Here is a 72,089-nt window from a genome sequence, read left to right on the forward strand (position 1 = left end):
ATGGGATAACTTAAGTAAAGCTGGCTAACTATAAACCAAGCTAAGGCTAGGCATTTATAATTAATAATAAGCCTCAGCTTGTGATTTATTTGTGATCTGGATGGTGGGCTCCCCCCAAAAGCAAAAACAAATAACAACAGAAGAACCTACTAATTAGTAAACAATTAGTTGCAGTTCACCAAGTCAAAGTCATTTAGAAAAGAAAAAATGAAAATTAATATAAAATGGGCTAAGAATGATTAAGATGGACATGAAGAACTCTGATGCCAACCTTTGTGCTACAAGAAAATGATCTGAGATTAAATTTAAGTTTTTAAAACAACTATTTTTCTAAAGAAACAAATTTTAATAATACTAAATAAAACATCAAAAACAGGCATACACAAAGAATACCAGAAAATTACAAGCAGTAATAGAACGTATATGGCTATATAAAAGAAGAATTAGACCGCCATAGGTAAGAAAGGAATTGAAGAATTTAAAAAAGGCAAAATTTAAAATTATATTAAGAGAGCATAGGAGTGTTCGTGTCTCTTCCCTACTCAAAAGAGCAAGAGATGCTCGGTCGTTAAGAGTCTCTTTCCTTGGACCTGAGTTCAGTTTCCAGTGTCCACATCAGGTGGCTCACAAGCACCTGTAACTCCAGCTCCAAGGAGTTTTGAAGAGAATCCTCACATGTGGCATGTTCTCCCCCCCCCCCCCCTCTCTCTCTCTCTCTCTCTCTCTCTCTCTCTCACACACACACACACACACACACACACACACAGGGTGGGGGTAAAATAAATCTTTTTTTTTCCAGTTATCCAATAAACACATTCAGACATTTTCTTACATAAAATGTGATTAAAAATAAATCACTAATTTATTAAACTAGCAAACCCCTAGCAGAAGTCTATAAAGTTTTGTCCTTACACCCACAGATAAGTGAACTCATAACCCCTCATCAAGGAAGCTTCTCTTTGCAACAGACAGAGACCATTACAAAAAACCACAATGAGCAAAAATACAGAGTTGTGGATCCCAGTCCCAGTGGATAAATTTGCAAAACACTTCAGCACCCAAGACTCAGGGAACATTGTAGAAAGGGGGTGGAAAGATTGTAAGAACCAGAGGATCAGGCAATTTGTTGTGAGATAGTGTCTCCTGATAACATCAGAAGTTATACCCATAAAGTCTCATCAGCACATCTGCCTAATGTAAGCTGAACAAAGATGACACCAGGGAATATGCCAAACTGTATGGGAAACCCATAAGACCCCAAGTCTACACAGAGGACTACAGGCGACTAAGGAAAGCTGGGGATCCAAGAGGTGCCTTCCCCAGAGAAGAGCACAATTGATTGTCCAGTGCATAGTACAGGTAGTGTTATACATAGTGAACAAGTTATATTTAGAAATAGGTATGTATATATATATACATATATATACATACCTATTATATATATGAATATAATAATATAATATATAGAATGTAATAATAACTAGTGAAAAAAGAGGCCATGAATTGGAAGGAGATGGAGGAGGGGTATGTTGGAGAGTACAAAGGGAGTAAAGATAAGAGAGAAATGTAATTATATTATAATCTAAAAAGTCAGGATGAAATTATAGATTTAGTGTTGCTGTAAGAATCAGAATGCTTTCATAGGGATAAAGACTTACATTTATAGAATTGTTCATATGCACACACACCAAAATCAAAATCAATTCATCTCATCTATCTCTGTTACAATACTTTTATAGTCATTTGTAAAAAGAGAGAAATAGCTTTATATTTATTAAGTAAAAAATACATGTTGGTTTAGGCTGTCCATTTAAAGTCTTTAAATAATTTATCATTCACTTAGGTATTAAAAAATACACATTTAAAAGTAAAGCTGGAGCATTTTGCATTTTCTGTAAAAATACAATCAACAGGATGTCCACTGAATGTTTTCAAAAGCTTTATTGAGCTGTCAGTGGTATACTAAACTCCTACATACTTTTAATATCCATAATTTGATGAATTTGGACACATTTATGAATCTCCAAAACTATTATTATAATCTTCATAAATGTCCCTTGTAGTTGGAAGTTTTCTGTGTCACAGCTGGCCGGCAGTTGAGACAAATCTTTCCCAGTCACATCCCCCAAGTAAACACACAGAGGCTTATATTAGTTATAACTGCCCAGCCATTAGCTCAGACTTATTATTGACTAGCTCTTACACTTAAATTAATCCATAATTCTTATCTATGTTTAACCACGTGGCTTGGTACCTTTTCTCAGGTCTGCCTTATTTGTGTCTGCCTGGTGACTCCTGGACCTTTTCTTAGCATTCCCCTGGGCTGCTCGCCCCACCTGTACTTCCTGCCTGGCTACTGGCCTGTCAGCATTTTATTAAACCAGTGTTCAAGCGCATTATCCCACAGCAGTCCTTTCATTCCAAAAGCCATTGCCTCTCCCCGCTTTTTTTTCTTCTGGTGTTGCAAGAACATTTAACATGAGATAATCTACCTCCTACAAAAATCTTAATTTAACTATTTAGATAATAACAGATGATAAATGAAAATAAAAACCGGCATGGAAAGTAAAAAGAGTGAATTATATCCTTGCAAGAAAAGGAAAGCAAGATTTAGATATAAATGTAAAGATTTTGAACAACAAAAATGAATGAACAAAAAAATGAAAAATAAGTAACTTAGAGACTAATCATAAGAAATTGTATAAAATCATGACAAAAGATGAAATTGAATTTATCAAACTGGTATAGCAAGCACTATTAAAAGACCAAACTCATCAGTATTGATTTATTTTGTGAAATTAATCATGATTAAGGAGTTAGAAGATACTAAGTTGAGCGCTTTCATTTTTATCTGCAGCTGTTCTCTAAGTGTTTAACACAGAAGGACTCTGCTCAGTCACAGAAAATAAACTGAAGTACGATATTACTCCTCTGAAAATGCTGTCTGAATCCAGCCTGTGCCTGGCCAGTGGTCCCTTTATCCTCCTTTCTGCAGGCATCCCTGTGACAAGCCTAGTGAGAAGTGGCCTGCATTCTATCCCCAAGCCGCATCAGGCAACCCGGCTGTGTCCGTGGGCTGCCTACAAGGACCAGTTCCATCTTTCTGCCACAGGATCCCAGAAGAGTAAAGACATTCGCAATCCCACAAAGCAGCGCTTGTCACTCATGGTACAGAAGCCGGAAGGCAATTGCAATCCTCTCTTACTTCCTGCGATGGAATCAAACTTTGAGCAGGATCTCAGTCTCCATGTGGTTCCTCAGTGGGGTCAGCTTCTAGCTGCCCACAGTGCTGGGCAGTTCACGACTCACATTCCTTTATCCTTCCTCTTCCTCTTCTCCACTCTTGACAGAAAACACCTCGTCTTCTTGAAACAACTTCCTCATAAAACACCTGCCAGTTTTTAGCCGCTGGGGCCAAGCCAATTGTGCTAGAAATAAAAGAACACTTTCTGGGTTTTATGATCATCTAAGAAAATACTGGTGTAGTCTCTCTGTGACAAGCTCAGAGTCTGAGTGAGAGAAAGTAGCTTCAGTGACCTGATGGCAGCAATCTGAAGATGAGTCTAAGTCAATTAAGGTCAGCATGCAACTGAAATGACATGTCAATTTCCTACCAAATTCTTACAAATAGTAACAGTTCCTCCATTAAAAAATTTCACTGATGATTATCTGGGTATAACTGATTCTGCTGAAGCCAGAGTCATCTTTAAATATAATAGAGACAATTTGAATCTACATTCTCTGTCTCTTTTTCATTTATTATAAATGATAAACTCATTTTATTTATTATAAATTATAAACTCAAAGGAAATTCAACAAAACAAAACAAATAAATAATATACTGCCACAAACCCAACATTGTTTATTATTTACTTTTGATTGAGTTCTTGGCCTGTCTCACTGCCTTTCGTGCTCTTCTTTGAGCCCTTAATTGAGACGCTATAAGAGTTGCAGTTTTCTGAGTTATTAAATATTACCTTCAAAATGAATGAGGAATAATTTATGTAGGTTAATTGTTGGGAGCTAACAAGCAAATACATTAAATCCTATTGATAAATTTCTATATTTAATTGAATCATGTAAGTAATATCAAAAGAAGCTTTATAATTAAGATTTAAAATTCCATGGCATGAAATGGGTTTCTGCCATTACTGATAGTTTAAAACTACTTTTAAATTCTAATGGCATTGAAACGAAAAGTCATGTGTTCATAAACTTATTGCTATAAGCTTTCTCTTATTGAACTACAAAATTTTAACAGTAATCATAAAAGAGCAGAGGATTGTATTTATGTTACATTTATAGTACATTAAAATCATTTCTTAATTAGGATTGATTAAAAAACTCCTTCAACATTTGAATAATATATACATCATTAATGCCATTCCATTGACCAGGTTTTTTTTTTCATTTCTGTAAATATTTGGGATGTTCTAATTTATTGGGTGATAATGTGGTGCCAATGGAAGTATGGTTGCATACTTAGCTTCATATGGGAAATTTTCTTAGCAGTGAGGTCAAATGACTCAGGACAAATACATCATCATCATGAACTCAGGAATCATGTTTCACCTTTGCTGTGTGATGGGTCAGGTCTGTGGCCAAAGACTTATCCTTTGAAGAACACAACACAGTACAGTAGTTTTACAAAGTGTTTGTGTGTGTGTGTGTGTGTGTGTGTGTGTGTGTGTGTGTGTGTGTGTGTTTAAGGAAACATTACTGGGTGAGGGCAGACTTCAGACTGTGGCATAAATGGTGAGAGTTGAGATTTGAATTAATTTTGGGGGGAGATCTGGGGTACTCTAACATAGAGTTAATATTTATTCTGTGACTACTGAGCTCCAAGAACAAAGGCATAATGAAAAGACAATGCAGTGCATAGTACTTGAAAGACACTGGCATGGCTTAGACCTGTGCTCCCAGCAAAGGAGAGGCTGAGGAAGGAGGATCACGAGTTTGAGGTCAGCCTGGACTGCATCTGGAGATCAGTGTCAAAACCAAACTCAAACCAGAAACCCACGCAAATCTACAGCAGCAACAAAAGCAAGACCAAGTAATGACAGAAGTAAAACCCCCAATGAAAAGATGCTTTATCAGAGACCAAGGAGAAAACATTGACAGAATGAAGCAATTTTACTAAGCCCAAAGTTAAAAACAAGCTTTTCATTATGTTATATCAAATAACTACATATAGACTGATTCTATCATCTATCTATCTATCTATCTATCTATCTATCTATCTATCTATCTATCTATCCTATCTATATTTATATCTATAGGTAGATATCAGTAAATATCTGTCTATCAGTTAATGTTAATATTTTTTTTCCCCTATACATGCTGTTTTGCTGAAAGATAAGTTCTGTTGATGCTATGAGACTATGCAGGAATACTTTAATCTCTTAGTAAGTCTTCACTAGTGTGGTAATGGATGGTGAGACTTTTTAGTTTGAACTTCTATTTCACATGCAGTAAGAACACCTGAGAGTACAGAAGGGCTGTGTTGGGGTGGTCTTGATGGAGAGCTGACAGTAGGTGGTAGGTTGAAGAGGCTTTCCCTTTTACTGTCTGCTCTCCCCTCAGCAGTTGACAATAACAGAGGGTATGACCACAACCAAGAATTCAGAGAAGAAATTTCCACTCTACCCTTTAAGTTACTTAGTGGGGGGTGAGTGGATGGAGTGGGTGCTATATCCAGGCAGGTGGCCCTTGGTTGTATAATAAGAAAGAAGACTGTGCACGCCGTGAAGAACAAGCCAGTAAGCAGTGTTCCTCACTTCCTCAGTGTTCCTGCTTCAGTTCTTACCTCCAGTTTCTACCTTGACCTCTTGGCTTGTGTAAATGATAGACTGTAATCTACATGACATTAAAAGCTCTTTCCTCCCTCAAGTTGCTTTTGGTCATGCTAATTCTCACAGCAATGGGGAAGTAAACTAGGAAACATCCAACACTTGGTATTACAAACAAACATTACAGAAGTGAAGTCCTGGAATTCTTGGGGGAAAATTACATATACGATTAAAAATAATTTGATTTTCATTGTTCAGGAGAAGGGCAGAAATATTGTTCAACTTTATGTTTAAATATGAACACTGCAAGTTTTATAGAGAGCTGTTACAACTAGAGAGAAAATACAAATTGTAGAATATTTTAAGGTGTGCTACTTTTGTTTATGTGGCATTTGTTTAGCTCTGTGAAGCTGTGTTACTGTGCCTGTCTAAAACTCCTGATAGTCTAATAAAATGGCCAATAGCAAGGCAGGAGAAAGGATAGGCCTAGCTAGCAACAGGGAGTATAAATAGGAGGAGAAATCTGGGAGGAGAGATCTAGGAGTCAGAGAAGGAGGACTCCAGAGGGCAGCCACCCAGCTACACAGCAAGCCTTGGAATAAGAGTAAGATATATAGAAGTTAGAGAAAAAGAAAAGTCCAGAGGCAAAAGATAGTCAGGATAAATTAAGGAAAGCTGGCAAAACCAAGCTAAGGCTGGGCATTCATAAGTAAGAATAAGCCTCCGTGTGTGATTTATTTGGGAGCTGGGTAGCAGGCCCCCCAAAGAGTAAAAAACAAACAACAATAACAAAATTTATTCAGATCAGTAAAGAAAAACAATTTTGGACAATAGAAAGATAAAATCACACTATTGTAGCAAAACACAAATAAGATAATTGCAATTTCTGTTTGCATTATGAAGGCATTATCAGATTATGAGCCTATAATAAGATATGTCAACAGGAATGGAATTATATTCTATTTATACAATATCAGATTAAATTGCTGAAATTTTGGAAGATAGAACTAATGTTATTATAATTACTTGCTAAAATAAATGGTGTTGCTATATATTATTAGACAAATTAGGCAAGAGGTACTCCTAGGAAATACTGAAAATATAAGAAACCTTCAATTATCCAGAAATATGTATGGTTTCTGACTTTATCATGATATTTACAATGAAATCTTAAAGGACCTGGCAATCTCATATCTCATTTAAAAATTAAATATGTAAAGCCCCAATTATAATTTCCAGGTTCTAGAGATTCTTGGATAAAAGGATGTTTCTGTTTCTATGAAAACCAGTGCATTGGAAGTGGCTGAAGGTCTGTGTGTGTGTGTTGGTGTTGGTGTATATGTGGTATATTTACATGTTGATTTTAAGGATATGCACATGTATGTTCAGGAGCTGTGCACATATGTGTGCACTGATATGAATGCCAGAGGTTGGTGTAGAGTGTCTGCCACGATTGCTCTCTAGCTAACGTTTGGTGACAGGGTCTCTCACTGATGCTGGCTTCATCTCTACAGTTAGACTAGACTGTCTGGCCACAAGCCCCAGGAAGCTTCTTGTCTCATTCTCACTGGTGCTAGGATTATAGACACAAACCACCGTACCAAGCTTTACATGCAGGCTGGAGATCCAAACTTAGGTCTTCATACTTGTGTGGCCCACTGAGCTCTGTCCCCAGCCCAGGCCTGTAGACTCTTTAGCAGAAATTGAGAGGGTTTCCCAAGATATCTGAGATGTAAAAACCTTAGACACAAAACTTAAGATTCTTCCCTTTCCTAATCACAAAAAACAATAAGAATTGTGTGGCTCACCATATTAAATGTAATAATATTAATTTTAAAATTAAATTGTTTCTTGATTCTATTTGGAAAATGTTATGGAAACCTCTAATTCCAAATACTAGCAAATAAAATGAAAGAATTTACCTTCTTTCTTGAAAAATTTGCACCTCAAGCTAAATAAGCAGCAGATGAATATATTTCCCTGTATAGAAACAGAACACAGTCAATTACCAGCAATAATGAAATTATAACCACCACTTTCTAGCCTTGGAATTTGTGATGAATGCAAACAGCATTGGGAAAATATACAATGCAAGGGTCCAAGTGACAACAGCTATATGTACTTGTCAATTTGCAAAGAAAGAAGGAATTATTTGTTAGGTTCTCAGAGCCGCGTATACTTTGACACAAAAAGGAATTAAAAAGCCTATTTTTTTTGGTTTGTAATTTCATAAAATTATGAAAAGTAGACTAAATAGAGAAACAGGGATGCAGTCAGAAAATGTATGGGAATTCTGCAGACATTGGTACAAAGACTGACCAGTTGTGATATGGAGGTTGTTAATTTTAAAGGGTACAACCATAGTGTGGTTACAGTTTTGGAAAGAGTAATATCTTTAGGTTATATAGTGATGTATTTACAGAAGAGACCCCAAGAGAGCAAAGATTCATTTCAAAATAATCACAAGTGGGAAAAAATAAAACAGTACTGGCTGTTTGTTCAAGGTTTGGATGGAAACAGTATCAGTTGTATGATTTGCTCTACTTTGGCTTATATTTCAAAATACCCATAGTACAAAAGGTTAAAATTAAAATAATAAATATACTAATATTCTTCTAAAATTATAATTTTTATGATGATGGAAAACCCTTTGGCTATATTTCTAATTTCAAGAAATTAGAAATTTGCATATATAGTCACAAATAGAATATAAAGTTGAGAAAAAGCAATAAAGAAAAAACATTTGACTCCCTTTTATGTGAGTATTTCATTGAAGAGAGTTCTTTTATGTTTATATCTTTGATGATAACACAGTGGAAAAAAATGACAAGTGCTTGGTAAAATATTAATGCTACTTTAGTAATGGGTAACTTTAGTGAGGAAGGAAGTGCTGTGTTCCTGAGACCCTGTGATTTCCAGTCAGTAGGTCGAACACCATAGTCTTTTGTTTTTATGTGAAGGACATATGTACTTGAATATAGTTGATACATATATACACATATGTATTAAATTAATCATTACGGCTTTGTCATTTTTTTTTCCATTTTCCTTTGCATATGTCTGAGTTTCTGGTGTTTGCACATGTGTACCTGTGTTTTTCTGTCTGGGGCATACCTTATTCATTGAGACAGACTCTCACTTGAACACAGAGCTCAGTGATATGCCTAGTCTGCCTGGTCAGCTTGTTCCTGGGATCCACTATCTCCACCTGCCAAGTGCTGGAATTACAGTTTTGCTGAGGCTTTTCTCCAGATTTGCTTTGGCATTTGTTCAGTTTCATTAAGTTATGGGTCTTATTCTTTTTGAATAGCATATACTAGCAAACACATCACAAACAGTTGGTCAATAGTTGTGGGCATTGACTCTCTACTGCAAGAAAAACAATAATTTAAATGAATATATAATTACACTTCATAAAGATTCTTTGCTATTTCAACAGCTTTAAAATCTTCCAGTCATTTTTATTAATTATAAGTCAGTGATGATTGTAGTGGCACTTATTATGTAACTTAGCACATCTTAAACATCTGCATGATAATTTAATTAAAGAGAGAATTTTCAACATACTTGTTTAACATCCATTGTTTGGATGCATTGACTGAATTCTCATTTGATATTTACGGCCTTCTGAAATTTCCTTAGACAAAATCTTGGAGATTTTCCTTAGGAAATAATAATAGACAACTGAAATTTGGCACCATACAAAGACATAAGCAGCAAAAGTTAACTTGAAAAATATTTACTATTTTTCTGACTTAAAAGTTATAAAAGCCCAAAGACAGAATTAAAAAAAAAGGAAGTTAATCAAACATCTTCAAGTAAATAACTCCTCTCAGAAGAGAGTCCTGGAGGCATTTGTACAGCTAAGGGAAGAGAGTCTAGATGATAGTAAATATTAACCTGAAATGTAGTGAAAACTGAAAATTATTTGGCATATCTTTTTCTGACACAAATGGTTATCTAATTCTCTTTTTATCTGTTCTACTACAAAGGCTTTCTTTAATCTTCTTAAGTTTCCCCAAAGAACGTTTAACTGTGAGGCAGAGTGTCATGTTCAAGGTCTACCTCCTACAATTCATACCATTGTATTCACTCAAATACTTCAGCTGAAGATTTATTTTCCATTGCGATAAAATAACCATTATAATAATTATTCTCTTTTCCTTAGGACTATTGTGAGATCAAACAGTTATATGCATGAAAGTGTGCTTGAAAAGCTTAGGAGTAGGCTTTCTGGAAGGTTAGAGGAGGAGGCAGATAGAGACTGTTACTCTGCTTCAGGCTGGAATCCATGTCCTTCAGTTCTCCTTAACTCCCACAGATGTTGCTAAGGTTGCCATGCTGGAGAATATAGCTCCCTGAAACCATGTGCCTGCTGCTGGGCATGACACCCACTGTAAAGGTTCCTACCAGGACCCTAAAAAGCTGGCCCGGACCTACTTCAGCAACATTTCTGTGGCCAAAGCAGTTCCTGATACCATTAGAACAAGACTTGGACCTAAAGGAATAGACAAAGTGGTTCAAGATGGACAAGGTGATGTAAACATTAGAAATGATGGTGCTACCATTCTGAAACAAATGCAAACATTGCACCCAGCAGCCAGAAATGCTGGTGGAGCTGTCTAAAGCTCAAGACACAGAAGCAGGGAATGGAACCACATCCGCAGTCATCATTGCTGGTTCCCTTTTAGACTCTGTACCAAGATTCAGCAGAAAAGTATTTCCCAACCATAATTTCTGAGTCATTCTAAACAGCTTTAGAAAAGGGTCGTGAAATCCTTACTGACATGTCTTGACCTATATATAACTGAGCAACCAAGGCACTTTGTTAAATAACCTTCATTGAATTCAAAGGTTGTCTCTCAGTATTCAAGTCTACTCTCTCCAATGTAGCCACAGCTAGCAGTGTAGATATTAGAGATATTAAAGTAGTTAAGAAGCTTGGTGGGACAATAGACGACTCTGAGCTGGTGGCAGGCCTCATTCCAGTGGCAAATTATGGCACAACAAAAATTGAAAAGGCTATGATTAGGCTTATTCAGTTTTGCTTCTCTGGATATTCAAATAGTAGTATCTGACTATGCCCAGATGGATCAAGTGCTTCAAGAGAAGAGAGAGATTGTATCTTAAATCTGGTGAAGCCTATTTAGGAAATGGGATGTAATGTCCTTCTCATCCAGAAGTCTGTCCTAAGAGATGTGCTTAATGACCTTGCATTACATTTTCTGAATAAGGTGAAGACTTTAATGGCTAAGGATATTGAGAGAGAAGACATTGAATTCATGTGTAGGAAAATTGGAAACAAACCAGTTGCTCATATTGACCAGCTTACTGCTGACATACTGAGTTCCACTGAGCTTGCTGAAGAAGTCACTTTAAATGATTCTGGAAAACTATTCAAGATTAGAGGTTGTACAAGTCCAGGCAAAATAGTTATAATTGTTGTACTGGTTCTAACAAACTTGTGATTGAAGAAGCTGAATGCTCCATTCATGATGTTTTCTGCATAGTAAGAAGAGAATTCTTGTTGCAAGAGGTGGTACTCCAGAACTGGAACTTGCCCTGAGACTACTGAGTACTTATGAACAAATGGTAAATATTCCTGCTGTGTTCATGTTTTGCAGCTGCTATGGAAGTCATTCCATTGACACTAGCTAAAAATGCTAATCTGAAATCCATTTCTACAGTAACAGAACTAAAACACTGACATGCTCAAGGAGAAAAAAACTAGACACAGTCTGAAGTTAGAATTTCCATCATTCTGGAGGAAATGGTTTTCCAGCCTTGACTGGTATCATTCAGTGCTTTGATCCTAGCAATTGAAACTGTAAAGAGTATTCTGGAAATTGATGATGTGGTAAATACTTGATAATCTGGATAAGGCTGGCCACTGTCACTCTTATGGACAGAAGTACTGTGGCTAGAGTGGAAGATGATCACCTTGACGTTCCTTCTTGTCTGGAAGCTTGCTTCTTCAGAGTTTTTGGACACTGTCTGCCAGTAGGCATCTGATTGAATTTGTACCGAAACAATCTAATGAACATATTAAATACTTGGTTTCAAAAAGAAAAAAACTTAGTATATCAATGGAAATATCATTTGAGAAATGCACCCTATATTTCTAACAAAGGAAGGTCATGTTGGGCATACGGACAACGGTGTTGGCTGATGATAACAGTGGCCAGTTATAACTTTATGTAAAACAGCACTGCTACCATTTTCAGGTCAGCATGTTCAATGGAAAACTTCACAAATAGAGTTTTCTTAATGAACGTTCTTCATATTCAAGGCATCAGCACCAAACACAAGGAAGTTATAGCTCTGATTCTCCTGTCTTTCCTTTCTGCCTATATTCTTTCTTACTTATAAGAACTTGGAAAGCTTAATTATTTTGTGAGCTTCAGTTGTTGCTCTCAGGATCATAATGCCGGCTCTAACTATTAAGTGGGAAGAATGGAACATTTTGCTTGTATATTTGGAAAAAAGACTCATATAATTCAGGCTGGTTTTAAGCTCACTAGATAGTAAAGGCTAGCCTAGAACTTCTAATCCTCCTGCCTCCATCTCCCAATTGCTGGGAACGCATTTGTACTCCACCACACTTTCTGGCTGAAAGAGCAGAACTTAACAAACACAAATACTAAGCAGTTTAATTTTCTTCCCACTTCCATTCAAGTTATACTTGTAGACTATTCTTTCCTAGCAAGGAATCTTAGAGAAGTATCATGACTTCTCCAATCAGAGACCCTGGTGAGGAGGAAGAGGGAGAGGAAGAGGAAGAGGAGGAGCAGGATAAAGTAGCACTCTAGTTACTTCTATTTAAAATGTGTCAGTTCAACGATGAAAATAGCAATCATTAGTCCAGGTCTAACATCTTCATCTCCTGTGCTTGAGTATTATTCAAGATGGAAAGTATATGTAGTGAAAGCAGGTGCTATCCACTTCCACCTCCTGTTTTGTTTGTCCTAACCTGAATCTCTCCTATCTAATCCTCAACAACTTCTCCACTCATTAGTTGGGATGGTAAGAAATTAGGAGAGAAGCTCTGGTGAAATTACATTGACTTTTCCTAGGAAAAATGGATTATCATGATGGACATTTTGGTCTTTCAGTGATTCCTCCACTTTGAATCTGTAGCTGGACTCTCTGTGAAATACTATAGGAATCATTTCTGATGGAGCTCCTTATTTGGATTTGTCCATCAGATTTCATCTTCTTCTATTAGACCTTTCTTCTCCTACTCTATAGTATTTTTATGAAAGACCTTTTCAAAATTTTATATATTCATCATCTATCTTTTATCAATGGAATATAAGATTTTAAAAGGCAATAATTGTCTGTGCTTGATGTGAATACATTTTATGTTATTTTGTGTGTACCCATATGAATGTTCTGTGTATACATGTTTGTGCATGTTTGTGATGGTGTGGTGGTGGTGATGTGTCCTCAGGCACTGACACCTATTACTTTTGGAGGTAGGGTCTCTTACTGATCTGGAGTTCATCAAGTAGACTAGGTTGACTGGCCATTGTACCCAGGAATATACCCGCCTCTGCCTCCCCAGTTCTGTGATTATAAGTGCATGTTGTTTCATATTGGCCATAGGTGCTGCAATAGAGAGAGAAGCTCACCAAGATGTTAAGTCTTCATTTTCTGAAGGAGCAGAGGAGTTCAGCCTTCTTGGAAAAGCCTGACAACCATCTGACTCACTTCAGTTACTTTATTCAAACATATACAAGGATAATCGGGGCTGAGAAAGGTTCCACCTACCAAAGCCATCTTGCTCTTGCTGCCTATGAGACTAAGCAACCCATACAAATCTTAGTCCATAATCAAAAGTAAGAACTCCAAGTATGCCACGAGTGTCTGCAAACTCTCATGTTGTACCAAGTGCAGATGTTCTAGAGAGCCAACATTTCTTCAAGGTTTATACAGTCTCAAAACAATTTCTCAGCTTCTACTGTTCAACCCAAACATAGCAAAGGCTTTGCTGAAACATTTCTCTCAAAGACAGACAAAAAGGCTTTACTATATATTTCACTTAAGCCAGATGCAAAGTCTTTACTATACATGTCACATAAAGCCAGACATAAGGACTTTACTTGATGTATCACCACAAGTGCACTCACCATGCTTGGCTTTTTCATGGAGAGAACTCAGGTTCTCTTGCTTGTTAGGTAATCACTTTATCTACTGAGCCGTCTTCTAGCCCTCATGACTAAGTTTCCTGTCTCTAGACTAGTTCCTGGCATGCAACAGGGGTTCAACAAATATTTCTGAGTAAATGAGTGAATAATTGGGTTTTGGGAGAAAACCACTACGTTGATTGGTGCCCCATTGTCCTTGTAGAGTCTCATTAAGTATGATACAAGATAAACCTGTCCCTTGATATTTTTGTCAGCATCTACAAAAATGAGTTCTTCTAAAAACACTAATGTTTGACATCTGGACATGCAGCTATTTTCAAGTGAGTTCTATATAATGAGCAGTAAAATAACTGTAAAATCCTTTAAACAGTGATTTTCAATTTTTTTATTTCTCTGAGAATTTCATACAATGTTTTGATCATTTTACCCCCTCAACTCCTCCCAGATCCACTGTCCTTTCCCAACTCAACCAATGTGTGTGTGTGTGTGTGTGTGTGTGTGTGTGTGTGTGTGTGTGTGTGCATGTTATACACTGATTGAGTCCAGTTTGTGTTTTCTGTATGTTCTTAGATATGTGACCCTTCCACTAGAGTGTGTTTGACTTGCCAGGCTACATTGTTGAAGAAAACTGACTCTCTTTTCCAACAGGTATCAATTACCAATAACTCCTTGGCTATGGACTGTAGATCTTCTCTCTGTGCTGTGGTTTGGTTTGGTTTGAAGTTGCACAGATCTTTTATGTGTTGTCACAAATGCCACGAGTCTATGTGTGCATCTGCCCTGCCATGTCCTTGTCTATATCCATCACCTCTTTGGATCTGTGCTCTGATAGTCTTTCTTTCCACTTTGCTGCAATGATCCCTGAGTCTTGGGAGGAGAGGGAGTGGTCTACATGTCCCATTTAGGGCTGGGCATTCTGCAGTTTCTTATTCTCTGTACTTTGACCTCTGTTTTAATCACCATCTACTGAAAATAGAAGCTTCTCTAATTAGGGTTGAGAGATATTTAATCTCTGGGCATAATGGTAGCTCATTAGAAGTAGGTTTAATACTATGTTGATTTATTATAATAACAGTCTTAGGTTTTCCTCTTGGGCCTATATCCTGTGTAGACACAGGTTCTTGGCCTCATTTGTAGTGCCATGTATGGGTCCATCTTGTGAAGCTAGACTCAAATCCAAGCAGAAAGCAGTTTGCTACTCCCTTGGCATTTCTGCCACTCTTGCACCAGTGGGCATGTCTTAATGGGCGACTTCTTTTCTTTCTTTCTTTTTTAAGCTGGCCAGGTTCATAGCTGGATAAGGTTCATGATTGCTTTTCTTTTGTGGTAGTATGTATAGCACCCTCCAGCACTATGAAAGCTAGCCTGAAGGTATAAAGCATCTAGGTCAGCTCCAGCTTGATAGCTCCAAATTTATCTATTTATTTGTGTGTGTGTGTGTGTGTGTGTGTGTGTGTGTGTGTGTGTGTGTGTGTTCAAATTACTTCTCACTGGCTTACAGTGAGTATTTATCTTCTCACCCAAATGGGTTCCTCAGCTCTTTATTGGCTCTCTTTTAAGAAAGTCTCCAAACTTCTAACTACCTCTCTTATTAAACTTCAATATTACTGATGTGTATTCTGAGCCTATATTTGCAAAGCAAAGTGGCAGCTAGTTCTCTGGTCAAGTCATTTTCTTTAGATGCCTGCTTTGCTTTCTATCATTAGGGCCTCAGTTTAGCCCTGAGAAGTTCTACTTTGAAATTCTTTTACATTTACCCTGAAAACCTTCTGGTAAGTGTTAAAATGAGATCAAGTAAATCAATCATTTAACAAAATGCTTTCCATAAAACAAAATTTATTTCTTCTTCAATTCTCTTCTTTGAATTATTTATTACTGTTTCTACTAAAATAATAGCTAGAACATACCAAGACCATCATAATATTTCCTTGGAATGCTTTGAGCTTATAAGAAAACCAAAAGACTAATAATTTTTTGAAAATACAAACAAGAGAAAAATAAATAAGAAATAAAACCAAGATCATCATAAATATTTCACATGTAAGTTAGAGTTACAGTATTTATTTTTTCTGACAAGAATATATCATCCTGTGTTACTAATTTTTAAATTTTGCCTTAGATGTGCAAGCGAGACAATTTTAAATTGTCAGAGTCCCATAAATTACTGACTTACTTTAATAGCAGAGGCTATTTTCTGGTATCCAGTGATTAGGTCTGAAATACATTTTATAGCAAAGAGTGAGATTAAATAGGTTCACCTCTAACAGTCTTACGAATGTATCCTCTTAAAAATTAACTATTCATGTTCGGTAGAGAGTGAAATTCATCAGGGACAAATATTGCAGGTGAGCTCATTCTCCAGTTACCTTGATGTATGGAATTATTCCCTTGGGCCTAAATCTAATCAAATGTGACCACAATTCATCTAACACTCTCCTCTGGATCTACGCAACCTGAATGGCATACTAGCTAATGAAATTACTCTAGAGAGCCATTTATAGGAAAGTCCTAAAACCAAGCAATTCTTGAGGAAATTTTATTATATTTGGGACCTATGAGTATCTTTATTTGAGTTATCATTACTCTAGGAATTTGGTAGACAACCTGGGTATATCAGGATGTAATGAAGTAATTTAAACATTTTCCCAAATGCCGTAACCATTTACAACATATTAAACTAGGTAACAGGTATATAGTATGATTTGAGACTTTTAGGGATATCATCCCAACAATAGCAATTGTCAGCACATGTGACTGTTCTGTCTGAAGTGAATTTGTCAGACAGAAATCCTGAGAAGTCCTTGATTTCATATATTCTAAGCACTTACAGGAAACCTGAGACAAACATCTTGAGAGAAAAGTCAAGCAAAAGTTATTAAGCTTCTTAGCCTTCTGTTTGCATCTAAAATCATGTACGCAAAGCCCCATTGAGCATGGCTCCAAGAATGGACTGACCTGGTTGAGTCAGGGAATAAATGAAAAAAAAGCAGACACAGAGACGGAACGCTGGAACTGGGTGGTCTGGTGTTATGGCTGGACAAGCCTCATCATGTCTAAAGCTCAGTGTGCTTATCATGTACAATTAAACACAGAGGTGGGGTTATTGTATACAGATAAACAAGGAAGGATTATTATATACAGCAGCTGTATCAAGGAGACATGTTTAGCTAACCTCAGTAGGAGAAGCATCACAGGTTCTGAAACAACATGAAATAACAGTGTCCTAGAAGATGGAAGAGAAGAGAGTAGTTGCAGATAAATTAAAACCAAACAGTTTCAAAAATTTATCAAGACGAGGAATTAGGAAGATTTGGCAGGGAGAGGCACCTTCTGCCCTGACCCTCAAGGGTGGCCTGCAATTTCTACTCTAGAGGAGAGAGGTTTAAAATAATTGGATTCCATATGGTGAACGGAACATCCTGGAAAAATAGAATTATAACTTGTACAGGGAAGGACAATCTGACATACAGAACAAGTTGGAGTACCAATGTGGCAGACACTCTGATGTTCAGGGTTGATGTGATTGTTTTGAGGATGAGTGTAGTTCTTTCAGGAAATATCTGGCAGTGATCAGAGAAAGCCATAGGTGTGTCATTTGGGGACAGAGGGTAGAGAATGCAGCATGATATTTCAAAAAGCATGACTGTCAGATTAAATTCTAGTAGTGAATTTACTACATACCTTAGAGTTTGAGGTCTATCATTATGATACATAGATGGTGCTCAATAGTTTAAAATTAAGCATACATGTTAAATGTTCCTTCTATTGTATCGGTTGATCATGTTGACAAAATTTTAACCCAGCTTGGCATTGATTTCCCAAATAAATCGAGTTAAATTGTAAATATCTGATTTTTTATTGTCTTTTAAAAATCCACAGTATTTTAGGGTGATAATAAAAGAAAATGTTGCACAGATCACACAAATACCTAGGTTTCTTTTCATCTGGTATTTATTCCTCAATATTTTCATTTTTATATTTATTTTTGTGATATTAAAATGAACACATATAAAACTTTGTCATCAGTGGTAATTAATACCACAGTGTTGTAAAGCCATCAATACTATTTAATTCACTGACATTTTCATGACTACAAAGGGAAATCCATATATTAGGCAATCACTCTTCAAGTACCTCTCCTTAACTCCAATTTCTATGGCTTTTCCACTGCTAGAATTTCTGAAAGCAATCATACAATATGTAGCATTCATGTCTGGCGTCTTTCAGTTTATATATTGTCTTTAAGGTGCCATAAATAGTTGCTATAGCTGTGTATCCCATTATTTATATGGACTGTACTTTAATTATTCACTCATCAAATGGGTACTTAATTTTTCATATTTTGGTAATTATAGGTAGTACTTTCCTCAATGTTTGTGTTCAATATTCATTTGAACAACTGATTTAAAAATCATTTGGCTATAAACACAGGAGTTCTTTCTCTGGATCATATAGTAATTCTATATTTAACTTATCAAGGAATTATGAAATGTCAAACAGCTTTCCATAGCACCTGCATCATTTTACATCAGCCATGGACATGGGCTCCAGTTTACCCATATCCTTGCCCCCACAGTGTAATTTTTCATTGCTTGTTTGTTTATAATTAGAGCCAAACCAGTGGGTGTGAAATTTTGAAATTTAAAACATTTTAGTTTTTATTTACAAATATGAGTGAGGGTGAATTTGTTGGTCATTTGCTTATTGCATTTTGAGAAAATATTACTTAAGAGTTTGGCCCCTTCTTACATTGGATTGTCTTTTCTGTTGTTGAGTTGCAAGTGCTTTTTGTATATTCTGGATACTGCACATTTATCAGATCCGTGCTTTGCAAATACTTCCTCCCACTCTGTGAGCTGTCCTTTGTTTTCTTAGACAGGTTCCAAGAGCTTGGGTCTTCTGCTTTTCTTCCATTGTCTTCTTTCTCCACGCCTTCCCAGGAATGGCTGTGTTCCTCCCTCATGTGGTGATAACAAGTGCTTCATTCTCTTTCCCACAATGCACTAGTCCAAGCACTATCAAACACTGGGGCTCATATTTCAATGGGAACAATCCACTTTCTCAATAAAGTCAGGTTTCTACAAGGAAAAACAAGCCATAGTCTAGTAAAACACAATATTCTCCATGATTTGTTTTGTTGAGGGTAAAAGAATTCCTTCTATTTAGTAGTGATTATTTCTTTTCAATCATTGTACCAAGGAGTTCTACTTCTATAATAGTTATTTCAAGGAAAAAAGGTAGATGCAAGGGTGATTTGAAGGTTTTAAAAAGTTAGCAACCTTTTCTGGGAGCATTGGTACTTTGACACAGGTATACTAAACACAATCCTTACAAGTCTGAACTTGAGATTAATTGTCCCTACAAATGCACAAGTCTGATATTCAATGTGTGCTTAAGCCTTTAGTGTGGTAAAATTAGACCATGTGTGAAAAACTGCTATTGGAGTGAATTAAAATTCAAGAATCAATATCTCTTGTGCATTAACTCTCAAGCATAAAGAAATAACAGAAATGTTAATCTTTGATTCTTTTTTTTTGGGGGGGGGAGGTTCGAAACAGGGTTTCTCTGTGTAGTTTTGGTGCCTGTCCTGGATCTTGCTCTGTAGACCAGGCTGGCTCCGAACTCACAGAACTCTGCCTGGCTCTACCTCCCAAGTGCTAGGATTAAAGGCATGCACCACCACCTCCTGGAGATTTTTGATTCTCACTATTTTCTTTTTTAACCTACAAAGGTATTTCCTTTAGTTTTAGAATACGTGTAGTTCTGTCTTTGTCCCTGTGCAAAGAAAGTTCATTTTCATTTTGACATGTTTTTTCCATTATCTTCCTATAAAAAAGTAGGATGGTAGTACCTACAGAACAGATATTTACTACCTTCCAGAAACAGGGACAGAGAAGTGATTTAAAAAATAAATGCAGCACTCCTGGGAGGATTACACATTGCTGATTAGTTTCACTTTTGGTTTGTTTCACATGTGCCTTTAGTTTGACAACCAATTCTCCACCAAAGTTGAGGGAAGATTTCTCTATTCCTATAAAAAATTACTTTATTAAATGTAGTCTTTACATCAGCTGTGAATATATGGCTGGAAAGCATACTAAATTCATATATAGGCTGAACTTTAACATCACCAATGGGCTTATCTTGTACTCAATTCATTTCAATCTTGTAGAATTATAGTCAGGTCTATTAACCCTCATTTATTTACACACACACACACACACACACACACACACACACACATATATATATATATATATACATATATATATATTCCTTAATGCACATATTGATATACAATACTATATTAAGATGCATGGAGGCCTCCACGAATACATGTATAAGTCATACCTGTTGGTAACTCTGAATGTGACCCTATTTGGGGGGGAGATTTTTCAGATATAAATAACTTAACTGTGAGATGATATCAGCTAGAATTCCTTGGGAGGACCCCAAATCTCATAACTCACAGATGCCTTTGCAGAACTGGACCATGGGTTCATTTTATAGGTCTGTGAAAGAAGACAAAGAGGGAAATGCAGAGTCAGAGGTAGTGGTCCACAGGTTGTTCCCAGTTTCCCTTTGGTATCTACAGAGGTCTGCATCCAGTTCCTCCTGCCCCACAGCTAGGGCAAAACCTGCTAGTGTACAGGTTCCTTGTGGAAAAGGCTTAGTATTCCTTTTATGACCTATGTAAACTCTCTTGTATACTTTAATCAACCTCTTTTATTATATATGTTAGTTAAAATACCCAATACAGTTAGAATTATATGTGAAGAGTTGTTATACTCTATTGTTTCAGGAATAATAAATAAAAATACATATTAATAAATAAATAAATAATAAATAAAAAGTGTATTTTCAGTACAGCCACAGTAGGGCTATCCTACATAAACAGATGTGGAACCCAAGGAATCCAGCCACTGGTTCTGCTAGTTAAGGCATGCAGAATATTGTCAGCAGAGGCTGGAAGAAAAGAGAACAGAAAAAAGATTCCTTTATGGGGAATATGGCCCCACTACCACCTTTATTTCAGAGTCCTTGGCTCTATAGCTTCAAGAGAACAATTTTTTTTTTTTGCTTTTGTCCATGGGTTTGTGGGGGTTGTTAAGCAATCCCAAGAGTGCAATATGGACTGGCAAGTGAGATGCTGTTGTAGAAATGCTGAGAATGTGGAAATGTCTTGGAATGTAGTCCTTGCTAGAGGCTGGAGGTACTCTAAGGTGCCACAGAAGGTTGTCTGGGTTTTCTTGCGGAGGCTCGGTAGGAATATGGATATTATTGTGCTTTTTCTGAGGTCTCAGAAGGAAATGAGAAATGTGATACTGAAAACTGGAGAGAGACTGTTCTTTGCCAGGGAGTGGCAAGAAACCTGACAGAACAGGAAAGCAGAACTTGGAAGCAGTGAGCCAGTGTTTAGCTGAGTAAAGAAAGACATGTGGTTTGATTTCTATATCTTGCATGCAGCAAAAAAAGAGAGCAAAGCTGATAAACTCAGACAAAGCTGATGAACAAAGTGAAATTAGCATTTGATTATTTGTAGGGGTTTCTGACCTATTTATATTCCAAAGTGTGCTCAGGAGGGAGAACCCATAGCTCCTGGATAAGTTCTGTGTATGATTGACAGATCCACAAGATCCAACGTCCCAGTAAAGCCACTGGAGATACTCTTGTCCAAGGGGGACTGTAGAGGGCTCTCTTCTGTTCCTTCCCCTCTATACTTCACCAAATAGCCCTATGCACCTTTCATTTTCAATTTCATTTCCTTTATGATTTTTTAACAGTCTTACTATATTGTCCAGGCTGGCCTGAAACTCACTCTGCAGTTATGTTTTCCACTGACATGTATCCTGCTACATATAGGTGACAGACAATGTTTTGGGGAACTGCTATATTAGAAACAATGCTAATATAGGTTTGTTTTTGTTTTTGTTTTTTTTTTTAAAAAAAAAAAAAAAAAAACAAGGACAGAATGATGGTTTGAGGGATTTTGAGATTCTTCAGGCAGGAAGCATGTTGTGAGGATCAGTGACTGAAAACATATGCTGCCCCTCAAACAAAGGAGAATGTTTCCTAGGGCAGAACCACAGATGTAGAGAACAAGGTCAGAGAGGTGGATGCAGAGGGGAAGAGAGCAAGCTGTCAGACCTCTGAGAGCATTTCTGATGGTTTGGGTTTCTAAGTCGGTAGTAATTTGCACAGCAGCCCCGGGAAACAAACACATCCTCATTTCCTGAAATCTCCAGTTATAATTGGCATTCTATTTTCGGTAATAATTTAATCATCTTCCTCAACAGAATGTGTGACTGGCAGTTTCTCTTTCTTTCCCTTGCTTCTCCCTCTCTCCTTCCCTCTCCCTTCCTTATATACACATAAAAGCTACATAACCATAAAATAGACTAGAAGATGGGGTGACATAATGAAAATCATATTCAGGTGGCTCAAATTAGCTTTGAAGTCGACAGCACAGCTATGTGTGAACTCAAGGAAATGAAGTAGTCACCAAACCTACTTTTCTTAGGCTGAAGGTTTGCAGCAGGTAAAGTGCTTGCTAAACAAGCATGAGGACCTGGATTTGGACCCCTGGCATACACATAAATTGTGGGCATAGCAACACATCCCTGTAACACGAGTGGTAGGGAAACTGAGGCAGGCAGATTGGGGAGGCCCAGAGTAAACCCCAGGGTCAGTGAGAGCGCACTTACAAGGAACAGTGGAAGCAGTAGAGAAAGATATCCAAAGTTAACTTCTGGCCTCCAATGGTGCAAGGATAGTCCCATGGATGAGGACACACACACACACACACACACACACACACACACACACACACACACACACACACATACACTTTTTTTTTCTATTTTTCTTTTTGGTGTTTTTGAGAAAGGGTTTTGCTGCATAGCCCTGGCTGTTCTGGAACTCACTCTGTAGATCAGTCTGGTCTTCAACTCATCGAGATCTGCCTGCCTGAGCTTCCCAAGTTCGTGTGCCACCACCACCTGGCCACACAAACAGTTTTTTAAGTGTAGGTTAGAGATACTAGTTATATATTTGACACAAATTTTTGAGTTATAAAATACTTTAATAAGTTAAGCCTGGTCGTTAGTGACCTCTACTCTGCCCTTTATCCTGAGACAAATATCACAAAGAAGGGAAAAAACAGGTAAAGGTATAATCATGAGTTTAATGACTAAGAAGTTTAAACATTTAAACTGTTTTAAGTTCATATGGCAGAGTTGAGAGATTGGTCAGAGATATTATATCTGTTACAGTCTTTGTATTTCCTATTGGTTTATAAAGTTTACCTGATCATAATTATTAACACATTATGACATGCTCTAAGAGGGTTCTCCAAATGATCTTTATGCTGAGCAAATGTCTCCTCAGATGGAATTTGTTTTTGAACACACAGTAGATACACTCTGCTCCACTTCATGGGACATGGGAAGGGTGCCTGGACAGGACACGTGTCTTTGTACCAATTTCGTCTGCAACTTGAGTGTCTGTTTTTATGCATGTTCCAAATTTCGGAGGCTGATAACTGACCCTTCAAAGTTTTAATTAATTCTGAAATAATTATTCAGTAACTTTTCCAAAGAATAAAAAAAGTTCCCTTCCACTTTATACGGTGTCTTTTAAATATTTCTATTCTCGACACAGAACTTTTTCTAAAAAGATGACTATATTTTTACTTTTGCTTTGGGCATCTTAACCCTAGTTCATTAGTCTGAATATCTGGGTTTTGGTTAGAACACTAAAACAATAATGTGGGTGCTGGCTTTCAATCATATTCTTGAGTAATAAAAATGTTTCCACACATCCATCAACAGTTTTAACAATGAAAATATGCAATTTTCTTTCTGTTCCTTGCTTCATCTGGACATTTATTTTACTTTGGATTGTGCTGAAACAAATGTAAGTCATCTTATAATTTATCTTGTGGGTATTTTTATAAATGCTTCATATAGAATCTTCTTTTTTTAGTTTTATTTTTCCAATTTTGTTTTATTTTTTAATTATTATTATTTTTTTTTTACCTACCTACTACTGGTCTCCCTCCATCCCCTTCTCCTGTTCCTCGTCCCCAACCCACCCCCATCTCACCCTCTCATCCACTCTTCATAGGAGGTAAGGCCTCACTTGGGTAGTCAACACAGGCTGGCATACCAAGTTGGGGCAGGACTAAGCTCTTCCCCCCGGCATCAAGGCTGAGTAAGGCATCCCACCATAGGGCTCTAAAAAGACAGTTCATGTACCCAGGATAAATCCTGGCCCCATGGCCAGGGACTCCACAAACAGATCAAACCACACAACTATAACTCACATTCAGAGGGCCTGGTTTGGTTCCACACAGACTCCCTAGCTGTCAGTCCAGAGTCCGTGAGCTCCCACTAGCTCGGGTCAGCTGTCTCTGTGGTTTTTCTCATCATGATCGTGACCCCCCCCTTGCTCCTATAATCCCTCCTCCCTCTCTTCAATTGAATTCCAGGAGCTTTGCCAAGTGCTTGGCTGTGGGTCTCTGCATCTGCTTCCATCAGTTACTGGATGTAGGTTGTATGATAGCAATTAAGGTAGTCACCAATCTGAGCACATTAATCTTCCACCTTTTATTAAAGGCAGTTTGAGATAGGAATAGAATCTTCTTAAATGTAACCACATAGCCTCAACGTGTACAAAATAATTATTCTTTAAGATCAGTAAGTGTACATGATCACTTCCCCCAAATGTGCAGCCACATAATATTTTACAAATATTTTTCAAATTTTCATCTACTGATATGTATAGTTTGTAGTTGAATTTTTATATAGGGTTTCCTTCCCTCTCCTTATCCATGTCTATTCACCTATTGAAGAAATTAATGACAAGAACTTCATGGTCCAATATATTTCTCTTTAACCTCATGTTGCTATTTACATTTTGATGAATTAAAATGTAAAGAATTTATCATAGAATTAAGCATATTCATAAGATACTACAAGAGGTATACTTCGGGCATGGAATAGTCCTGTGTGGTCACTGTACAGTACAGTGCAGATAAAGACAACTGAACCAGTGTTGCAGCTCTCATGGAGAACAGAACTCTTGTTTCCCTGAGCTCTTATTTTTCTGATCATCTCCCTATATGTCCCTTAATATTATATGGCTCTTCCTGTCTCTTTCCAGTGACATCCAAGCATTGACTATATTTTTGTTCAATACTTTGCTAAGTCTGCTACATTGGTTTTTTGTTGATTACCTACATCAGGTGGCACATGAGATCTTGTTGTCTCTCTCTTATGACTATTATAGTCACTGCCTTGTATTTTTAGTACATTTTTGTTGTTCCATAACTTCCTCAATTTCTTCTTACTTTGATATTACTCTTACCTGTAGAATCATAGTAGATGCATGAAGAATTCAGCAGATATTCTTTAGAATTTTATCTTAATCCGTAGTACTCTTTCTGGGGAAGTAAAAGGAAATTATCCAATAATTTACCTTTACTATAGATTTTAGCTCACATTTTATATTGTAGCATTGGAGGTAATTGGGTCTTACCTTTCTTGGTGACCATTACTTTCTTTATTACTCGCTGTATTAAACACACTTTTTTACAATAGAAATCTATAAGAGAATATATTTTATTATTGATATTCAATAAATGAGCATCTACAATTTACTTTTATGATCTCAAACTTTGCTGAGATCATAAGTAACTTTTTTCTGGACCTAGATTCATAATGACACAGTGAACAACTGTGGTGGCGTTTTGGAAGCTAGAAGGCAGATGGGCATGGACCGCCCACATAGCCAACACTAACCTGGAAATAGAAAACACTGTGAAAGAACCAAAATGAAACCCACATTTCCAAAAATTTTAGGAACTAGTAGTGCATGTGGAAACAGGAGTGAAGCAATTTGTCATTAAGGAAGATATGGTAATGTGCAAAAATAAGTTCCCATGTAAGCACTCCTGCACTGAAGACATTGGTATCTGGAGTAGACTGTGCTCTGGGGGTCAGTTTGCTGGTGAAAGCCAGGTTATATGCACTTTACTCTTGGGATAAATGCACATTGTTATATGGAGAAGAAAAAATAACCATTTGCATGCAAATTCTGGTGTTTTTCTCCTTAGCTTCATTTAGCTTCTAACATGGACAACCAGTCTTCTATCCCTTCGCAGGAGACTAGCTCCATCTCTGGGGCATTTGCCTTTTCGTGAGATAAGGAAGAAATGATAGAATTTCACTCTAGTGGGCCTCAAGTTTGCAGCCCCTCTGCATCTCAGAGTATCCAGTCTGCCTTTGCTCCCACTGTCTACTCTTCATCATGAGCAAGCACATGTGTTAAACAGACATTTTGTGGAAAACTTCTGATAGGAATATACAAACAACAGGGAACAACTGGAATGAAAAGAACTTACAGAGCGTGAAACCTTCACACTGACATCTTCAGAGTGACAACAGAAAGTCTTGCAAACTGAGCATAGTGGCACATATTTGCCATCAGGAGGCAAGGAGCTCAGGAATCCAAGGCCAGCCTGGGCTACACAGGTAGATTATGCCTAGTTTTAGATCACATAGAAATGTAGAAATGAAGCACAATACACATGAATATACATACAGAGAAAAAAGACAGACTTTATGAGGCAAGAACAAAGTGAGATTAAAAAATTCAGAGACTATTAAAAATTTTAAAACAAACTATGAGAACATTATAACAGAGTTAATGAAGTCTCTTAAAAATCTGCTTTACTTTCCAAGAGTATTTATCAGAAGGCACAAATTTTAGTTACATTAAATGTGATGCTGAGGATGGTCTCCTTGTGGAAGCCAGTCGGCTCCTGATTTTCTTGTTGCCTCTTTTTCTATCCTACACTACAGCAATATGACAAAGATAGCCTAAGGATACTCCGCCCTTTGGCCTTTCTTTCAGGAATACAAGCATAATCATTTTTCCCATCTTCAGAAATGCTAGACACCTTAGAAAGAGTGATGCTCTGTAAATTCCAAGTGGCACATGGAGTTGCTGGCAGGGAAAAAAGACATGGGTTGCCAGCTTGGAAATCAAACAAATGCCATAATTAGCATCCTAAGATATGCAGGGATGGACTTTCCTTGTCTGCAGTGGGATTTAGATGTGACTCATTTCAGCTGTGAAGACTGTTTAACAATGTATAATACAGACAAAAGTGAAAATATAAGAGCTAAAAGGAAGATTCTGTGTGAGATTCTGGACATCCCCATGTAGTCATTCCCTCAATTTTCCCTGCAGTTCAGGCAGACATCTTTCCGGCATATAGCATTGGACATTTTTATACTCAGACAAATGGTAAATTTTACAGCATTCTGCCAGCAAGTCAATTTTCCTTACCTCCCCTAGAAGATAAATAAGCCCACCTGTTATTCAGAAGAGATATGAAGAAAGATGTCCTTGATGACATAAGTTATCAACTGGCCAGGTAGTAATAGATACAGCCTGGTAATGGTCTTTAGGGGAGATGGGTCCAGCAGACCTGTCTTAAAGTGGTATACTCAACAATGAGTGAGAACATAAATGAATACAGCTACATAATACCGCAGAACTCAAGAGACCCAAATTATCTATATACCTAGAATATATAATTTTTTTACCCACCCATAGAAAAGAGATCACATAAATAAAAAGAAAATTAGACAAAAGACAGTTGTTTTCACACAACAGTGTAACCTGACAGTAATAAACATGACAAAGTATCCAATTTCATTAGTTTTCTAGAAAAAAAAAGTTAAATTCTCACATAAATATTACTGTTTAGCAACCACAATGGGTAGAATGAAGTGAATTGTTGGTGAGATTACAGAAAATTAGTGACCTTATATATCACCAACAGAACTATAAATTGTACCATTTCTTTTTAAAACTCAATGGTAAGTGCTATAAAGAATATATTTCATATATATATATATATATATATATATATATATATATATATATATGCCATTCCACTCCTAAACATATGCCAAAAAGGAAGTACCAGCAAATGATATGCACAATAAAGTTTAATATTAAAAATCACCTTCCTGTAACTCTAGCTCCTGTGGATTCTGATTTCCTCTTCTGGCCTCCATAGACCACTGTTCTCTCATATACATATACACACATAGGCATGCATGCACACAATAATAAATCTTTAAAATGTGATGGTGGAATTACTTATCCAGATAAGGCAAAACTGGAAAAATGTATCTTCGACATGCACTGATAAACCAATTCCAGAAAGACTGAAAATCTAATTAGCCACATTGTATACCTGCTTCACAACATTATAAGACTATCAGCTGAAACAATATCTTTAGAAAAAATCTTTCAGCTTTGTAGCTAGAGTTTTCCTGCCTTGCCCACAGTCAGGACAAATCTTTGTCACCCACCAGTCCCATAGCCGCTCAGACCCAACCAAGTAAACATAGAGACTTATATTACTCATAAACTGTATGGCCATGGCAGGCTTCTTGCTAACTGTTCTTTTATCTTAAATTAACCCATTTCTATAAATCTATACCTTGCCACATGGCTGGTGGCTTACTGGTGTCTTTACATGCTGCTTATCCTGGCGGTGGCTGCAGTGTCTCTCTGCCTCAGCCTTCTGCTTCCCAGAATTCTCCTCTCTCCTTGTCCCACCTACTTCCTGCCTGGCCACTGGCCAATCAGTGTTTTATTTATTGACCAATCAGAGCAATTTGACATACAGACCATCCCACAGCACAGCTTGGCAGCAGTGGCACATGCCTTTAATCCCAGCACTTGGGAGGCAGTGCCAGGCAGATCTCTGTGAGTTCAAGGCCAGCCTGGTCTACAGAGCAAGATCCAGGACAGGCACCAAAACTACATAGAGAAACCCTGTCTCAAAACAACAGCAACAACAAAGAATCAATCTTTCTATATTAAGAATAAATTTACACAAAGGAAAATCTGATGGGGATAAGCAACATGTTTAACAGAAGATGACTTTTAAAATAAGTGAGGTGAAAAGTTTAAGGTCCCAGTTCCAAGGGAAATAAATGGTTAACTAACTGAATGCCTAACAATAATAAGCAGATTATATAAACCTTTACCAAGATTTGAAAGTAAAGTGCATTAAATATGTAGACAATTAATGAGTAAAAGATCAAATAGCATTTATGCATCCCATGTTAATAAATTATATAGACTAGAAATAATACCAAAATAAACTTCCACCTTACCTGACTTCTCAAAACATGGTGTTGATTACATTACACATATTATTTAATTTCATTTTTTATTATAAGTATATATTTGTGTTGATAAAGTTGGTTGTTAAAAATCACCAAGTGACTCCTGATGAATAGATACTATCTCATTCACCTTTGAATTTCCAGATTCTAGCATCAAATATATTCAAATAATTTGCTTCTATGTAACTGTGAAAATTAATAGTTACCAGAAATATTATTTTTAAAAGGGGAAAAAGGAGGTTCTGGGTATAAGGGAACAGTGTACTCGAAGTAAACATTTGAAAACAAACAAACAAACAAAAAAAAAAACCTTGGCATGCCTGAGACCCAGCTCTGAGTCTGAGCTCCTCCCCTAGGGCCTAGTCATCTTGGTCACTATTAGATATTAGCTGGGCATTAGAAATCACAGTGAATTGTTTTGAGCTTCCTCACCTTTGACTCTGCTGGCCTGAGGAGGGAGTGACGAAGAAACTATGACATCCTGTCAGTGACTGTACTAGTCCTTCAGTGTGCTTAGAGCCGGACCTCTACCCCAGGAATGGAGAACATCTTTTGAGCCAGCAAATGATTATGAAATGAAGAAACAGTCTCAGGTCAAAGATAAAATACAGGACAGTAAAGCTTGATACCATGGGATACTGATGAGGGGAAGCACTTTCAGCAGAACCCCTCAGTTTCAAATTTCTTCTAAGAAAGAGATTTTATAGAAATATTGGAGGTGATGAGAGGAGAAAGTTAGATTACTATAGGCTGGTTTTCAAAACTTATAGAGACTGTAGGCTGTTTATTATCTTCCTTTTGTAAGGAATGTTACTTGTAATTTTTCTTTGCCCTCTTTACCTTTGGATGCCATATACGGGAAAACACTTAACCTATTTTTCAAATCTACAAATCTTCACATTAAGAGAAACTGGAAACTGTACTCAGGGAGTCTTATTCACATCTAGATCTATTTTAGATAATTAATCTAAAATGTGAAATTACTGTTAAGTGGAATAAAAGCTGTAGAGGAAGTGAGGAGGATGCAAGGAGTTTCATGTGGGAGAAATCTAAATAATTTGTGACCTCAGAAAAGACTATCTCTCATATACTAAGAGTGAGAAAAATTCCTTGGCACTCATTCCATTGAGTGAGTGGTCAGGTGGATGTCTTCACTATGAATTTTGGCTAGTGTAAGATCAATTTGATTAACAAAACAATATTGTGTGTGGTGCGTGCATGTCCATGCCTGTGCATGCCTGCTTGAGTACACATGCACACATACATACACATTTATGCATATGTTCTGGGCCCTGCCTTTTTTTAAAATGAAAATGAACTACTTTCAGTCTGAAATTCTAAGCATCATGTAATATGTCCAGTTACATTACTGGGAAGACCCTTTTGAGAGGATCTGAGACTATTAGAGTGAGTTGGTAATTACATTTTATAGCAACATTCAGTTCCCAGACCAGATCAGCCACCAGTTTATTAGCAGAGTGACACTAGTCAATGCTTTGTACAGAAGAAGTGCACAGCAGAGCCCTTGCCTGAGGACCTGACCCACAAGGCATTATAATACATGTTTGTTATTTAAAGTAATATATTTTGAGGTAGTCTATTGTATATTAATAAATAACTAAATATGTAGGAAAATAAGTTGGTAGCTATACAATTACACAATAGCAGAATCCTATGGGTTTCTATAGAAAGAGATATCTGAAGAATATTGTTTCTAGAGTTAAACCCTGTAAATTTCAAAGCGAAGATGTTACTACAATTTATTCCAGCCAGTTTAAAGCATCTTTCTTATGTTCTTCAATTAAATCTACAAGTCAAATAATACAGAACAGAAGAAATATCTAAATCTCTGCTAGGCATTAACTACTGCAGAGGTATTTGAGAACTGCTCTTCAGTTTATAGTATTTGAGCTGTGACAATGTCCCCTGCTTTTAGAGAGACTGGCATAACAGCCATTTTGTGTTTTCAAAGGGCATGTCATTTGTCTCCTGACACCTTTAAAGAGAATTCCTGTGAAATAGGGGCCAAGCTGCTTGGATGTGTGTTAATTACCCTTCACTGGTGAGTGTAGGCAACATGAAGCTGAGATTCCCTTGTGATGAGGGAAAGGTATGAAGGGTCATTTTAAAAATGAATATTATTAGGTAAGTTAGAAAATGGTCTTTCATAGAGACACTTCTATCTTTGTCTTGGCATTGTTAATTCAACAGTCTGAAAGGGCTAATCAAAACAGCAATTACCCAACAGAAATGATTTTCTCCATGTGATTCCTCCTTATTCTTTTTTCCCTGATAATATTTTTGGTAAAATGTCTCCTTTGTACATATTTTCCCTGTGAACTTGAAAGAACACGTTAAACAAACGTATTCTGGAATTGTCTATATGACTTTAATTAATGCCTGTCACGAGTCTATTTCATGTGTGGGTTTATTGGTGTCTGTGACTTTCCATAAACTCCTGGCAAGTGTTTGAAATATGGAAAGAAATAAACTCAAGCTTATCATCTTTTGCTTTCTTTATAAATAGTGAAAGTATCAACAATGCTTCATTTTCTTCAACTTGAAAATTTTGAACAGTTAACATAGAAATGATGCCAAAACAGATACAAGGAAATGTGACTTTTCAAATGTGAACGTCAATTGTGGAGACTGTGAGAACAAATGTATTCACTGAGGCAGAATTATAAGCATGAGGCTGTGAAGACCTCATTGCATTCTCTGGTAGATTAAGTGACAGGCTGCTAATGTGAGCAAGCAGCAATTGTTAGTGTAGAGTTTTGCATTTGCACTTGAACAATTTTCTTAAACTCAGAGTGAACTCAAATGAAGTTGTTTTATTCTTTCTTGACTGTGTGCTGTTCTTAACAGCAACAACACATCCTTCTCATTTAAAGGAATCCTAAATAAAGATTACAGACTAGATGCCAAACAGTTAAAACAGGGAGTTACTATTAGCCAATACATATGGGTGACCTTCATGAGTAGTTTTCAGTTATTATATATATACATAGAGCCAGAAATAGATATTATCATTTTTATGTAAAAATAATGATGGGTTAAATAAAACATTTTAAAATGTTTTTAATTAAAATTTCTTATTATTATTTGTTTATTTTTGATATTATATTTCAACTACATTTCTCTTCCCTTTCTTTCCTTCAAATCTTCCCATATACCCCTTCCCACTCTCCTTCAAATTCATAGCCTCTTTTTTCCAAGTAATATTGCATGCATATATGTATATTTATACATGTATTCCTAAAAATACCCTGTTGAGTCTATATAATGTTATTCATATGTATGTTTTAAAGGCTGACATTTGGCACTGAATAACATATTGGTGTGGTCTTGGGAGAAGGGGCCGCCAGCTCTCAATTTTACTAAGTTGCCTATAGTTCTTTGTATGTAACGGCACGAAAAATAATTTGTTGTTGCTTGTTTTTTGCTCTTTTGCTCTTTTGGGGGGCCTGCCACTCAATTCCCATATAAATCACATGTACGGAAGCTTATTCTTAGTTGTAAATTCCCAGCCTTAGTTTGGCTTATTTCTAGCTTTCCTTAACTTAAATTATCCCATTTATCTTTTGCCTCTGGCTGTTATCTTTCTCTATTCTTATATACCTTTCTTTGTTTCTTACTCCATCGCTTGCTGTGTAACTGGGTGGCTGGCCTCTGAAGTTCTCCTCCTTCCTCTTTCATTCCTTCTTCTTCTTCTCAGAGATTTTTTCCCTTTATATATTCTCTCTGCCTGCCAGCCCTGTCTACCCTTTCTCTTGCCTTGCCAATACATATGGGTGACTTCCATGAGTAGTTTTCAGTCATCATATATACATAGAGTCAGAATATATGTATATGATTTTAATTAATGCCTGTCATGAGTCTACTTCATGTGTTGGTTTATTGGTGTCTTCTTTATTAGACCATCAGGTGTTTTAGACAGGCACAGTAATGCAGCTTCACAGAGTTAAACAAATATAACATAAACAAAAGTAACACACTTTAAAATAATATTCTACAATAATTGTTAGATTCAAGTTTCATAGCATGGAAGAACCTAATAGAGCAGCTGTTATCAACATGTGGGTTGTAAGCCCTTTGGGGTCAAATGGCCTTTCACAGAGGTTCCCTAAGACCACCTGAAAACACATATATTTGCTTATTATTCCTAGCAGTATCAAAATTATAGTAAGGAAGTAGCAACGAAAATAATTTTATGATTGGGCTCACCAAAATATGAAGAACTATATTAAAGGTTCACAGCATTTGCAAAGTTGAGAACCACTGCAAAAGAGAAGTGTGAATGCAAATATAATTCAGTAATATAACAATGGAGAAGCTTTCAGTTGAAATATATAGTGTCATAAGAGATCACAGAAAGCAAACACACTCCTCATGTCTACACCCCTAGCCCCCACATTACTATTTCCCAGGTTCAAGTCTCAGTTTACTTTGTAATATTTTGGCCAATGGGTGCCAAGGAACACTGAAAGAGTTGGGGGAAGGTCAACATGACTGTGCTGTTGAGAAACCTACCCCAGGGTTCAGGAAACTGAATTCAGAGATCTCCCAGAAGCAAGAGCACTGGTGACAACCAGAGATGGAGCAAACTCCTGAGCCCCATAGTGACCAATGGCTGCACACAGTAATGTGTTCATGATAGGCACAAGTGCGCTTGGCCATGATGTCTGCTCCCATTCAGAGATAAAAATGGTATTTACATTGCTCTTCTCAAAATTTAAGAGTCACTTTTATGAGGTTAATTGAAACAGCAACATTAAAATGAGCCAAGAAGTATTTGAACTATCCTGTACTCCCATTCAAGGTTCTTTCTTCTCATTCACAAGAATCTGCCTCCTATGCTTACCTTTTACTTACTATGAACAAAACCACATGGTATATCTTTTTACCCTTGTTTTTCTTTTTTCACTTAGCATACACACTTTGAGACAGTACTTATCAGTAGTTGGCTTTCTTTTTTTTTGATTGTCACATGGCTATATTACAATATGTTTATCAACTCACCAATTCCTACACTTTGTGATGTTTTGAGTTTTATTCTGTTATGAGTAAAGTTGTTATGAATATTAAAGTACACATTTTTATCTCTCTTAGGAATGAACCAGCTTGGTTACATGGCTGCCAAAGTGTTTTTTTCATTAGGAGCACCCTGTAGCCGGACTTTCTTTGGATCACCAGCTCCAAAATAATGACACAGAGACTTTTTATTAAAAATGAAATCTCTGCCTTAACTTACTCTGTTCCTAACTAGCTCTTATAACATACCCTGTTTATATTAATGTATGTTCTGCCACATAAATCTATGTTTTGTCACATGGCTCCTCACTGCTCCTCCATACTGTAACTTCTACTCTCGGTGGTAAATACCACCTCTTCTTCCCAGAATTCCTATTTCTGCCTGGAAGTCTCATCTATCCTCTCCTGCCTAGCTATTGGCTGTTCAGCTCTTTATTAAATCAATCAGAAGGCACCTTAGCAGAAACAAATCTTCACAGTGTACGAAAAGGTTATATTCCTCAACAGCACCCATCCTGCCAGCAGGCGGTGAGCACTCCTGGTACTCACAGTCAATCCCAAATTGTTTATTTACACTTTGTAGTGTTCACATTTGAAACACAGTCACTGTATCTCTCTAACGATGCTGACATTTTCATTTGATTATTCACCTTTGGCCAACCTTTTGTGGTCTATCATTCCCTTTGTTAGGATAGCATCTAAGTTGCTTTTGCTCTTTGCTCTTTGACTCTTTAAGTTAAGATAACCCTAAAGTATCTAGGTTGGTTCAATTTTGCAGTCCTGTTCACAATCCCATGTCTGTCAGCAGCTGCCATTTACTCATCAACATTTCAAATATTCAAAATCAACACAATAACATACAGGACCCAGACTCCCTGTGCACTTCCCATCTTTACATGGCTTTTTCTTTTCTATACTACTTTTACTCTCTCTTAAAAGACTTCACTACTATTTTTAAACTATTTATTTATTTATTTCTCTGACTACCATACTCTTTTTCTTTCTTTCTTAAGCCTATGCACATTGTAAAACACACTGGAACCTGTTTGGAGGCTTTTTTGCCTGGATGTCTTTTTCTGCATACCTTTTAGTTTTTTTGACTGCACAAGCAAACTAAGCTACACCCGGATCCTCTGCATGGCTCTCTCGGCTGGCTCTGCCTGCTCTGGAGTTGTGAAAGTCACAGCCCAGTCTGAGGTGCATAACCAAAAGCTGCATTCAACCTTCCCAGCTATAGGAAGCCGGTACCTGTGCTGCCACAAGTGGTTTTTATTTAGCTTGGCTATTCTATTTATTACTGCTGACTGAACAGCAGTGTCTTTTAAAGGAGCCCTGTCTTTTTTCTTTTAGCTTTTTTCCCCATTTTTCTCAGGCTCTACATGGAAATATGGGCCAATGCTGGAATGCCAAAATGTTGTTCCTTGTTTTTATTTTATGCTTTACTCTTTTGGGCTCTTTATTAGACCATCAGGTGTTTGAGACAGACACGGTAACACAGCTTCACAGAGCTAAACAAATGCAACATAAAAGAATACATGACATCTTTGCATAGGCAAACAAATGTTCCACAGCATAAACAAATGTAATTATTATTAAAATAATATTTTACAACACTAAGTGGCACACTTTTAATGCTTAGTAAATATTCTTGCTTAATTCTCACTTTACACTTTTATTATGCTATAGAAATGAATTTTGGATAAAAACACCCTTAAATATTTGATTCCCCTCAAATTAACTTTTAGGGTTTTATGTTTGTAATTTTCTTATAATTTATTCCCTAATAATCTTGTTATCTTTGAACTTAATTAATTTTTCCTTTGACCATTCTTTTCATCTACTTTTCTCTCCCTTTCACTTACACTACTGGCTACATCTTGCTTTCTTAGGATGGACAGGAGTGATGAAAAAATGATCCTTTTGTAGCTACTAAATTACATGCATTTGATCCCCAGACAGCAAGTTTAATCTTAGTGTTGTGTTTCTTTAATGTCCTTGATTAGGGTGAGAAACTTTCCCTCTGCCATTAATTTGATGACAGGCATAACTATAGGGGTGGGTGTTGGATTCTGTTGAGTGCTTATCTATTTTATTTATTGTTGTGCTTACATTTGTCTTTTCTAGCCTGAAAATATAGTGAATTATACTGACCACTGCTTGACCTGGAAACTCTTGTTCAGCATAGATTTATATGTGTGTGTGTGTGTGTGTGTGTGTCTGTCTGTCTGTCTGTCTGTCTGTGTCTGTGTGTCTGTGTGTGTGTTTATATGTGTGTATGTATCTATGTGTATATATATATCTATATATACATGTCTATGTTTCTATGTATGCATGTGTGTGTGTCTATGTATACATGCATATGCTTGTATGACTGTGTGTACTCTGCATTACTCAAGTTCTTATTAATCCAAATAAGACAGACTTAATTTTTGCTCAATGACCTTGTTATATCTAATGTTTATTTACATAAAGTTCTAAGAATCACAAGTTTTATTTTCAGACTTTAAGCTTTAATAAAAAAATAATTTTGTAACACTTAAGACCTTCTGGGAAGCCATATAGAAACCTACTGCTATAGAAGCTTCCTGATACATAAAAATATAAAAAGAATTTAAATGGAACTATGGTGTAATGGGGGAGACAATACAACTAGACATTATATACTCCCAAATGAATTTAAAAAGTAATAAAATTGCATAACAATCAGCAGAAGTAATGCATAAAAGTACTTATAGTTAGCTTAGGGATGAAATCCTTGTGTTAATTTTCTGAGGTCATCAGAAAAACAATACTACATATTGCATGTCTTAAACAATGGGTGGTTTCATAGCTCTGAAAAATAGAAGTCTATCACCCAGTAATCTCAAGTGTTGGCTTCTGAAGAGGACTGAGGGGGAAGGATATCCACTTGACTGACAGGTAAACATCTTGTGTTTTCGTATTCATCACTTCTCTTTCTATGTCTTACAATGTCCACATTTCCTTTCCGAAAGGACATCAAACATTCCAGATTAGGGCTAGCACCTAAGATTTCATTTTAACTTGATTTCCTCAATCGTGACATTTTAAGACACCGAGTTTCAGAACACCAACATATAACTTTCTGAGGTTACACAATTTAGTATGTAACAACTATTGTAAAAATAAAAATAAAACGAAGAGTTAATATTATACAATATCACTCAGTATCAGACTGTTTTCTTCAAGTAGTACTTAATTTTTGTGGCAGCAGATGCTTCCTTATGGAAGGCTGAGTACCGTTGTCAAGCTGAGTGGTTTACTTCTCTGTTAATCTCACTGTTTAAGTCACTTATGCTCATTTAGAGTAGAGACAGGATGCGCATGGCTAAATAAGAAAATTCACTCCAATAATTAGAAAAGATCATGTCAAATAATTTTCGGCTTCACGGGCACAGGGAAAAATTGTTTCTCTGCTTGAATGCACTACTAGAATATCTCAGAAGTTTGCTTAGATTTGAAGTCTTTCAAGGTGAACTAACACAGTGAAAATTGAAGAATCACATTTCTTTGGCTGGCCTCCACTTTTCTCAACACAGAAAAGAATTGATTTTTATTTATTTTAGGCACTTGATGCAGCTAAATACATAAGTGATAGACACAGTCTGTAGAATCAGCAGGTCTCCACCCAAGCTATTTATATTGCTTTCAATCACTATTTCATGATTTTTGATGAAGATGTTCTCAAGTCTCCCTTTGGTTTGACTTCGTTTAGCCTGACTACCTTTGACCTCCTTATTCTCAGAGCTTTTACTTTAGAAATGTACTTGTGCATTTTTTTCTTTGTCTTTAAAAAATATTCATTTATTTACTTTGCATGTCTGTACATCTATGCATGTGTTTCCTGGGAGCCTGTGTTGTAGGGCATGCTGCCCCATGCTGTGGTACACTTGTGGATGGCAGAGAACAGTCTGGGGGAACTGGTTTTGACCTTGCAACTGGCTTCTGAGGACTGAACTTCAGTGATCAGCAAAGCAATGGAGTCATCTCTTGCAGACTTTCCTGCCTTTAGGAATGCAAATTGTCTGCAGTCCAAAAGTGCCTTTCTTAAGGGCCAGGGAACCATCCTTTGAAGTATAATCATCAAGCTAGGTGGATCCTGGCTCCAAATCTCTTTGGAAGGGTTAGGGGCTTCTTTCCCTAAGTGACAATTAGAAAACACAGTCAGTCCTGTCACATAGTAGTGTTTACCCCAAATCCCCTAGTCATTTTCTGTTGACTCACTTTAGCATGTAGAAACTTCCTGACTTTGGTGTCAGAAGAGTTAACTTCAATTTTAATGCCTCTGTCTTTTGTTGCAGTGGTCTTGAATGACATTTTATTATCGTTTTATCCCAATGCTAAGTGTAATACTGTGTTTTATCAGCTTTCCCTGATTCTATGAGTACATGTATGAATAAGAAAAACTACATGAAAATATTTTAGTTTGTATTTTAATTGAATATATTATCTCTTTTCATTGTATTGCTAAAATTGATCCTGGAAAGGTGGGCTGGCATGATGACTCAGTAGGTTAGAAGTATTTGATGCCAAGGCTCCGGAGCTGTTTGATTCCCAGGTTTCCCATGATGGGAGAAGAGATCCAACTCCCACACACCTGGCTCCCCTCTCTCCCCTTTTCTTTCCCCTCCCCCTTCTCCTCACATGGCTCAGGGTCATGTCGACTCTGGGCTCTACTAGGTGTGTCTTTCTCTGGCTGTGCTCTCCTTTTTATCTACAATAAACTTTTTCCTCCACCTTACCTAGGAGCGGTCATGTCCTTTATTTTTCTTTTTATTTCTCTTTTTTTTCTATTTAGCATGTAGTGTTTTGCTTATTTTCAGTTCATTAGAAAATGAAGACAATAGGGCTGGAGAGATGGCTAAGTGGTTAAGTACTTGCAGCTCTTGCAGAGGCCCAGAGTTTCTTGCCCAGAATCTGATGTAAGCTTCCATTATAAAGATACTTGCTTGCAGCAATGTGAGATTCCTATCCATTTAACATACATATATTTCTTGAATTGTCATGCTTATAACTACTGTTATAAAACACTATTTTTTGTTGGGATAAACATGTTTTTCTTGAATATATGTTTCTATATAATTCTACCTAAATCCAGTAATTTTTTAGAATTGCAATTTTTGCAAAAATGGAAATAGAATACTTAACTGTCAGGGTTACTGCTATCCTACATGGGAGTTCTGTGAATGAAGGAACATTCTTTTTCAAGTAAAATAGAATTTAAGTTAATACTCTTCTACAAAATCTAACAACTGTGTGTGGACTGATTTTTAGGAAGAAGAAAATTGGCAGTTATCTTTTCAAGGATGTTGAAAAACAACAGTGCTAGAGCAGGCTGCTTTGCTGACTGCCAATGAAAAGTAAAAAAGTTCATCAGAGAGTCAGGTGTTTTCACCCTAATCTCGGCAATCAGGGAATCACTAAGAGGAAGCCTTCTGGCCTTAAGTACTTTCTGATCTGAAGCATACAAAGTAAATAATATCTATGAAGTAGTCCACTCAAATGAATTTCTAGTCAATAATTACCTTTACATCTAATTTCCAGTGTTCATAAAATATAGACACCAAAGTAGCAGTAAAATTTCTCTGCAGAAACACAAGCAAAAGAGTTCAAAATGCAGGATATTATATTGACAGCTAGGATTCTGTCTCCAACAACAAATGTGATGAGAAAAAGAAAGATTCTTTTAGGTTAAAACTCATTTTAAAAATGTAATAACCAAAAACAAGATCTTATTTGCGATTGTTAACTGTCTTAAACCAATGACTAGCATTAGTTGGGATTTTTGGTCTGGAGATGACTTTTGGTGATGTTTATCAAGTATTGTTAGGTTTGATACTAGTATTGCTGGCGTATAACAAAATAACCTTTATTTAGTAGTGGAATGTAACAATAGGTAAAATTTATTCTTGTAAAACATGTTAAAAACAGTTTAAATATATGTATATATACATAAGCAACTCTTAAATTTATGTGCTATTGAATACATACAAAAATGTTATACATTCTTTTATATTTCTGTGTATTTAAAATTTTAATATAAGAAAGTCAGAATAGTATGTTTTAAAATTAAAGGGTGGGCACTTCGGGTCAGTTTCAGCATGTAATGAAATTAGAAGTTATTGTTCATTTATATCCTTCTATCAAGAAACAGATGGGAAAATTGAGAACCAAAGACTTGTTGGGGCTGTTAGAGATCTGAGTGTGTACAGAAATAGTTGCCCAAATTCAGATTTGTAGGAGCCATTCAGAGACACAGATGACACTTGTCTGGAAACAAATAGAGCCTTAGATGGAAAGAAACATATATATGATAATTTTGGCAATCTTCTTGAAGCTGAGCATTGGATATCATATGAGCAAGTGATTTCTGGAATTCTAATCTTTTGTGGGTGGAGGTAGGTGATGGACATAGTTTTGTAAGCTTACTTCTAGAAACCCACAGGTTTCTGTAAGTGAAGATCTAGAAAGATTCCTTCAAGATACTGGTGAGAGTAATGGAAGGATAATCACTGAAGAATAATGCCAACTGTCTTGAGCAAAGATACGCACTTTAGAAAATGGTGTGTGTTTTTGAGCCAGACCCTTAACCCAGAGAAAGCAAATTCAGCCCACTATAGATCTTTCCATCTCTCTTAGTAATCTAAGGAAGAAATCAGCAAGAGGGGAATGCAAACAAAGCATCAGATTGGGAATGCTGCAGCAGGGGAAGGTGATAGGAAGTAAGTGGGAATTAATGCACAAAGGAATTATTTCTAAATATCTCACTTCGACAATCTGGGCACACAAGATACTTGCAGTTAATCATAAACTGATGGAGCTCCCTCCTCTGTCTACGGGAACCACATTATCAAGACTCCAGTAAGGGCCATAGTTAAAAGAGCTCTAAAGCCTACTCTCTACTCATGAAGGAGTATTTGGGGAAACCTAAAGATAACAGAGGAGGAAAAATCAACGTCATTAGAGAAATTAAAAGTTACAGGCTCCTATAGACTTATCATTATAGCCATAGATTAATGTATTTCTCAGCCCTCATCAGAGAAACATCCTTTTACAGTAGATGGCAAGAGAACCGCAAGTGGTCAAGGTATAGAGAATAAGACTGTGGAATACTCAGCCTTAAATGGGACATGTATACCACACCCATCCTCTCAAGGCTCAGGAAACCTTAAGGAAGAAACTGTAAGAGCCAGAGGGAGTAGATAACGAGAAAGAAATGGTGTATTCCAGATCCATCAGAGCTGTTGTACGTACAAACTACTGCAGGCACAATGAGCAAGCTCAAGCGAGACAAAATGTCATCATGGAGCAGAGAGGTTGGCATGAGGTTCCACACCTAGCTAAGCAATTTGGCAATTGTTAGATGTCAGTGAAGGGAAAATAGTTTTCTTTAATGGTGTGATCTTCTGGTAGGTTGACCATACTAAAGGGCAGGTCCCACACCAAAGAGTACTTGAACATTACAAATTGGATTTAATGGGGTTTTTGTTTGTTTTTTGTTTTATTTTAAGAGAATGAAAAGTTGGGTGGATAAGAAGGTAAATGAATCAGGGAGAGTCAGGGAAGGGAGTGAAATACGATCAAATTCATTGCATGAAATTCCCAAAGAACTAATTAAAAAAACGAGAATGAAGAGAACACGAAGTCAGGAGGGGGAGACTTCAAATGGGGAAATGGGAATGGAAAAGATTGTATTTCATTGAATACATATCTGAATTTTTTTGGGGGGGGGAGTTCAAGAGAGGGTTTCTCTGTGTAGCTTTGCGCCTTACCTATCTCTCACTCTATAGACCAGGCTGTCCTCAAACTCACAGAGGCAAACCTGCCTCTGCCTCCTGAGTGCTGGGATTAAAGGGGTGTGCCAATACCACCCAGCTTGAAATTCTTAAAGAATGAATTTTAAAAGGAAAGCAAAGCTGCAGGCATCTAGAATTATAGCAAACATTCTCAATAACCCTTCTCTTCCAAAGACAGATTAACATGAATCCTTATTCTAAAGGCTCATTAACTTTAGTTTCTGTTACCTATTGTAATGCCTGCCCTTCAACAAAGAATATGAAGCAGAAAGCAAACAAAGAAAGAAAAACTTAATCCAAAGAGACAAAGTATTCATCAGAATCAGAGTCAGGTGTAATGACAATGTTCTAGTTTTCTGTCAGGAAATTAAAAACAACCATGATTGATATGATTAAAGCCATGCTGCAAAAAAGAGAAACATGTAAGGATATTTATGTAGTTTAAAGAGAAAAAAATCCAAGAAAGACTCATAATGAATCCTAGGAATAATACTAACTTAAAAATAAAGAACAAAAGCATATTTTCAGTAGTTTATTGGAAGAGTCAAACAGCTAAAGTAAGAATAACCTAGTTATAACTCATTTATATTTCAGCTGTGGCTGAAAATCATATTTTTTCACTCATTTGTCCTTCTACATTTCCATATCTCACTGACCACTGTCTATCAGAGTAATCTAAATTATCATTCTAGACACCAGTTTTCTCCAATAGACTGTAATCATATGTATTTCCCTTACTGTTATCAATATCTATGAGCCAACATGAAATTATCATGAATTGTTGTCTGTACATTGGATGTTTCATTTGACCTTTTTCGAAAGGTCCTAAGAGTCTAAATAAAGTCCAAACATCTGAGGTATGTCAGTTACTTTCTAAATAAAATCATTAATTAAAAGAATAATAACTGGGAATTTTCTTCTAAAACTCCCTGGGTTTATAATAACAGGAGATGTGATGCATATGAGTACAAAATTCAAAGAGTTAGTAAAGTGCTCTAAACTTCTGAGTCATCTTTCTGGCCTCAAATTTTTGAATATAGTTTATGAAAGCATGCAAACATCCCAGTCTGAAAAAATAGAAGAAAGCATGCAAACTTGAGTATTTCAGGCCAATATCCTAGAGGGAAAAAAATGGGAGGCTCTTCACACCTGTCCTTAATTTGTGAGATCTAGAAAAGGTATATACTTGTGCCACTAGCAAAAAGAAACAATCTAGTGTGGGCATATCTATCTAAAAGAATTCTGAAAAAAAATCTCAGAATTCAACACTGGAGTGACTGGTAAATGTGTTTCCCCCCTAAAGTTATCTAGTGTGCACCTTTCTTAAGAGAGAGAACAACAAAACATTCTTCAAAAACATGAAAAGTCAATGAGACATGGCTTCACTACAGAAATGGTTTTTCTATAAGCAGCTCAAAGAAAATGGTAATGAATAAATTTTCTGACAAAGAATTGAAAGTAAGTGTTAAAAGGAAGCTCAGAAAATGATAAAAGTACGTTTATGTGCCCTTGAAAATGGCTCGAACAAAAACATGAAATAAAGAGAGTGATTCAATAATGATACAAAGTCTCTAAAAATCCTGTAAATTTTAAAGTGGAAGAATACAATACATAATAAAGAAAAAGATGTCAGAGTATCAAGTTTCAAAATTAGACCTGATGAAGGAAAAAAATATAAAATAAATCTACAAGTCAAAGAGAATTTTTAGAAATTCTTCAGTCAGTGAAGAAAAAAACAAATGATCAATAGAAATAACCTGATGTTGAGTAAACACAAGATAACTAATATGCAAATCATAGCAGCCTCAGAAAGTGAAGAGAAAAGAATAGAAATTATGAAGAAAAACTATAAAAATTTGGAGATCTAGGGGAGAGAAAAGCATATGCAGGTGCATGAATCTCAAAAGTTCCTAAGATAATAAATCTAATGAAATATTCACTAGTATGTATTATTAAAAAATGTCAAAAATCAAAGAACGCATTCTGAAAGCTTCAAGAGATTTGTCATATAAAATAAACCACCATAATATTATCATTGAATTTCCTAGTACTAATTTGCTAAGAAAGGAGTGATGGGCTAATATATTTTGAGAAAAAAGATTAGGAAGGAAATCAGAGGGAGAGAGAAAGGGAAGAGGAAAGAGGAGGAATAAGAGAAGAGGATGTTGAAAAGAACAAGAAGGGAGAGTGGAGGAGGGGAGTGGAAGGGGAAGGAAGCAAAAGAAGAGGAGGAGGAAGACGAGGGGGAGGAAAGGGAGAAAGGAGAGGTAGAGGAAGAAGGGTAAGGGAGGAGAAAGAGAAGGAGGAGAAGGAGAAGGAAAAATAGCTCTCAATCAAAAATCCTTCATAGAAGAAATGCCAAACTAAATTATTTAGGCTGGGAAAAAACCACAGCAGTTAGTAACATAAAAACTCATGGAAGTTTAGAATTGACCATCAAAGGAGAAATCTGGTAAGAAGGCTTAGGAACAAAGTAACTATAAAATGTTTAAAAAACAATGTACAATATGGCAGTGAGAAGACCCTAATCATCAACAGCTCCAAAAATTGAATTAGTTAAATTCCTTAATCAGAAGACACAGAGTAGATGCATAGATTTTAAAACTAAAACAATTATTCAGATTTATGTTGCCTATTAGAAATACATGTCAAATTTAAGAAAATGTATAATCTGCAAAGGAAAGGTTGTGAAAAGGCATTTCATATCCAGAGTAGAGATGCACTATGCCCTGTAAAACAGACTTGAAGTAAAAAGTGTTCCAAGAGTCAAAGAGTACCACAGGATAATGATAAAGAGATGATTTCATTTGATCTTAGCCAAAAGGTCAAAAGTGATAAGGAAGCAGTGACTTTATTAAAAAATCATAATAAATGGAAAGGTCCATAAATATAGTATCAGATCATTTGAATAAAGGAATTATTAACCAATCTTGAGTAAGAAAAGTCATTCCAATAACACAAGGAGATTTGATACTCCAGTTTTCACAATGTGTACATTATTTATACCCGAAACTATGTAGTATCATCGGAGTTGAGGAACATCTTGGGCCAAATGGACTTAAGAGAGATACTCAAAACTTTCTACCCAGCAGTAGCAGGATAAGGATCTAAAACTCAAAAATGACATTTTTTCAACAGAGTACATACTAAGCAATAAAAGTCTTAAAATGTTTCCAAAGGCTGCAATCATATCTAGTAACCTTCCCAATGTTGTAAAATTAGAAATCAGTAACATGAGGAAAACTGGAAATATAAGCACATGAAAATTTAACAGTATACTTATAAAAACAAGTGAGTCAAGAAACTTCAAAAGGGAAATCAAAACATGTTTCGGTACAGATATAAATAAAAATACAACAAATCGGGTTGGGGATTTAGATCAGTGGTAGAGCGCTTGCCTAGCAAGCACAAGGCCCTGGGTTCAATCCTCAGCTCAAAAAAAAAAAATCAAAATTTATGAGATCAGCAAGGCAAATTGTAAGAAGCAGAGAAGCAGGCCTGATGCACACCCCTAATCACAGCAATTGAAAAGTAGAGACAGACTGATCTCTGTGAATCTAAGGACAGTCTGGTCTATGTGGAGAGTTCCAGGCCAGGCAAGGCCATAAAAAGTTTAAAAAAATCATAACAGAAGTAAAATAAGTTGTGAGAAGGATGGTTAGAGTAATGAGTGCCTACACAGCAGTAAGAGAACCATCACAAATGGGTAACTGCAAAGAATGAGAAACGGTATAATCGAAGCTGAAAATCAGCAGAAAGGATAAAATAGCAAAGACCATAGGTAAAATGAATCTAGAAACCAATAGAAAATGAATAACATTCATGTTTCTGGAAAAGAACATTTAACCTATTGATAGCTAACAAAAAGAGATCATGAGATCATGGGGTATCCTGGGTCTAGGATGAACAATTAAAGTCCAACAAGAGAGATAATTTAGAAGGAGATTAATTGCTAGGTGCCTGCCACTAAGATCAACTCATATAAAAACAGAAAATCTGAAGAGAACAATGAATAAGTTTCTCAACAAGTAAAAGGGTCTTCCTGGTAGACTCTAACTAATATTTAAAATAATTAGTGCCAAAGCTTTTCAAATACTTCCAAAACCTAAAAGGATAACTCTAAAAACTAATTTTATAGAAAGCAAACACACAAACCAAAAACTTAAACATTTAGAAGTTCTCATTTTTTTCTAGGTTATCATTATCCCAACTAAAGCAAGAAAAGTATTATACAAGAAACACAAATAACAGATCAATACCCTCTATGAACAACAGTTGCAAACAATCTTCAACACAATACTAGAAAACCAAATTCAATAGACTTTTAAAAAGTAAGAATTATCCCTAGTTTGCAAGAGTGATTCAGAATATTCCCCATAAGATCCTATACCACATGAGAGAGGGGCTTGCAAGGGGCTTCCATCCTTCCCTGATGATTTGAGAGGAATTAATTGTTATTGGAGGAAAGACATTTTCTTCATTGGGGTAACCATTGGTAAGTTGTCTATGCTCTTGTAAATAACTCCTTACACATATTGCTGTAGTAATTCTTAATTAAATTCATTATGTCACACACAAATGACATGAAGGCAGAAGCTGGACTAGATAGGAAGACGAAGGTAAGATACATATATACATATATATGTATTTATAAGAATATAATGAAACCCACTATTCTGTGTAATTAGTACATGCTAATAAAACAAACAAAGAAAGAAATACAACAAAATGATTGTAATATGAGAAATTATGGTATATTTAAGTCCTATAAAGCAATTTTTAATTAGAAATATTGTATCATTACTATTTTTTAAAGTTTAAAAAGGGACAAAAATATGATCATCTTAAGAGTCAGAAAAAGTATTTGAAAAAAAAAACTGAACAACTTTTACCATAAAATAACAAGTTAGGTATAGGAGGAATGTGCCTCAACTTGATCAAGTCTATATGTGATAAACCAACACTTAACATATTATTCAAGGGTAAACAGATGAAACCCTTTCCTCCAAGATCAGTTACAGCACAATGTGCATTCACTCACTAGTTCTTTTCAACATTATACCAGAAGATTTGCTTCAGAATTCAAGCAAGAGAAAAAATTTAAAGGAATCTATGTCAAAACAGTGAAATTATATCTGCTCACAGATGTCATGAACTCTAAACAAGCCACAGAAAACTATTACAGTAAGTAGCTAAATAAGGAGAATGTTGCAATATACCAAAACAGCATGCAGCATTTGACTGGGCTTCTACACAGAAACAAGGGACTTTCCAAGACAGAGCTCTGGAAAATATCCCATTTATAATGTCAGTAAAGGAATAAATTATTTAGAATTAAATTTAACCATGGACATAAATAGTCTGTTCACTAAAAACCATAAACTATTATACAAAGAAAATTAAAGCACAAATAAAAGTATTGGTATTCTTATCAAATACCAATGGATTTTTTGAAAAAATAATGTAAGATTTGTATGAAACCACAAAAGACCTCTAATAACTAGAGTCATTTTGAGCAAGAATAAAGCTTACAACATGAAGCTTTTTGGTTTCACATTGTTACTAAGTTACACTACTGGTACAGATAGAAAAATAGACACTAGACCAATGGAAAAGAATGGATAATTTAGAATAAGTCCATATTTAAGCACATTGATAAATTGTTTTTAGTATTCAAGATATACATTGGGAAGGATAGTCTCTTAAGTGGTGTGGGAGAACTGGATGGCCACATACCAAAGAATCAAATTCTACCTTGATAGCATACATAGAAATAACTCAAGATAAATGCATGACTTTGCTGTAAGACCTGCATTTGTGAAACTGTTCTCGGGAAAGCCAGACATAGATGTTCTTTGCAATGTGCTCTTGGATGTGACACCAAAGCCTAGTCAATGAAAGCAAAAATAAAGAAGTGAAACTACATAAAACTAAAATCTTTAAGCCCAGGATAATGAACTATCAACAAGGTAAGAAGGAAATTTACTGAATGGATGGAATATCTGCAAATCACATCCCCAACAGAGGCTTCATTTATCCAAAATACATAAGTTATTCATATAGTTCGGTGTAATAAACAACTTAATTGAAAATTGCCAAGGGTAGTAATCTGTTTAGGGAGATATTCAAATGGCCAACAGGCCTATGGAAAATCACGCTTCATTTGATCAGTACCCAGGTGAACAATTCAAAACCCTTGGAATGTATTACTGGAAAGTAAAAACGTATGACTTCACAAGGATGTGGAGAAATAAAAAAACACCCTGTATTCTAGTGATGGGAGGGACATGTAGCCATCATAAAAACCCAAAGCAAGCACCTCAAAAAAATTTAGATATACCCATTGTATGGCCCAGCAATCCTAGTTAGGAAAATGTGTTCAAAGAAATAAAGTCACTATGTTAAAGAAATATTTGTATTCCCATGTTCATTTCTGTACAATTCACAATAGTTATGATATTGGAAAAACCTAGAGTTCATATGTGTTGCTATAGAAACAAATGAATAGACACAGGAAATATAACAGTATCTTTAAGCCACAAAATCTTCCCATTTGCAAAACATGGATGGAATTCAGGGACATTTTACTAACAGAAATATACCAGGCACAAAAATACAAGCACTATACAAAATCATTTACAGAAATATCTCAAAAACTTGTCTGAAAGTGACAAAGGAATATTGATGACCTGTGTTTGGAGGATGAGGAAGGATCAGTCTATGAGTCAAAAGGTACAAACTTTCAATTACAAGATGAATTAATTTGGAGAATAATAAACAACTCAATTAATAAAGCTAATAACAATGGATTGTCTCCTTGTTATTGGTAAAGGGTGGATACCAAATGTTCTCCCCAGGTACATAAGCATAATAGCACAAGGGTAACTATGTGAAATGATGGATATGTTAATTAGCTTGATTGGGATATTATGTTACAATATATATGTATATCAAAACATCACACTGTGGCACCTGTACACATGCAATTTTTATTTGTCAATTATAGCTCAGTAAATCTGGGGGCAGAGAGAAAAGATTCATCACAACTGATAGTCTATCTCATTCAGCTGCCCAGGTAGGTTACTCAATGAAAAGGACTGTAAGCTGTTCGAAAGTAGACTTCCCAGCAAAGCTTCTGGTGCGATGAGAGCAATGACTAGCAAAGTATCCAGTGTCCTCTGCTGGATGTCTTGGGCACATTTAAAGCCTCAAGTAAATTAGTTATGAATGTCAGCATACCGATGTACTAATGAAGATTAACAAAGAGCTCAGAAGAAATTGAGCAACTGAGCTGGAAACAGAGTGATTGATGCTGTGATGGTGCTAAAGGGCCTATTGAGAAAACTCATCTTTCAACACTCTTCAATAGGCATGTAGAGCTGAAATAAATGTAGAGCACTAGATCTTCCACTTGACTTAACAGCAGATTGAAAGTGGTTTTCAATAGGTGGAGATATATTACTCAAGGATGTTACCAATGCCATTAGTAATTATTAATATCAATGCTCATTGTCCATGTTGAGTGCTTGCCCTTTATCTACCCATTCAACTTCTGCAGAGCAGCTACCCATATTTTATTAACTAGAAGTCAGGGCAAAGTGGGTGAAGGTAAGACTGAAAGGTTAGTGGTGTAAAAGAAAGTCATACTAAATTCTGCTATTCTATTTGCTATAATAAGATTAAAAAAATTCATTAATTTTTTTCCACTTAGCTCCTTCCAGTGAAAGAAAGGTGATGGGAGTTTCTCCTACAAACCTTCTGTGTATTCAGAACAAGCCCACCACACACACACCTAACTTATGCAAATATAGGTCTTTAAAACCACTGGACTTACCTGCTGTCATTGGGGATCTGCCTTCCCCATGGAGCTGCTTGTATTCCTTTCTCCATCTGTCTTCAGACTAATGAAGTCAGAATGAATGCCTCTCACATTTTGAATTTCTCTTTTTTTTTTCTCTTACCAGAGACCTCCAACTTTAGAGGATCTATCATACAGTTCTTGTTTCCTAGCAACTTGGAATGTTAGTTACTTCTACACAATTCTTCCTCAGTAGTACCGATATTGCTTGACTGAATAATCAGAGAGAATGTTGGAGAATTTTCCCTATTGAATAACCAGATATTTGAAATATGTGATGACAGTTTTTAAAGGAACTATGCAAATTTATAACAATGGTTTCATTTGAAGTGCCCATCAAAGTTGGTGCCAAAAGTTTCCAACACATTTTGCTCGACATTGTTTTTAATGATAAGAAATTGTATTTGATATTCAATCAGTTATACATATTTAATAGCCCAATTCTTCCAAAACAAAATTGGTATTTTTTCTGGGAAGTACTAGGTCAATTTAGAAGCTTGGAGTTTGTTGCTGGTATCTCTCTCCATCATTGTTTACTCTTTTTATGAGCTTCAGTTTCTGACCTTTTCAGTGTAAGAGTTAGGGAAGAGTGGCTTTTCTGTCATGATGTCACCTAAGTGCCAGGCAATGTAGTTCTCAAATTGCCATTTCTTCTTGTGGCATTAATCAGAGATTTTCCACTTAATTTTCTAGTTTATTGTCCTTTCCTATCTGTTCTCTGAGCCCACACAGAAAACTAAAGAGGATCATATTGAGTGAGATGACTTGAAGTTCACAACCCTTGTTCTGATTTAGGTCACTAATACAGTGCAAATACCTTTTGTCTTTGAGCCTGCCTAGAACTTTTCATGCATTGTCCTAACTTTTCAAAGCTCTGCTCCTCTTCCTTCTATTTTCCTTCAGAAAAGATGGTCTTTTATCCTTATTTTACTTAAGAAGGAGGAAGAGGAGGGAGAGGAGGATGAGAAGAATAAGGAGGAGAAAAGAAAAAAAGAACAAGAAGAAGAAGTAGTAGTAGAAGAAGGAGAAGAAGAATTAGGACATTTAGGCAGAATATCCACAGCTTCAGAGAAGCTTGTGAGCCTCATACTCCCAAGCTACTGTGGAGAATCCCATTGGATTCTCAAGGGCACCTTCTGTGAATGCCCTTTGGATTCTGTAGCTCACACAGGTTCTGAAGGCTTTTCACTCTGCTTTCCTTTCCACATTATTGGCGTTTGATTCTTTACACAGTTGGTCTCATCTATGTACAGAAAAGTATTTTTCTCTCCCTTTATTGATGCATGTGTCCCTTAGGGCTTTTCAGAGGGATAGAACTCATAGAAAAAAAAAATATATATATATATATATATATATATGGCTGTATTATGGGAATTGACTCCACTGATCATGGAGACCTGAAGTTCCAGAGTGTGTTCCATGAGCTGCATAGAGAAACAGGAAATCAGGGGTTGCTGTTGAGACTGAACCAAAAGCCTCAGTTCCAGGGATGCTGGTGGTATGACAGTCTGAGGCCCAAACACTAGGAGTCTGGGGCTGATGATAGAAGTGCTGGATTCCAAAGGCTCCACAACCTAGTGTTTTCTATTCAAGGGTGGAATAGATTGGTGCCCCAGTCCCAGGGGAGAGGAAAATCACTCCCCCTCCACTATTTTGTTTGTTCTATATGCCCTATTTTTATGACATCTACCTACTCTGGTTAGGGCATATTGTCTTCTCTCTGCCATTCAAATGCTAATCTTTCCAGAAACCTTTGTAGATAGATTAAAAAATAGTATTTTACCAACTATCCACATACTCTTTATCCTAGTCAAGTTGACATTTAAAATTTGCATCCACACTTAACTCTCAGCTACTGATGACATGGCTATCTCAGATTATAGGAAGTTATTCTCTAAAAAGAATAATGAAGGTATAATCAGTTTTTGTGAACTTACATCCTCTTCCCAGACTGTCCATTGAGTATGTCTGAAAATTATGCTTTTCTACCTTTATGATGTCCTTCCCTTTTGTAGCACTGTGGTCTTATGTAGCGTGGCTTTCTCTCTGATCTGGATTACCGTTCTGCCTGTGTCCATAGTTGCCAGCTACAGCTTACTGTCAGCTCAATGGATGCCAGTGAATACAGATTTCATCACATCATTGAAAACTTCTAAAAGCTCTTCCTTCCTGTAGAACAAAAGTTCAGAATGGCCCATGAAGCTCTGCAGATGCTGATTTCTCCAGCTTCACTGTCTTGCTCTTGAGCTTGATTTCTCTGTGATGCTCGTTGCGACAACTGTCCTGTTTATGGTGTTAGCCAGCTGAAGCCACTTCTGCCTGTGTCCTTTGCTCTTTTACCTTTTGGTAAATCTTCTTTATGCTTGCCTCTCATCATCTCCTTTGGGTCTTCTCAGCAAGACCTTGCTCTAACAGAAACACCCACAGCACTCTTCAAACTCTCTTACCCTCTGCTTTTTACTTTTCTCAAAGTATGTATTATATTCTAATTCATCACTTTTTTAATCAATATTCTATAACAAACTATAGGAGAGCAGAGAATCAGTGAGCTTTATTTTCTCTATTATAGTTTTGACTATACATAAAACAAATATTTCCCATTTATCTTCCATCTATATACATTTTATATATGCATTTGATGTGAATTCTCTTTTTAGAATATATAAGATTTAAGTTTCAAATTTTGATATCTTTCAGGACAAAATATTTCAAAATTCTTTCTGTATTTTTGCTTTGATGCAGAAATTGCTTAAAAGTATTTGGAATTATATAATATTTCCCTCCTCCACCAATCCTTTAGGGTCTTCCTAGATAACACAGGATTGCTAATTAGTGTACATTTAAAGGAAAAAAGTATAATCTCCATTATATACAACATTTAAATTTCATTCAGAATTAATGTATGGTCTAGAGTAAAGTTTCGCTTAGATTGTGTTCTTTGTACAATAAAAAGGAATATATATATACATATATATGTATATATGTGTGTGTGTGTGTGTGTGTGTGTGTGTGAGTGTGTATTAGATAAAGTGATATATGAATGTTTGTAAAACAAAGTTGGTCATCACTGTTAGAAAACATTGTAGATATTATCAAACGGGTTGGTGATATTAGGATGGAACCATTTCTCACAATCAGTTTTGTGAAACCAGAAATGAAACTTGAGGCCTCTGTTAATCTGAAACTTTCTAGTTAATTTTAATTTTTCCAGAATAGTTTTTATTGGCTAAATGTTGATTCTCCGTTTCTTCCTCCTCCTCCTCTTCCTCCTCCTCCTCTTCCTCCTCCTCCTCCTCTCCCTCCTCCTCCTCTTCTGATCCTCCTTGTCCTCCAGTTTGGGTTGTTTCTGTGAAAAGTGTTGTTTGTTTTCCTGGACTTGATACTGCTTCTTCCTTCTGCTAAGTGTTAAGCTCTCTTCCCCTGCTCCTTCCTGCCTAGGTCTCCTTATGTATCCCAGGCTGGCCTGAACTGGAGAGCTTTTAGCTTAGGCCTTTCAAGAACTTGGATCACAGGCCCACACTATATACTGTTACTTTTAAACTTTTTTATTAATTATAACCATATTTTTGATGTATAGTAGTTGCATATAGTGTGCTTAGATGAATTTTTGTTATTCTATGCTATTTGGAACTTACAAAACTTTTCAGATTTGTGCATTTTTTTAAATGTTTAAGAAATAATTCATGCATAGATAAGAAAAAGTTTTGCTATTCTGTCTATTTAAAGGTAAACATTTACTATAAATTATATTTGTAATTCTTTGAGATGAAACTTGAAGTAAAAAATAGGATATTTATAATTTTTATTTTAAGTATAAGATAAGTGTAATTATGCCCAAAGTTTCATATCAATTATGAGAAAATAGTCCCATAGTAAGAACATTTAGAAACTATAGTAAGAAAAAATAATAATTCAAAACAAATATAAAGTTTTGAATATCAAGCCAATGCAAGTCTTCATTAATAAACTGAGAAGAATAAACATTGAAAAATATATGGATTTTGAAGTGAATGATTTTTATCAAATTACATTAATTAACATGTACTGAGAATTGCGGTAGAGACAGACTGACTTTCCAGAGTTGGATCTTTCCTGTAACAGCTTCATTATTGATTTTTAAAAAGTCTAAGCAGGGGCCATGGATAGTAGTTCATAAAGAAGGTGATACAGTTAAACAGAACTCAAAGATTTCCTTTCTACATTACTCTTTTGCTATTGTTAAGATTAATAGATTTTCTCTTATTTCAGAGTAATTGGAATCAAGATCAAAAGAGCAATTGCATGGTATATTTAAGCTTCAGTTGTAACATTTCAAAATAGGTAGTTTGTTGAAGTAAATTCTTCAGAAAGATGTAACAATTGGGTTTAAAGATACTGTCTTTAGAGGATACCTTGAAATTAGTTTGTGCTTATCATATGAAGAACCTCTGGCTTATTCATGAAATTTTAGCAAAAGAAAATAAATTAAAATAATGGATATTTTAAAATAAAATGCTGTAACTACTAATATTTTAGAACATATCATGTGCTTCAGGCAAATAAATTTAATTAAACAAACTGAACGGTTTTGTAGAAACAGCTGCAGTATTCATCCATTTACAATGAGCCTTTGGTTCTGCAGGAAATAAATGAAAAGTGACAGCATTACCATCAAAGAACACATATTTGCTATTATGAACCAATACATTTATTCAAACAAATGGAGAGTTAAAGGAAATTACTGGTGAACTGAGAAAATAAAACAATTGTATTAATCTTCTGTTATTTCTGCTCACTAAAAGTAATAAATCTGGTTGCTGTAGATAGAAAAGTATCCTCATTGTTATTTGAGAAAAAAATAATATAAAAGACCTCTTTTAATATAACCATGAAATTTGTATTAGACTCTTACAAACATGTTCCAAAAGCTTTCGTTGGGTCCTTAGCCATGAATATTTAAACAATTATATATCTCTAGGAAGTGAGAAAAAAGACAAGGTGCAGAATTCTTCTTTCATGATTTTTGTGTATTGCTCACTTTTTAAAATTATTCTTCATGCATAGCACAACTGTTAATAATTTGTCCCAAACAATGCTAATATTCAAAGGTGGCTTCAGTCTGTAAGTAGAAGAGTTACTCCAAGAATATGGAATAAACATAGAGATAACTTGCCTGGCAGGCACAAAACATAGAGTATGTAGCCCACTCTTCTGCTACATGAGAACATAAAGTGTGACTTGACTGAAAAAAGCTTTATCTGACTACATTAGATTCTTAAATATTTGGCCATAATTTTTGGCCTGTACCAATCCTCTGCTGAAGCAATTACATTCTCTATTAGTTAACAAACTTTCCACAAGGACCCATTTATTTCTTTCAGTTACAGCACCCATGGCTAACAATGAGTTATTTTTACATGTAAGTAGCTGGCAGAAAATTTCAGTAAAAGGCAAGATAATAAATATTTTGTAGGACAGATGGTCCGTAACTACTATTCAAATCCACAACAGCAGCTGTAGATAATACATGAATGGGCATGGCTACATTCCAACAAAATTTTATTAATAAAAACAGGCAGTGAACAATAGATCTGGCCCATTTTACCTAGCTTTAAACCTTTGAAGAAGAACAATGATAATTTTATGCTTTTCATAAATCTTTGCGTGTATACAATCACATTACATTAAGCTGTATTATGAATTTATTAGCTTACATGCAAGGTTGAAGTTCTTTAGGTAAAAACTCTTCAGGTTCTCTTTATTTTTGTGTGGTCAAGCATGTTGGCAGAGTAATTTTTTTCATCAAATGTTTCTAATTCCAAGACCTCATGAAACTAGCACAGTAAATGGACAAAATTTGAAAAGTGTGTTTCCCAAGCCCTTGGGTTCAAGAGATACTTAGAGAAAATTGAGCTTACTATCCGCCTGCTATTTGAATCTTGCATGATGATAGAAATTACTTGAGTCACAAAACATTGAAGTATGCAATATTCAGCAATAAGAAATGTTCTATCAAGCCAGGAAAAGAAATGGAGGGATTTTAGAAGCATATTATTAATGGAAAGAATTCCATATGAAGATACTGTGTGTTGCCAGGTGGCGGTGGCGCAAGCCTTTAATCCCAGCACTCAGGAGGCAGATCCAGGTGGATCTCTGTGAGTTCAAGGCCAGCCAGGTCTTTAGAGTGAGATCCAGCACAGGCACCCAAACTACACAGAGAAATCCTGTCTCGAAAAAACAAAACAAAACAAAAAAACAAAACAAAAAACAAACAACAACAACAAAAAAACCTGTGTGATATTTGGTACAATGTTCTAAAAGATGCAAATCAGTGGGGTAGCAAAACTTAGAGATAGCCAAATAGTGAGGCAAAGGAAGGAAAGATAGAGTGGATTACAGAGGATTTTTAGGGCAAGAAAGTTATTCTGCATGATATTATAATGGTAGGCTCATCTCAGCAAATACTTGTTAAAATTTATAAAACGTGCAACAAAAGAATTTATGCTAATATAAATTGTTGATATTAATATGCCAATATAAAGTCATTACCTGTGACGATGAGAAGGAAGGTTGGCTGTGCATAAGTAAGGGCATTGGTAACTGGGTACTTCCTAACTGATTTCACTGAGAACCTAAAAATCACTATAAAAGTACATTCCTTTCAAAGAATGAACTTCATGTGCTCTTAAAATAATATTTGAGTTGAAACATCTTTAATTACTTTTAAGTTCGAACATCTAGGGTTTGGCCAATGCTTATTTACCATTTGCAGTTGTAAGTACTCATACTATAGAATATAATTTATGCTTTATAAAATGGGAGAAATAAGTGTACTTTTCAAGATGACAGAAGATATTGAGTTAAAATCTTAAGGTTTTTATTGTTCAAAAAACATTGGGAAACAATTTCTTCACAGCAACTAAACATGCTGCCCTTTATTATGCTAATATCTCTACAGCCCCAGCATAAATAATTTGTAATGCTAGTTTTTAGATATGTCCTTCACTATAAGCATGAGATTCAATTAAAATGTAATACCACAATAACTAAATCTGCCTACCAAACCTATGAGGCTCCCTTGATTATTGATTTCATACTGCTGAGAAGTATGTGCAAATCATTTTTATTTATTTACATATTTATTTATTTGTTTGTTTGTTTGTTTGTTTATTTTTTGTTTTTTGAGACAGGGCTTCTCTGTGTAGCTTTGTGCCTTTCCTGGAACTCACTCTGTAGCCCAGGCTGGCCTCGAACTCACAGAGATCCACCTGGCTCTGCCTCCCAAGTGCTGAAATTATTAAATATGTTCCTTCCATGTGAGCATCCAGATCAGTTTTCTTTTTCTCTAAAATGTTAAGTATATATATATAGTTTACACAAAACTTTGGCTCTTTTCACCCTGTCTTCTGTGACACCCATAGAATATCTTTGAGTCGTGGAATGATTTGATAATCTAAAGAAAATTATTTTCTCTCTAGGATCATAAACACACACACAAAAATGGAGAAAATCTGCCACACAATTTCCTGAGATTCATAGACTCCCCTAAATTTTATCCATGTAACCCAAATAATTTAAGCAATCTCTTTCAGAGTAGTCTCTGATGAGACCCCTGAGGCTTAGAATACAATGTAATTACAGTGAACACTGTAGATGCTTTTTGTAGGTCCCTGTCCCTAATTTCTCTCCCTGTATTAACTTTCCCCAGTCCTCTGTACCCAATACTGAGCCTCTCTTTTGGAGAACTCTCTTGAGATAGTAGAATCATTTCACTCTCTACTTCAGAGAACCGAAGAACTTTGTAGTACATATCTGTGAATCTGTAACTAAAATATTTTGCCTAACTTTGAATATATTTTTAATTGGACGATTACAATTAAAGAATACAAATTATAAGATTTAATAAAAAATTTGATGTTTGGGAATTTTAAAGTTATTTAACAACTTATTTTAATTTTGAAACTTCTTCACCTTCTATTCTGCTAAACAATATACATTTTGCTTTTAGTTAAATTTCAGAAGTGTAATCTATAAATGTTCTATGTGACCTATTTAGGAGAAAACTCATTTCATTAAAACTAACCATATTATACTTCAGCCATTCTTTAAAAAAATCATTAAAAATCTTGCCTCAGCAGTCTGTGAAGACATATGCCTGTAATATGTCTTTTGAGAGGAGAGGGCAAGAAGTTCAGGACTTCAAAATCAAACTCAACTTTGAGACCAGCCTGAGCTACCTGAAACCCTGCCTCAAACAAACAGAACAAAAAGGTACTGTATTCAGAAATATTCTTTAACATTTTCATGTGGTGTATATTGAGTTTTCACAACATTCCCTCCATTATCTCCTCCCATTTCCCACTTTCTCCCACTGAGACTCATGAACTCACTGAAGCTGTGGTTGCCAGCACAAAACTGGACATGCTACTGTCAGGCATGAGGAGGGGCTCATGAAGCCCCACCCCTTACTGAGAGACTGAGGGGCTCATGAAGCCCCACCCCTTACTGAGAGAGTGAGGGGCTCATGAAGCCCCATCCCTTACTGAGAGATTGTGGTGCTAGGAGAGGGTTGTCATTTTCTTCAATGACATTGCTCATGTTCTAGTAAATAACCTTCTACTCATGCACAACCATAATTTAAGTGGATTAAAAATACATCAAAGAAAGAGGGGGCTTGTAGAGAAGAAAGCTTTCAGTGGGTGAGATTGGGGATAGCTGGGATAATAGGGAGTAAAGACTTAGTATGTACATGTAAGAATGAGGAAAGGAGTACTCGTCTCAAAATTACTACTTTTGTACAATTTGTTGATTCACTTGAACTATTTCACAAATAGAGGTGATATAAATAATAACTTGTCATCTGTGGATGCAGTTCAGCTTTAGGACAGTAAAACAAAAATGTAACTCCACTGATTCTAGATGGGAAGATATTGAAACCCAGTGAATATAGGTCATTTCTAGAAACTCAAGGAGGTTGAAATGTGACTTCTGTCATTGCTGCTGGATAAAACTCACAGCAAAGGAAACTTAAATTTCATCTATGCAGAATTTAGTGCAGTTTCCAATAAACTTGAAGTATAAAATTTCACTTTTCTATGATACATTGTAATGATACTATTTGATATCCATGAAGTACTGCAGTTAGGTGCTTGGGTATAGATGGAAACCCCACAACCAGGTCTAACAGTCTCTTTTGTTCTTTTCTCATCTCAAAGTAAATCTAATTGTGATTTCAATATATTATAGGAAGAATATTTAAACTTTTTTTTTCAATTAACTGGTTGTGTTACCTAAGCAAAGATATAATTAAAATTCAGAAAGTAGAGAATAAAAAAATAAAATAGAGTTTGTAAAATTAATTAGCTTCTTGTGTAAGAGCCAATGAGATTGAGAATATCAACAGCTCTTACAGTTTCAATGTATTGTTATAAATTTGCATACTAATGCAGTCAACTGCTGTGAGATATTTTTCTGTATGCTGTGAATACATGTTGTTCCCATTTGTTTATAAATAAGCTGCTTTGGCCTATGGCAAGGCAGCTTAGAGACAGGTGGGAAATCCAAGGAGAGACAGGAAAGAGAAAGGCAGAGTCTACAGAGACATCAGCCTGCCACCCAAGGAGCAGACCAGTATAGCTATGAAACATGTGGCAAAATATAAATTAATAGAAATGGGTCAGTTTAAGATAAAAGAGCTAGCTAGCAAGAGGCCTACCAAAGGCCATATAGTTTATAAATAATATTAAGCTTCTGAGTGATTATTTTATAAGAGGCTGTGGCACAGTGGGGCTGGGCAGGATCAGAGAAAACTTGTGACTACAGTCACCCAAAATTTAAAAATATATTTTGATTATTAGATATTTATATTCTATTGCCATATAAACTTAATATTATTACATATACCTTGAAAAATCCTCTTACAATGTCATAGTATTTACTTAGAGATCACTCAGCGCAGCATTGTTTTTGAAGAGATTAATTGAAATGTATTTTATGTTATTTGAAAGTTATAGTAAAGTGCATCTCAAGAATTGAGTAACTTTTTAAGAATTGCCAGTGTGATGGATTATCAGGCATCGAATTTCCCTAACCATTGTTCATACATTAGTGGAACATGTGTCATTTTTTTATATTGTTTACATACACTGAAGAGGAGCATGGATTTTCTGTAATTAGATGTGACCAATCATTGTATACATCAGAAAATTCTTCTATACATATGAGAAGAGAAATATTTTGAAATATACTAAATTCCTGTCATAGGATAAACATTTGTAAAAAGAAAATGAGTAAGAGTTAAAATACAATTTGTTCTTTGTACTCCTCCAAATAATCAGGCAACATATACAAAAAAATCATTTTTGTAGGCAATTTTAAATATATTTAAAGAAGATGTGAAGAAGCTGGGAGGATGAACAAAAGAATGTATATAATTACATCATTTTCTAAGGTTTAAGTTTATCCTGGCCTTATGTGTGGCATTGACCCTTCTTAAGAACAGTCTTGATAATAATTTTGTCAGCATGCAGGTTTGAGTCATGACACAAAGCTTCCTTCAGCAAGCTTTGTCCTGCCTATTAGTTCTGCCATAGGTTAAGATGATGACAGTTTCTGAAGAGCCAAACCTTAGAAACATAAGATTATCATAGAGTGAGGGCGCTCACGCTTCTCAGCCAGGTATCAACAACTCTCATCAGCTGGTTCCACATGGCCTTTGTTTGTCCTTACCTGACCGGTGTTGGACATTCCAGCTAGAAAAGTTAATTCTTCTGCCAATTACATGGAGAATACTTCTGTAATTTCCTATGATTTAAATTTTAACCATTTATTACATTTTTAAATGTCAGTGATTACATTTTATAAGTCATCAATGATAAGTATCAACTTAATTTATACAAACACATTTAGACTTCAAAAATCAGTGTCAGATTCATCTTGTGGTCATTCTCAATACCTTCAGAAGAAAACTAAAAAACCCTTGCTTTTGCTGTTGTATTTGAATGTAATATTCTAATGGTATTTTTAATGACTAATTTTTTAAAATAAAATAGATGGAATAAATGCTAAAGCTGCTCCAGTGCATTTTCTTTTTCTTTTTGGATGTGGGTGGGTCTCATGTAGCTCAGTCTAATGCTCAGCTTTCCATGAAGTTGGGGTGACCTTGAATAGTTTAGCTACATGAACCTACATTCTTAGTACTGTAGTTTCACATGCATTATAATGCCTTGCTACAGTTTATTTATTTTAATCATACAAGAAAAGACTAATGATAAAATTCTCATGTGCCTTAGATAAAGATGTCCTTTTATGGACAAACCAATGCTAGATTTGCTTTTTTTTTTTTTTTCAATTATAATCTAACAACAGAAAGTATAGTTCCTACTAGCAGTGATGTATTATTACATGCTTTTGCCGTTATAAATTTTTTGGTTAGGATATTTTGGGACTTGATTTTCCTTCCATACAGAATGTTCATTATCTTAGCACATTTCTTAGAATTATCTTAGTAGTGGCTATCATAAAACCCACTGTAATATTTTTTATACTTTATGACAAATTTTAAATAATTCATAGTTGATCATAAGATCACATAGTTTAGGAACAATATCTTCCTATGGAAATGATTAGTTGAATTAATGAAGTGGCCAAGTTCAGTTGGATGTTGATATAAACAATATTGACAGTACACAGGTGTAGTGGGTAGCCATTCCAGCTTGGATCTGGAAGTTCCAACCCCCATTGAGACTCTGGCAACTGTCACGCCTATGAGGCAGGGCCAGGGGAGGAGCCTGGAGACCTGAGAGCTGGATGGGCGAGGGCTCTCTCTGTGCCGGGACCCTGAACGGTGGAGGTGAACCGAGCAGAGCTCCAGAGAACACTGCTGGACTGCGATAAACCTTCCCCAGACCCTGCGACCTACCTATCCCTTAATTTGTGAGTTACGCCATTAAATAAATATCCTTTTAACTACGTGGAGTGGCCTTAATAATTTCACCAATACACAGGGACATAATATTGGTGGAAGGAAGACTACATAAAACTTTAAAAAATCCAATGCCAAGGTTGCCAGCTATTTCTTTTTTCTTTGACTAGATAACAAGAGCTTAGTGCTTTTATAATTTTCACTCAGTAAGTATTTATAACATAGAGCTAGATAAGTTCTTGGTATTTATTATTTATGCGAAGTTTTTTTTCTTAGTTATTTCTTAAAACTTATATCAAATGTTTACGGGCTAAGGAGATGGTTCAGTCAGTCTTGAAACCATTAAAACAAATGCCCATGTGAAAGGCCCAGTGGTATGCCTTTAAAGCCCTGGGCTGGGGACAGAGGCAGGTGCATCCCAGCAATGTGGTGGCAAGCTAACTCTATATAAATGGTGAACTTCAAGTTAAGTGAGGATTTCTGTTGCAAAAAGTAAGGTGGAAAGAAATGTAGGAGGACACAAGATGTTGACCTCTGGGCCACCCATGTGCAAGCAGAGGTGAGCAACTCGACACTCAGTGCATAAACACTCCACCCATGAAAACACTAAGAATAAATGTTTACCATAGCTTCACAAATTTTCCAACTAATTAGACATATTTTGGCAAGTTCTCTGTGTTCTCTCATCTCTGTTATATGTGTAAGCCTTGCCATTATACTCTCAAGTGATTATGTCACCTCTCATTTTGTGTTTATGCTGTCAACTATAAATAAAAGACTGGTATAAGGTATAAAGCCAGTATTAATGAATGCATAAGTTAATTTATCAGCAATATAAATGATTTTCTAGGGACCTTAATGGTAATATCTTAGTATCAGTTGTGTGCCCAGGTACTCCAGCTTCTCATATATTCTCAGGTGGTCCTTTATAATTTTATATTTTTGAATGTGATCAAAATGATACTCTGCATAAATTAGTGTGTTTAGTTACAGAATACACTTTAGTCTGTTGATCTAAATTCACAAATCCAATTCTGAACTTTATAAGAACCATGCCCATAGAGTTCCTTAGGAATCAAGTAATAAAAGAATGATTATAAAGCGTGCATTTTAATAACATTCAGAATTTTACTTGTTAAAATAAAGGTGGTGAAATAATTTATTATTTTGTAGAGTATAATAAAAATTAGCTTCACTTAATTTTTTTTTGGATCATATTTTATCTGATGCTCATTGACTTTACAACAAAACTGGGAACAACCTAGTGGTATTTGGAAGTTCATTTTGACTGAGGAAGTTGCAGGAAGCCCACAGCATATAAAGGAAGTATGCAGCCCAACTTAGATTTCAGTTACCTTTTTAATTTCAGCTTGACTTCCTCAGATTCACACGCTATTTTTTAGTAGTTGTGAGCAATTATTGTTGGCCAGAATCTGTGCTAAATGCTACATATGTGTTTAATCGTCATAAATTCATGTGGTATGTGTGTTCTTCTCGCCATGGAAAATGGTAGAGACAAATGTAGAACAACATTGAACAGTGGTGCCTTGCCCTTGTGGTTGGAAAAGACCAGATGATATCTGTGTTGTGTTCTCATATTGCTTTTTGCTATCTTTGAACTGTGAGCTGTTGACCTCTGAAAATGGCAAACTTAAAATCAGTGTTAAAAGCCATGTTTCAATACTTGTTCACTGCAAACCTGTCAATATTTTCATGTTATGTGTAACCTACAGACATACATTTCAGCTTAATCCTTATTTAAGATTCGCCAGTCTTTTACTTTCTTCACCTTCAGGGCTCAGCCAAATATTCATTTCGGCTTCCTTTCTATGAAGATACACTGTGAGATTCTTGTGAGCAGGATGTTAATAAGAAATTAATTTGTGTACCTGGAGAAGAACACATTCACACAGCAGGTATGACATCACTGTGAAAAATGTTCTGCCAAACAGCTGTAGGCAAATGAATTGGCAAATAGCTTAAGTCTAGTTTTCTTTATTTATCTTAATGCACTATTCAGAATCATCTGTTAGATTAATCTACTGAGAAAATAAATCTCCCAGGCCTAGTGTGTCAATTCCTTCACTGGTTTACAGTTTATGACAGAGACATGAACTACCACAGTTTCTTTCTTTTTTTAAGTTTTTTTTTTTTTTTAAGATTTTTTAAAATTTATTTCACATACCAACCACAGATCCCCCTCTCATCCCTCCTCCCGCTTCCCCCGGGCCTCCCCCTCCCTCCATACCCTCACCCAAAAGGGTAAGAGTTCCCATGGGAAGCCAGCAAAGCCTGGTACATTCAGTTGAGGCAGGACTAAGCCCCACCCCCCTGCATCAAGGCTTAGCAAGGCATCCCACCATGGGCTCCAGAAACCCAGCTCATGCACCAGGGAGAGAGCCTGGTCACTGCCAGGGGGCCCTCAAACAGACCAAGCCACACAACTGCCTTCCATATGCAGAGGGCCTAGTCTGGTCCCCTGCAGGTTCCACAGCTGTTGGTCTAAAGTTCGAGACTTCCTATGAGCCTGGTTAAGCTGTCTCTGTGGATTTCCCCACCGTGATCTTGACCCCCTTGCTCATAACACAGTTCCTTTCTTTAACTTGGACAAGAGCCTAAGTCCTTTGCCTTCCTAGAAAGGAGATCAAAGCTAGAGCGCTGTGTATTTTTCCTTACACTGACCAAGTAATAATTAATATCCACATGAATCTTTACTGACAGCAAAAAACAAGGATCACAGGAAATGTTCAATAGGGTTCAAGATTCCTCAAAATATTATCATGTTGTGAACTTTATTGTTTGTTTAATTTAAACTTCAAATAGGTTTACATTAATGTTCCTCAATATCTAATTGCTAAAGAGAAAGTCTAGCTAGTGAAAAAAAAATGAATGTATCAAGAATAATTTTCCTTTCTTTGATTTTGCCCCTTTTATCTATGTATTGTCCTAGTCTTCCTTCGGCATATACTTATTGATCTCCATTATATCCAAGGCATTGTGCTATTTATTTGATGTTTATCATTGGAAAAAACACACATAGACAAAAGACTCATACTCTCATGAAACTGACATTAGTAACTTTCTGAGATTGCTATTTCCAGCACTAGGTGTGGTCTGTGCATCAGAAAGGATGGAAAAAGAATGATACAGAGGCATCAGAAAATAAAGAAGATTGCCAAGTATTGATAATGACCTACTTATAATTAGCAGTGATTAGCTCTCTTTATCAGATCAGTAATATATAATCTTTAAAACAACACCAGTGCCCAACAAAGACATGTGGAAGTTGAATCCAATCTGAAAATCAACCAAGGTGAATCTGGAAAAGAATGGCCATGATTGAACACAGTCTACTGTATTATAAGATTCACCGAAAGGAAGACTCTCATAGTTCATAAAGACCAGACTGTCTCATGTTTGCATCTGTCCTGAGAGACATGAATCACTCTTTGGTAGTTGTAAGTTTCTGTGTTTTTTTTTTTTTTTTTATTTTCCATAAATGAATACATTTGTGGTACTCTCATGGGCATCTTCTAGTAGTTTTAAGTCAAAAGAGGTGAATCATTTTTGTAAGATTCCTGACCTGCATTTGAACAGCTAACTGACCTGCAGTTGGGTTCTGAATCTTCAGTTAGCTGATCCCATAGTCAGGACACTGGTGGCAGGGTTCTAACTGCTGAGCCATTTATTTGGAGATCAACAGGAGCTTTCTAAGTAGCAGGTAATTAGAGTTTGTGGTGTTGATGAGGCAGGGACTGATGACATTGTCAGCAGCAGTTGTTTGCTATCATTTAAATGAGCCACCACTTAATTATCAGCATAATGTAATGAAGTGAGCTCTCTCCACTGTCCTGGAAATGAAAATGAAACATGTTAGTAAATTCCATTAAACACTGTGTTCTTCCCAAATAAAATATAATTAGCACAGCACTATTTAATAATTCACAGACCCTTGCTATCAAGTTTCAATCTAATATTAGAAAGCAGGAAACATCAAAGGCAATGGCTTCTTCAAAAGATTTTGTGGAGGTAGCTTAGCCGTCAATGTCACATAATACCTCATAAGAATACATTCATGGAAAAGAATGGTGAGTTTTCTGAGGAAAAAAAAAAACATAGTTTCTGAGTGAACTGTGATTTTTTTTTCATGCAGCTTGAATTTCTGTGAGGTTTATTAAGTATTTGTATTCGTAACATTTTGAGGAGCCACACTTAAGACAGCTCTCTGGGAAACAGAAGTTTTAACAATCCTATCTAGGACAGAGCTGAGTGTAGCAAGCCCTCTGTTTTCCCCATTTCAATGTTACTTTTCCTCATGCTGAGAAAAAGAAAATTAATAGAACAAAATAAAATAATATTCATCTTCTGGAAAATATACTTTGGAGATTTAAAAGGCTTAACAACTTGAAGCCCTAGAGCAAATTGGATGACTGCAGTCACCATAACCTAATTTGTAATTGATAGCCATGTACTCATCTGAAATATGATGTTTTTTTTTTCTATCATGCTACAAAATATTCAGTCCTACTGTGTGCAAAACACTGCCACATGGAACCTGAGGGATTCAAAGTCTGACAAGAATAAACAAAATTTGTCCATATGTCAACCTTAATATTGAAGAAGTGAAGGGAGAAGTGATAACATCTAACAGCTGTTCAAAGCTGGCTACAGTAGTGCTTCACTAGCAATAATTGGCAGAGAAAAAAGGATTAAATTACTCTGTGGATATTTCCTCTGTCTTAAAAAAATGAAGATTTTTAATGGTGTAGAATTATGAAATCTGTTGTATATCTCAGACTGAAGGAATAGCGTAGGAAAAGCAGGGCGCTGCTGAGGAAAATTAGCCTAACGTATTTGGAGGGTAATGAGCAATATGCTGAAGTTGTATGTTTGGAGGGAGACACGTAGTGGAAGTCAGAATGTGGACCTTTCCTAAATGCCATGTGTATTATCCGTATTTGAAGTCAGCCTTGGGCAAAGCTTAAATGCTAACACAGTGTTAGATATTTGTCTCTCCCATGACAAGGAACATGGAACAAGGCAAGCAAGGCCAGGAGCGGGGAAATCTAATATAAAATGTTGCGGTGCTAGCTTATCATTTGTTTTACAAGAAACCATAGCTGGATATTTGGTCAAGCAGGACATCTCAAGGAAGGCCGTACGAGACTATTACATGTCAAAGCAGACTGCCATAGGGTGGGAGGTGAGCAATTTATCTCTGGATGCTGCCTCCTGCCTTCTATATTTCAGAGATCAAAATTTGAGTCATGGATGATGGGAGTGTTCTAAAATTAGAGTTCTAATGGTTGGGCAACTCTGTGCTGAATACACTAAAACAATCACTATATTACATAAATTAAAAGGCTAAATTTTATGGCATGTGGGATGTATCTCAATAGCTCTACATAAAGTTCAAAGTTCAAGTCATTACAAATTATAACCTTTTGTGGTCCAGGTAAATCAAATTTAGGAATTAGAAGTCTTGTGTATTCCAAAACCAAAAGGAGTAATGGAGATAAGTCCAAACCTAGTTCTTTTAGAGAAAACAGAGACAGGAGGAGGTATGAGGAGAGGCCCGTTGTGGACAGTCACAGTAGGTGACACCTTCACGTGTCACCCAGACCAAGAATCCAAGCAATAGCTCAGGCCCAGAGAATAGGTGAGGGTGGAAATACCCAGAAAGAAACACCAAGGAGCTCTACCTTGGGCTGTTTTGATTGGCTGCATCATGTAGTGTGAACTTTCCAAGATACTTCCACAGTCATAGCCCCAAAATGGTGTAGAGAGGATGAAGGTATGATAACTTAGTTTCCTTTGTTATGTCTGACCTTAAGACTGAGGCTGTTGATAGACACAGATTCTTTTCCAGCATTTGAACAGTGGAGTCCAATTGTCCTCCTGTCAAACCTGGCCTCCTCTTAGTGATTTTCTTGTCCAGCATAATGAAGAAGAAATCCCTCTAGGGCAGTGGTTCTCAGCCTTCCTAATTCTGAAGCTCTTTAACACAGTTCCTCATGTTGAGGTGACCCCCGAACCACAAATTTATTTTCTTGCTACTTCATAACTATAATTTTGCTACTATTATCAATGGTAACATAAATATCTGTTATGGAGGATATCCCACCCACAGGTTGAGAACTGTTGCTCTAAGGCACTGGAGTCTAGGCCAAATAACAACTTGCAGTTTCTTCTGTAATCTCTTGGAATACTCACTCTTGTAACACAGCTGTCACCTGTAGAAAGCTGAACAAGCCCAATGGAAACAATATTGTAGAGAAAAATGAGACACCCGAGGAAAGACCCCGCTGAGCTCCCAGAGGACGGCTAACATCAATTTTCTCCCTGCAAGAGTCAGCCGTAAGTTATAAGCACAGGGTGTGAACTATTTCCCATGTGAGTTCCCAGCTCCCTCTTATTTTCCTCAACTGAAGAAGTGAGGAGCCCACAAGCTGCTCAGGTAAACTCTTCCCATATTTTTGGCACGTGAAATGGTGAGACATAATAACCCTAATGTTTTCAAGTCATTTAGAAGTCACTGTGCTGTCTCAGACAACCATAGTTAACATTCATAAACTCTCCCCTTTGCCTCCTACCCTAGATTTCCTCCACCCCCATTGGAATGGCTGGACTTGTTTCCTGAAGGTATGGTTCAGCCTATGTAATCAAATATTGTGTTCTTGACTTTTGGGTTCTATTTGTTTTCATTGTTTTTGAGAACTTCAGTTTTGTCTTAAAACCTCCTTGTTAAAATAGCAAGCAAGTTGTAGTTATTTTTCTGTTTTTTGCAAGCATGATGTACCACAGCTTGAACTGTCAATAAATCATGTGGTAAAGAAAAGATTTTCTTGAGGCCAGGAATCTCACTGGGTAACTTCCAATGCTTTCATACCAAGGGGTCATGAAGAAGGCATATTTAAAGCAAGTGATTCAGTGATGTCACTTATGGGTATGTTCCCTAAAGAATCAAAATTGCTGTTCAAAAAACTGTATACTCAAGCATATTGTAACATTGTTCATGCTAAGGAACTTATGGATTGAGCCTAAAGGCTTATCAGCTGTTGATGGATAAAGAAAAGGTGTGATGTGTGTATTTGAGGAATTTCTTTTTCAGTCACAATTAATAATTAAATTATTTTTCAAGCAAATTGTTGGAGTCTAGGTGAGGCAGAAGAGGGGCATATAAAAGGAAGGAAAGGAGGAAGAGATCGATGAAAGTATAAAGGCAGGCACAAATAAGAACATGAAGCTCCTTATAGGGTAGAAGTAATATTTGCCAATTAAAAAGTGAGGAAGAAAATAGTGATGTGAAAATATTCAGGTATTCTGCTCTATAGGCCGAAGACCTGCATCATTTCACTGTAGGAATATTTATTAATATTTATTTATTTATTTATTTCAAAATTCAATATTTTATTGTCATGCTTCTTTGCAATACTACATTTTTAACCCTTAATTTTTAATATATATTGTACCCTGAGAGTGTTCTATAAAGCTATTATTTAAATTCATTGTTTTTATAGAATTGGATGTATTGGAAAACAGACACCTTAGGTCCATCATTTAATTTTTGCAAAACTTCTCATGTTCTTTAGAGAACCCACCAAACACCAGATTCCATGTAATTTTCTCCCTCCATATGAGCCTAATTAATCACAGTTGAAAGCTTTTACATTTATAATTCTATTAAATTTCAGGGACTGTTGCTAGCTCCCTTATCACCAACAACAGGGTTCCTATTGCTTTCAGACAGGTAGACAATGCAAATTGGAAATCCTGGCTTGATTGTGTATTTTTAGGGTGCCTTCTGGCATCAATTGTCTTGGCCTAGATTTCCTACAATAGAAGTTAAAATAAATCTTCCATGCAGGGACTCAAATGTGAGGAAAGAGGAAGCTAAACAAGAATAGAGTAAAAAATCAAATAAAGATGATATATTACTGAACTGTTCAAAGCTGGTGGCCAACTCACATGTGATAGGGCTGGAGAGACCATGAGTAATGTCTGCATTTTTTGGAATAGTTCATTCTAGGAAGGAAGTCTTAAACTCTATCAAGGGACTGGGGGCTGCGTTGGAAAGGCAGTTTATCTGCCAACTATTCTGCGCTCCTTACTAGCTGTTACTTGCTCTATGGATTACTAGACTCACACTTTGGGGCTGTATTACATTCCCTAGAAGACTAAGAAAGTTTAGGTTGAAACCAAATTGAGTCATATCTAGCTGTGTCTTCCTCTAATGTGGATAATGCAAATGTGATACAAAATTCCAGCCTTAGTTTTGTTGATGCATGAAGGGAAAATTACAGGTGACAGAAAATGAGGTGATTTATCATATATATATATATATATATATATATATATATATATATGTTTATCCTATCAACAGTAAACATTCACAATCCTCAGGGGAATGCAATTATATGAAAATACATTGTGTATCTCCAAATTGGTGGATTGGAACATAGCTTATATCTGTTTCCAGCTTTTTCAGATTTTCTAGTATTATTTTTAGCTATAGATAAGGAAAGAACCAGAAATGGCCTCAAACATGAAGTATTCCATCAATGTTAAATTAATAACATGGATGCTTCAGCCTGTTTCTTATGAGTTATCCTATGAAGTGTTTTAGCAAACACTTTATATTAGATAACTGTTGTCCCCACTAGCTTTGATAAGAATTATCTCAAAACTTCCTCAGTTATTTATTTCAGGAGTACTGGTTACATTTTGTGCAACCTTGAAGAGAAATTTAAACTTCTTTATGGATTCCCCTCCCTTTCATAGGTCTTTTCACAGGCTTCAGTCAGAATAGCTGACTTAGCATAATGATCTTTGTAAGCATTTCCTATAGATGCATTTATTATATCTTTTTTAAACATATCTTTAGGCCAGGCTTCTATCTTGATAAATAAAAATTTTATTAGAAAACATCAAAATATTAGGCTATCAGTGTATTTATAGTCCTGTTTTTGAAGGAGTACTGAGCAGGGTAAGAATCATCTTGTTTACACAGCATATTAAAGTTGTATATAAAAAAGTCCATGAGGTATTTGTAATTATTTTTAGCATTTTATATTGATCAACTTGAGGAGCCCATAGGAGACCACAATTTTAGTCACTTGAGCTGATTTCTTCTGCTAAGAAGCTGTATTCTACAATGGAATCAGAGTGGTTATTTATTAACACCTTGAAAGGTATTTTTTACTTCTTTGTGAGGTAAGACACATTGTAATTAAGGCTCTCCTGTACATCTGGCATCTTCTAAGAATGGATAATTCTAAAGCCACAGGGATGCAGTCATTATAACGTCCATTGGGTTCTGATACTGTAGTAAATTGAAAGTGTAAATGTATGCTTCACATGATGAGAATGTGTGGATAGTTTATATTTTACTGGTTAACATAAAGTGAAAAGACAATTTTTTTTCTGAAATAGTTTTGTCTAATTTGTCAAGGACAACACTTTTGTGACTTGAAAGATATATTTTGTTATTATATCCTGTTTTATTGGGCTATAAAAGTGGGGTTTATGTGTGTATGATGCTAAAGCAATTCCCAGAGCATGACCTGACTATTCATCTACATACAAATAAAAAAGCATATAATGATTCTGTAGACCCATATAGGTAGCTGCTAAAGGAAAAGTTGGAGTTTACTTGAGGATTTTTTTAGTTTCTGTGATTTATAGGAATGGTCCTAAAATGTTTGGTGTAGTCAAATTACATTACATTTTGATGCTACTATAATTACAACTATTTTCATTTTTTCTAGCTATTTTATTGTGATTATATAAAAATATAATTATATTTTGTATGGTAAATTTTATGTTTACTAATTTGGCTTGTTTTAACTGTTTTATTTCATGGAGTTCTAACAGTGTTACTATGTATACTACCATGTCCCCTATGAACAGAAATTGTTACTTCTACACTTTTCATTTTTCTGCATGTCCTTTTCCCCTGGCTTCTTGCCTAATTTCTCCAGCTAGGACTTCTATATTATTTTGAAAATAAATGGTTTGATCTTGTTCCTGGTCTTAGAGGAAAATTTTTTGGTCCTTCACTATTGAGTGTTATGTTATGTGTGAGTATGTCAGGTATGACCTTCATTATGATGGATGCAGCAACAACTCCTGACTTCTGGATATGGCCTTGGATATATACTAATGCTGTAGCAATTTCCTATGAATTATATCTTTCTTGAAGGACAGAGGAAGGCTCATGGGAAAAAGGAAATAAAGAAAGCTTAGAAGTTCCAGAAAGGCTAAAACTTGTAAAACTCTCTATGTCCCTTCCCAAGGTTGTTCAGTGGTAATCACTGCTGGGGAGAGGAGA

The 72,089-nt window shown here is 36.0% G+C and overlaps 1 long non-coding RNA gene and 1 pseudogene across 3 annotated transcripts; one reads left to right on the forward strand and one right to left on the reverse strand.

Moving 5' to 3' along the window:
* Positions 1-2,755: 2,755 nt before the first annotated feature.
* On the reverse strand, positions 2,756-49,998 carry LOC121822346 (uncharacterized). Of its 3 annotated transcripts, XR_013044316.1 has the most exons (11): positions 49,834-49,998; positions 25,475-25,540; positions 25,304-25,379; positions 20,288-20,448; positions 18,747-19,014; positions 17,109-17,159; positions 16,110-16,150; positions 9,357-9,451; positions 8,904-9,158; positions 7,712-7,769; positions 2,756-3,428 (listed from the first exon to the last, which is right to left on the reverse strand). It is a non-coding gene; the product is annotated as an uncharacterized LOC121822346 (long non-coding RNA). The 3 variants fall into 3 exon arrangements; XR_013044315.1 differs by lacking the exon at positions 8,904-9,158 and having other exon boundaries at positions 2,757-3,428; XR_013044314.1 differs by lacking the exons at positions 2,756-3,428; positions 7,712-7,769; positions 8,904-9,158; ... (1 more) ...; positions 16,110-16,150; positions 17,109-17,159 and having other exon boundaries at positions 17,724-19,014.
* Positions 10,128-11,658, forward strand: LOC102904382 (T-complex protein 1 subunit delta pseudogene; annotated as a pseudogene).
* Positions 49,999-72,089: the final 22,091 nt, after the last annotated feature.

Source organism: Peromyscus maniculatus, chromosome 14 (genome assembly GCF_049852395.1).
Source record: "Peromyscus maniculatus bairdii isolate BWxNUB_F1_BW_parent chromosome 14, HU_Pman_BW_mat_3.1, whole genome shotgun sequence".
Classification (NCBI taxonomy): Eukaryota; Metazoa; Chordata; class Mammalia; order Rodentia; family Cricetidae; genus Peromyscus; species Peromyscus maniculatus.